Genomic DNA, 72,089 nt, shown 5'->3' with positions numbered 1-72,089 from the left:
CATACTCATGAATTTCAATAATATACTGTATATCCCTAATCAATATAAGAACAAAGAACAAAAAAATGATATTATCTAATATACAAGGCAAAGGAATACATATACAATCTGAACAGATCAAAGAAGGGACAGTAATACCATAGTCACATATAGTTAGATATACATATATCTAGATACAAGGTCATCTCGAAGAACATCCTAGATCATCATATCTACATTTTAAGCCTCATTATAATTCTATCCGAATTTAATGATATCATACTCAGGGTTTCTAATTCCACATGGCTAGATATGAAATAATCATGTATAATAATGCAATCATAAGATAGAAGTGATCGAAAACATACGTCAAAGATTGATACCAAATCAATGACCAATCTATCATAAACTAGCCATAATAATGATCCTAAAGATAGTAATAACAATATAAATAACAACGCTAGTAACCGGCTATTTTGACAACCAAATACCTAACCGAGCTTATGCGTACCCCCACCGCCCCAGTCTTGGAAGGTTCAATCAACATACAACAACACAAGGCATAGCCATCACCCATATCTATGTGACTAACCCGTACCAATTGATACACATAGTGCATACTGGTGATAGGCGATGAACATGTAAGAATAAATCCAAGGTACACAATCATCATAACAATATCACTATCGTTACCATCTCCATCATCAGAATCAACCTCCGACCTTATTGGGTATCAATATATCCTCATAGTGTCCTTCGGCCTTTCTGGGTATCAATACTATCATCACATTATCCTCCGACCTTGCCAGGTATTAATATCATCATAGAAGTATCCTCCAAATTTGTCGGGTATCAATATCATCATAACCATCTATAAACAAATATATATAGATATATAATAGGTGCACAAACTCAAATAGTGGCTAGAAAGAGTGTAAATCCATAAGTTTGTCTCCCGATATGATCTTCGGGACTAAATCATTGTAAAAATGTAGAAAGGGTCAGAATATCTTACAACTAGATTAAATAATAGTTTCAAGTAATGGACCAAAATCTGTCTCGATCAAATCTTTAAACAATATTTTTAACCTCTTTTATACATATAAATATTCCATTTACTAGGCAATTATATTAGTAAAGAAATCCATTGTTATGATGAAAAGTGGGTTTTAACTCTTATTTAGAAAAAAATAGTGATAAGGTCATACTTCATCTAGGATCACATCAATACCGATATAATAGTCATGAATTTACTGAATCTATGTATGTTATCACCAGTATCCAGTCAATGAAATCATAAGCAGCATAGACATATGTGTCTCCATATTCAACAACCGTGTCTTTTACAAAGATAAATACTTTCTGGATATCCAACCAATATCATAACATGACCCTCAGCCAATAATTCTGTTCAAAATAAGCACAACATCATAATCATGAAAAATCATATCAAAAATCATATTTATAAGTCGTAGAATATCTATAATAATCTCACATACAAGAGGCATCTGACATCTAGGAAGCATAATATATCGATAAGACATAACTCATAATTATGAGGCATTTTACATCTATTAGACATCTCATATCTATAGGTCATATATCATGACTATGAGGAGTATGACCTCTCTAGGCCAATTATCATAACTAAGAGGCATATCATATCTTTAGGATGAATAATAAAACACAAGCCCCACATGGAATAAAGTAAAGTACGAGTCCAGCGAGGGCTAAAGTAAATGGCAATCCCCATAACGGCTAAAGTAAAAGAAAAACAAGGAAGAGAATATCTTTATAACCCATAATTCATTGTCAAGGACAATTTATCCATAGATATATGAATGCATATAACAAGAATATTACAATGCATTATCAGGTTCAATATAGTTAGTAGCATACCTTCTCATGTACTCAATAAATATGCCCTTCTAGAGACCTTAGTTGCATGACTCACATTTTTAGCAACAAGAGGGACATCTAGCATAATCACTAGTTTAGTTATTAGTAAAAAGTATAACATTAGTAATATCGTAGTCCAAAGCCTGAAACAATAGCCTAGTCAATGATTCAAATGATAACATTGTCATGGGCTTAATTAAAAACATAATCTATAGCTACCCATAGAATTAATGATAATGTAGTCAAAAACCATATACATCACCTTAAATATTATCACCATAACTAATTTACCACTGTTAGCCAACATGCTCCCAAGGCCATTCTCTAAGCATTTAACAAATATCAACGATCTTCTATGGAACTATATAAATCCAAGGTCAAGATCCTACTTCTAATATTCATTTTCCATAATTAGGTAAAATATGCCCCAAACTAGGCTAAGGTATTTAGTTCAACTTATAGATGTCACGAAATCCATAACTAATCCTAAGATATGAACTTTGCCAAGAAACATGAGCATTTAAGCCAATACTACCCAAATTATGTTTTCAAGATCACTAGAATATCCCAATTGAGGTTAAGCATACTAACCATGATTCCAACACATCAACCACATCCAAAATATAACATACTACCAAATCTATGCTACAAATTAGCTTAATCAAGGAAAATGGCAATAGGGTTTTAAAAGGGTCATAAACATTCCACCTTACGGGTCAAAAACCATCGTCTAATTGTCAAAACATCAATAATCAACACAAAGTTATTTTATTCATAATTAAGACTAATATTTATATTCACATGCCATACATAACACATATTATCTTCGGAGAAGAGTAGGTAGAAGTCAACCTTAAAGCCGACCATAAAACCTCAAACCACACCAAGTGTCCATCTTTACAATCTCAGAATGTCATCACTCTATTAAAAGCATAATCTACTCATCTATACGAGTCTAATGATACGCATGTTGCACTATTATGCTTTGGGTCCAAAAATGACACCAAAATCCCAGTAGGTTCCACTTACAAATAATGCATTTTCTAGATCAACCCAATACTCAAACATCAACAAGGCATCATAACCCTCAAGAAATGGGTGTAAACAAAGAAAATTTGAGGCTAAAACCAAGCCCTATGCTAAATTGGAGTTTTCGGTCAAGAACTAAGAAATTGACCAATAAAGTGATGAAATCTTACCTTAATCTGGATGCTAATCATGATAATAGGTGTTATTAAAGTTCTCAATACACCCACCAGACTCAATTTTGAGTTACCACACTCATTTAGGGTATCTAAGTCCCAAAAATGAACAAAACATGGCCTATATGGTCCTTAAATATCCCTACAAGCTTTGGAGATGCCGCAGTCGCCGTCTGTGCACCTGATGGCAGCAAAGTCAAAAACATATTTCCTCGTAACTTATTTGGAACCCAATTAACATGATCCAATAGTGAAATTTGAGTGTATACACTAGCCTAAAATAGATATTCCAAATGTGATGACAAAGTCATATTTTCCATCCTAGGTTGTTTTGACTAAATGTGGGTCCTACAATATTATTCTCAATTCTTTCATTTTTTGACAATTAGATCGAAATAATCTCGGGTGCATTGGGACCAAAACCAAATTTCTACCTAGCCTAAAATTGATATTCCAAATCTGCGGTATCGTCAGAATTTTCATCCAAGATCATTTCACAGAATAATTTGCCTGATGGCCATTTAAAACAGCGAACACTTCAAAATAGTAAATTAGCTCTAAGAACTAAATAAATTTCCTGGTATTTGAACCATCGATTACAGGAAGTCATAAATGACGTGGGACAACAATGGAGAAGCACTATTGGCAAAGATAACCGAAAATAAGAAAAATAACTGAAAGGGTCATTACAATATCCACTACTAAAAAAAGTTTCATCCCCAAAAGTATAAGGTCCTGGGCTCACATACTCCGAGTATGACTTCACAAATGACCGCCATAAAGAGAGAACAATTCCAAGGGATTCCACTACAGGTATCCCTTTTTCAACAACACTCTTACTTGACTTCGTAATAGTCAAAACTTGATTTCAACCACTAATAGTCCTCCAACTTAACCAAAAGTCCGATGCTTGCAAATTCGAACCATGACACACTAACACTGTCTTGGAAAAGCATAATCCAATAAAGTGTTGTCCAAGCCAAAGAAAAACCAGGACATGAGTAATACAAGCGACTCCAAATCCAAATACAACTTTGTTTTACCACTTCGCACCTACCATTCACTCTGAACCAAGAGGAAAATCATCTAAGTCTTGGCCACGCAATCTCATCATCAAGAACTGAAAAGACTGAAGTTGACCTGTTGAAAGTCCATATAGCAAACATAAGAATAAGCCCATAAGGCACTACCTAGGAACACAGATGGAGTTAATCAAGAAATGCTACCCATTCAAATGCTATAACCTATTCGAATGAAAATCATATTGAAATCTTAAAGTCAAAGGTATGTCTACTCAATACAAAATATTCTACTCCAGGATGTCCAATCAACCGAGGAATGAAGCCATACTGAATCCATCTTAAGTGTATTATTCCCACTAAGTATATCATCAAAAATTCCTAAAGAAAACTGGAGACTCAAGGTCAAAGCTAAAAGAACCAGTACCGAATTTGTGGGCTATCATTTGAACACTTATCAACTATAATCCATCTGAAGTCGAGAAGACCAAATAGGCAGCCACAGAGTAGGCTCAACTAGCCTACAAATTAAATCTAAATTAAAACAATACAAAAATGAAAGTTGCATGAAAACTCTATAACACCATGCTAAAATCTTAATACCGAGGCTGAATCTCTCAATTTTAACTACCCAAACTGAATCTGAAGATGGGTAGGCATCCATACTCCAAGTTTATCATAACTGCCAAATCCCCATTCCAAGGCGTCAAGTCAAAAATAAACCAATAAACCTTTATCATTACCAACCATTAAAATAGACTTTGATATCCAAATCTAACATATCCAAGATAAATCATACCAAGCCACAATACAGAAATCATTCGTAAGGAAAAATCATTGGCTAAAAATGCAAATAAACCCAATCCATATCTGCTGGAGGGCATGAACTCTCAAAACATATTAAAAAAAAACTCCCCCAACATTACAAATAACACCAGCAAAGAAAAAAATTATAGCATCTTAGAGAAATGCAACTTAAGCCAAAACTAACTAGTGCAATACTTCATCTCAACAAAGAGTAGTCATCAGCACATATTATCAAGGAAAAATACTCCACCAAGACTCATTAGGCTGAACAAACTCTAGAATGGGAATTTTTTGAATCAACCCAAGAATTATATCATCGAAAAAGAAATATACTACTCTCGAAACCAAGGTCAAAGTCAACACCACCACCAGAAAATCAACAACTTAAGATAAGGAATTTCCAATTTGCCAAATTAAGAAGTGATCATAAGAAAAGCCATTTGCCTCTAACTTTCCAACTCCATTTAAGACAAAATCATATCACAGCTAAAAGAGAGTATCCAATCCACACACTATTAATAAGGGAAAAACATTACAGGGGAATGAACCAACAAATCTCAAAGAATAATTCACGATACCTCAATATTAATGTTAAAATCACTATCGGGTAATAAAATAACCACAAACAAAGACCGAATCCAAAATGGGTAAATCTAAAAAATGCACTATATCAAAAGGGATAGACAATACAAAAGCCTTTGTAAACCAAGAGGCAAGTCTAATGATCCCAAACTCAAAGAATGGGTGATACAACTTAATCACCAACTCTAGAATCATTAAAGGACCACATAAGGTCTACATACCTTTGATATCACAATACATACCCAAATCAATCTAGCACAACCAACCAAGAGGAAAAAATCAACCTCATCGTGTTAAAGGAAAGAAATCATCAAATCAAGCTATATCTACTTAATCCACTAAATAAGGTCAAAGAATGAAATTCTAACTAGATAACACCAGTCCAAACAACCACCCGGTAAGGATCAATTACATTAAGTAATTATATCAAATAATATCGATAACCTCAAGTAGTCAGAGTAATAGAAACAATAATATTACCATCAATATAATGAATAGATGGTACCCAAATGAATATCAATAGCTTGTACCACTCAACAGCCATAACAAGGACAATATGCCAAGATAAATAGAAGTCAAATAAAAAAACTAAACCCATAGCAGAGAATATAAATAACACTCTACTCTATCCACGACTAAAAAAAATAAACCACTGGGTGATAACAAAATCATGCGTTTAATCATAAGGAACATAATAACCAATAGCTACTCATCAGGGCACATAATCATCAATAGGTATGAAAACTCTAATACAAATAATAAAACATAAATGCAGGAAATAAAAGCACACCTATCATGGTGAAGTCCATAACCCCATGCCTATCGGGCATAGAGAGAACTAATCTAAATGAATCCCAACTCAGAATGGCCAACTAAATCATCAACTAAGGTGCCATGCATACTATCTCTAATTGAAGATGTCTCATCATTATGGGGATGATCTGAATGACTTGAATGACTAAAAATCTCATGCTAAGGGATACTTTCTAGACCAATAGTCGATCTCTCTGTAGTCATAGCAAATCCTAAGGTACCGATATGGCGAGGGCATAAACTGAGCTCAAATATACAGAGTAAAATGTCTAGAATAATTTCCATACTTCCATAATCATCGCCCATCTCAGGGGCTCTAGGATGGCGAGGAATATATGTTAACTCCTTCTAATCAACTATCTCATTGTCTGAAATACTAACTGCGCAGAACCAATGGCTACAAATAAAGTTAAACTCTTTTGGAAGAATCCTCGCTCCCGGATACAATATCAATAGCACTATACTAATGGCATGGGGTTTTGTTGCCACTTCTATAAGCCTCAATACCTATTCTTTCTGTGGAACTCTCATAATTAACATCCCGATAGAAGGAAAACTAAGCTACTATCAAGTGTTCTGACGTAAAATAGGGTATCAACTCTAAACCTCTAATGATTCCATACACCATGTCTGTCTCAGAAGAATTTAACATATGATAAGTTTTGCCCACTCTTGAAATTCAATAGCGTACTCAAAACTGATAAAAAACCTTGATGAACACCATTAGATCTGAATCTTTTTTAAGAACTGCTTGATGAATCAAATTTCATCTATGGCTATAAGGGACCTAAAACATAACTCAAATTACAAATGTTGAATCTCAAAGGATAAAGTTGTCACATGCTTAATTAGAGCCTAAATTGGCCCTAAATCCTTTGGTTGACGCTGAAGATCTTTAACATCCATCTCTAACTCTCTAGTTTAACATTATGCTGGAACTTTAAAAATATGTGTTGAAGTCTCTTTTGCATTTGTTCACATCATCACCTATCTTGCATCGTTCATTAAGGATAAAATTGAGTCAAAGGTTGTGCCCGAGGTTTATAGCAATGCAAACACATGTTAAGGAGTTAAGAAGTGAATTTCCTAAAATATCCCTATTGCCTCTCAAAGATAAGATACGTATATCTCAGTACCGATCCTCATGACTATACTAAAATTTAGCTCTTATCCTAATACACCGGTGAAATCTATGCTTTGATATTAGTTTGTCACAACCCAATTTATTAGGTCATGATAGTGCCTACTATAACCCGCCTATAGGCAAGCCAAACCCATAGTCATAAATGGATAGTAATGAACTACCAAAGAAAATAAGGAAAGAATGTAGAATAAATACAACAAAAGATCAAATGCATGAATAATTCCTAAAACCCTATAGTATTAGTACAAGAGCTTCTAATATAATAAGAGTACAAAAGTGGGATAGATGAAGTAAATTACAGTAATATAACTTATCTCAGAATACATTATAGAGACTAGCCCAACACATAAGAAAGAGATAAGTTATACTATGAATGTTAGGAGCTCACTATAAGTGTCTGAACCATGGCTGCTCTGCACGATGCATATATCAATAGAAATAACTCATACTATGATCAGCAGGCTGCAAAAATGTTATATGAGTACCAAACAAATGATACTCATGATACAACACGCCCGAGGGACTTTTTGTAATAGGCATCCCAAGTCCTACCAGGATCGGAGACAATCCTTATTACCCAACCCAACCTCCAGTTGCCTACCTTGAGTTGACTGAAGTTTGAGTATATTACAAGATAGTGTAACGGATCACATGAAGACTCTGGGATAGGATGAATAGCGTGAATGACTCAATCGACTCAAACCATACCACACCAACCGTCCAACCAAACCAACTCATACCAAAGGCCATAAACCAGGCCATAACAAAGAAGATTTCAAAATATAATATAAATAATCCCAAAATGTGAGAAATTATGTCCAATGATGTCAGCTCACCAGCTTATTCCAATGCCAAGGTCGACACCAATAACGATTTTCCGCCCATTCCAACCCAAAGCAGTACCATAAAGTCGCTAACCAAAAGAGTAATAAAATATGGCTGGGACATGCCAACAACCTAGGCAAAACCCATATCCATAATAAAATCAAAGTGTTTAAAAAAATCCATAACATGAAATGGAGCCTTCTAAAAGGATAGAAGTTCACCAATTCAGTCTAAATATTGATCTCCGAGGCAATCACTATGTAAAAGGAGTAGAACGGTCGTTTCCTGCATAGCGTGGGTATACAACTGCTAGTAGATGAGCTAGCGGGTGAACTTTATCATGATCTTAGGATAAGGACAATAAATGCCATTTATAAATCCAAGTAAAACCATTCATATGCACACAACCATACATATATATATATAACAATGTTAGGAAAGGGGCAAGGGTTTAGCATGCCATTAAAACCTTTACCTAGGTTGTGTAGCTTTGCCGTCCTAAACCACCCAAAGGCTATATGGGTTCAGCTTCCCCTACTAAAAGGCCCAGTGCGTGAAGCCGCTCGACCAGGAAAGAAGAAAATGAGATATAAAGTGTGACATCATGCTCATTGTCACCAAGACCAACCTCAGATCGACAAATATGAGTTTTCTATTTTGGTCTCCCGCTGGGACCTCCACCTTCCATGGCTTTTCTACACATCCTGCCATTATTGGCAAATTAAAAACATCATCACGAAACTAACCAATCCATTTACCATTTATTACCCAAGCACCTTTAGAGGTGGTATCGTCATGCTATACTTGTGAGTACTGTTCATAGCCAACCACATATTGGTTTAAGGGGACTTTCAAGTGCCCTTCCATTTACCATATTAAACCACTTGGGGGATTCTATGTACCCCACAACCATAACCATTTAGCCATTTACCTTTCTAAGACATTTAAGCCATGCATAATTCCTTTACCAAGTTTTAAAAAAACTAAGAGTTCCATTAAAAATACTCAATGCAATGAAAAAATAATTATAGGCATTTTGTCAAACACAATAGGGTATAAAATAATCAAAACCAATTCTAATTACCATTAATCCATTCCTATGCAATCCAATTATATAAAACCACCATTAACGCACATAAAACATAATTAAAACCATGGAAAACCACAAAAAAAATTAATATCAAAACCCCCAAATCATATTTGAAACAAAAAATCATACAATGAATGAAGTCATGACAACATTCATAAAATCTATGCTTCTAGTTACAATTAATAATGAGGGAAGAGAACATGACTTAAACTAAGATTATAATGGAAAGAAATTACCAATACAAGCCCCAAATTAATCCTCTAGTTGAAACCCTAGCTTCCCTTGCCCAAAAACTTTTGAGAGAATTATAGTGTTTAGAAGAGTTTCTATGTGTTAATGAAATGAATAATAGTATAAATCACTTCCCAGTAGCTTAGAAGTTACGGGACCTTATTAGGCTAAATGGGGAAATGTCCAGAATGCCCCCGCTTAAGTTGCACAAAATCCTATCCCAAGGGTACGACTGACCCTCACGAGTCGTACCTTCCAATACGATTGGTACCCTCCACTTATATCCTAGCCTCAATCTTTGGATCAAACACTGTCTAACATACAACTCATTCAACCAAGTCGTATCCAAACTATATGACTCATAACCTTTAACTGTACCCTTGGAAGATTAAACCCAAGAAAAATTTATACACTGTCTACCATAAAAGTACTGGGTACGAATCATACCCTGGCTTTTGGCTCAGTGTTAGCCACTCGTACTCAAATACGACCTAAGTAACCAAGTCTAAGATTAAGTTGAGGAACCAAATAATTTATACCCACTATTTTGATCGTGGCTCCAAGTCGTATCCATTCCAGTAACCTAAATATATCCCATCAACCAACACTGGTTTGCATACGACTGGACCTTACCATCTGTACACTAACATAAGCCTCATACCCATAAGTCATATTCGATCTAGAGACCAGAATTCTAGAAAATTTTCTAAGGGTCAAAACCCAGGGTGTTATAGTCTCCCCCGCTAGGAACATTCATCCCCAAATAATGGAAAAGGCAGGGCAACCACACGCACGAGTCATTTGCATTATATAATATATTCCTAATCTTTCAAATTTTTTTAAAATAAACTAGAAAAGATATTATTCTTTTCTTTAAAAAACTCAGAACATAAAGATGTGTTAAAGACACATACCTTCTGCACGAATCCCCAGAGCAAAAAATAGATGTGGATACTTGGACTTCATGTCCTCCTCCGCCTTCCATGTATCTTCTTCCCCCTTATGGTTCCGCCATAGAACCTTAATTGAAGCCATATCCTTGGTCTGCAATCGACAAACCTGCCTATCTAAGATCTCAATTGGGATTTTCTCATAAGACAAAGAATACGTGAGACCCAATCCTTCCGAAGAAACAAATAAAGAAGGATCACCAATGCACTTTATCAGCATGGAAACATGAAAGATTGGATGAACCAAGCTCAAGCTAGAAGATAACTCCAGCTCATAAGCAATATTACCAACTCTCCGCAAAATATCATAAGGACCAATTCATCAGGGACTGAGCTTCCCCTTCTTGCCAAAATGCATTACTCATTTTATGGGAGATACCTTGAGAAAGACCTTATCCCAACCTCAAACTCCAAGTCTCTATGCCCAACATCCGCATAGGACTTTTGGTGACTTTGGGCATACTTAAAACTATCCCAAATCACCTTCACCATCACGATAGCTTGGTAAAGCATGTTTGGACAAAACATGTCCGCCTCACTAAGATCAAACCAACCAATAGAAGATCTATACCTCCTACCATACAACTCCTCAATAGGGGCCATACTAATACTGGAATGATAGCTATTATTTAAAGCAAACTCTACCCAAGGTAGATTCTTAACCCAATTGCCACCATAATCAATCACACAAGCCCAAAGCATATCCTCCAATATCTGAATAGTTCTCTCTACTTACCCATCTATCTACGGGTGGAAAGTAGTACTCAGACTCGCCTTAGTCCCCAACCCTCTCTATAAAGATCACCATAAGTGAGATGTAAATGGTGTACCACTATAAGAAATAGTTGAAATAGGTACTCTATGCATCTGCACTATCTCTTGAAGATACACTCGCAAAATCCTCTGCCGAGAAAGTAGTCCGTACTGGCAAAAACTGTGTAACTTAGTCATCCTATCTGTGATGACCCAAACCAAATCTTATTAACTTTGATACCATGGAAGACTGGTAACGAAGTCCATATTTATCACTTCCATTTTCCATTCGAGCAAATCACTTTCTTGATACAATCATCTTGGCCTTATGTGCTCAACCTTAACCTCTTGGCACACTATGATCTTGGCCATAAAATCAACCATATCCCTCTTTATTCCATTCCACTAATAGATATCCAAGAGATCATGATACATCTTAGTCGATCCATGATGAACAACATAGCATACTTTATGCACCTCAACCAAAATCCTTTGTCGCAACCCGTTGACATCAAGAAAATACAACCTCCCTTGTTACTGTAAAGTACTGTCTCCACTAATCTCAAACACCATTACCTTATACCTACCATTGTCACTCTTGATTTTCATCAAGATAGGATCTAAAACTTGTTTCTTCTTAATCTCCGCACCAATAGAGATGATTGAACCACTTCTTGCACCATCACACCACCATCTTTGGAGTCCAAAAGATGAACTTCAAGATTAACCAAGTGATGAATATCCTTCACTAATTCTTGCTTTCCTTCCTCCATATGAGATAAACTCCTCATGGATAACCTGCTAAGAGCATCCACACAAATGTTAGCTTTACCTGGGTGGTACTGAAGACTCATATTATAGTCCTTGAGAAGCTAAAACCATCTTCTCTGCTTGAGATTAAGCTCTTTGTGAATGAACACATACTGTAGACTCTTATGATCAGAAAAGATATCCATATAAATAATATACAAATAATGCTGCCATATTTTCAAAGCTAACACAACCTCCAACAACTCCAAATCATGAGTAGGATAATTCCTTTTATAAACTTTCAACTGCCTGGAAGCATAAGCAATTACCTTCCCATGCTGCATCAAAACATAACTAAGCCCTATCCACGGTGTTTCACAATAAACCATGAACCCATCATTGCCTTTTTTCAAAGTTAGAATTGGAGCCAAAGTTAGCTTATCCTTCAACTTCTTAAAACTCCCCCCACAAGCATCCGACCAAGAAAAGTTGACCTTGTTCTGAGTCAAATTAGTCAAAGGAGTAGCTATCGATGAAAAGCATTCCACAAATAGCCTATAATACCTGACTAAACCCAAGAAGTTCTGAATATATGATGGAGTCGAGGTTCTAGGCAACCTCTTCAACACAAAAACCTTTTGCGGATCAATCATTATCCCTTCACTATAAATAATATATCTAAGAAAGTTATCGCGTTCAACCAAAACAGTCACTTAAAGAACTCGGCATACAATTATTGTTCTTTTAAGGTCTGCAACACCACACAAAGATGATTAGCATGATCCACCTCACTTTTCAAATAAAAAAGAATGTCATCGATTAACATAATAGTGAAAAGATCTAAATACTGACAAAAACACTATTCATTAGATCCATAAATACCGCTGGAGCATTAGTCAACCTTAATGACATTACCAAGTTCTCAAAGTGCACATACCAAGTAAGAAAAGTCATCTTAGGGATATCCAGCTCCTTAGTCTTTAGCTGATGGTACCCAAACCAAAGATTTATCTTAGAAAAAAACTTAGCAATAAATCTCTGAGCTCTAAGATAAGAAATAAATCTCCCCCTAGGAGCAAAAGAACCACCCTTTTATTCTATAACTGGTTCACCAGAGAACCTAAAATAACCCTACAAGTTTGATAATCCAGGGACGCATAACAAGAGTACAACCAATCTAGCCATAGAATGACATCGAAATCCACCATACCAAACTCAAACAAATCCACCAAGTTTTTCTCTCTACCAATAAATAGCACATACCACCTATAGATTCTCTGCTTGCATGAGATTAGGCACCCTATGCTCAAAAGTTGTGACCATATTGATGATGCATATCGCCTGACTGGTAGTGAGCACTACCAGAAGAGAAGTAACCAGAATGTTCCCATTTTTCTTTCTACCATTTTCCACTATCTCGACCACCCTAACACTGAGCACCTCCCTACTCAAAAAATCTTCTCCTCTTACCCTATCTATATATAAACTCTGCATGTTTCCTCTTGTTATTCTCTACTTATTGCATATGAATAGTCAACCTAAAGTTGTCCATATCTGTAATCAGCAAGTCAGTCTTGCTCTCTAAAAAAATAAAAATTTAAACTAGAATCAAACTTTCTAATTTTTTCCCGCATGTCAGCCACTAAATCTGGACCATACCTTGACAAATGGTTAAAGTTTAAGGCATATTCCTTGATAGACATCCTCTCTGACTTGAGGTTCACAATCTCTTCCATCTTTGCTTTCCTTAACTATTGGTAAAGAATTGATCTAAGAAGGCTTTAGAAAAAGTATCCCACAAGATTGATTCTTCCACATCACCCCTATTCTTTTTCCACTCTTCATATCACTAATATGCAATATCTTTGACCTGATAAGTTGCCAAGTTTACCCCTTCCACATTGGTAGCCTACATCACCAAAATATCTTTTCCATTTTATCCAAGATGCCCTATTGATCATTTTCCACCTTCACTCCTAGAAAACATAGGAGGACCTATCTTTATAAATTGGCCAAACCTTGTGGCCTCAATAGAAAAAGCACTAGTAACACCCTGATCGACCTGAGCAGTGGCCATCTGAGTACTAACATGAATAGATTGATGAAATTTTGCATTAGTTACCCTACCTTGAAGAGGACTGGTAGCAACTGGTGGAACTCAGAACTCTCAAGGTAGGACTGTGAGATTGAAGATGAACCCCAAAAGTAGGATGCACCCCTTCAGTATTACCCCCAGATAGGATAGAAGAATTTTCTTATGTTCGAGATCTATGAGGCATGATCTAAAAGACAAACAAACATGGATTAGAGAAGATTCCAGTATTGAGACTCCAAGCTTGAAAATTGAATGCTAAAATGTGAAACATTCCTAAATGCCTTATAGCCTCTCCTTTATGAGTATAGTGTGCTACACACCCCTAAAAAAGAATATACTAGACATGGCTTTGTGGACTCCTAATTTACCATGAGCCTAGGCTCTGATACCAACTTGACACGACCTGTCCAGGAACCTTTTTTGTAATAGGCATCCCAAGTTTGACTAGGACCAAAGACCACACCCGTTACTCAACCCAACCTCTAGTCGCCTGCCTTGAGTTGGTTGAAGTTTGAGCGTATTATAAGATAGTGTAATAGCTCACATGAAGACTTTGATATAGGATCACAACCGTGACCAACCCAACTGAGTCCAACCATACCACACCAACTACCCAACTGTACCAACCTATACTAAAGGCCATAAACCAAGCCAGAACCAAGAAGATTCCAAAACATCATATAACTAATCCCAAAATAAAATATGATGGAATAATAAGAAATTATGTCCAATGATGTCATCCCACCAGCTTATTACAATGCTAAGGCCAACACAAATACCGATCCCGCCTATTCTAACCCATAGCAGTACCACAAAGCCTCTAACCAAAAGTGTAATAAATTTGGTTGGGAAATGCCCCAACCTTGCACTAAACCAATATCCAAAATAAAATCAAAGTACCAAGAAATATCCATAACATGAAATGGAGCCTTTCGAAAGGATGGAAGCTCTCCACTTTTATCCAATTGCTGATCCCTGAGTCAATCACTATGTTAGAGTAATAGAATGGCCATTTCTTACATAGCGTGGGTATACAATAACTAGTAGATGGGTTATCAGGTGAATGCTAGCACGGTCTTAGGATAAGGATAAAATAATGTCATTTATAAATCCAAGTAAAACCATTCATATGCACATAACCATATATATATATATATATATAAAACTATGTAAGGAAAGGGAAATAGGTTTAAAATGCCATTAAAACCTTTACCTAGGATGTGTGTCTTTGCCATCCTAAACCACCCATGGGCAGCCATATGGGTTCAATTTCCTTTACTAAAGAAGCCCAAGTGCGTTAAACTACGCGATTAGAAAAGAAAAACCATGGATGAGTAGTAAATCCTCCAAATATAAAGTGTGACATCATGCACACAGTCATCAAGACCTACCTCACATTGAAAAATATGAGTTTCCAGTTTTGGTCCCCCAAGACCTCAACCTTCCACGGCTTTGCTATACATATTTCCATTATTGACCAATTAATACCATTACTAAGCAATAAACCAATCCATTTTCCATCTATTACTTAAGGACATTTTATGGTTGTATCGTCATACTGAACATACTTACAAGTACTATCCATAGTCAACCACATATAGGTTTGTGGGGACTTCTAAGTGCCCTACCATTTACCATATTAAACCACTTGGGGGATTCCATGCACCCCACAAGCATAACTATTTATCCATTTACCTTTCAAAACTATTTAAACTATGAATAATTCCTTTACCAAGTTATAAAACAAGCAAGAGTTTCATTAAAAATACTCAATGCGATGAAAAGATTACTATAGGAATTTTGACAAACCATTGGAGGCAGAATATAACCAATACCAATTCTAGTTACCATTAAACCATTCCCATGCAATCCAATTATCAAAAACCACTAGTAATGCACATAAAACATAATTACAACCATGGAAAATCATAACCGGTCATTAATATCAAAGTCCCCAAACTATATTTGAATACCAAAATCATACAATCAATTAAGTTATGAAAAAATTCATAAAACCATGCTTCTAGTTACAATTAACAATGAGGGAAGAGAAACTAGCTTAAACCAAGATGATGATGGAAAGAAATCACCGAGAAAACCCCAAAATTAATCCTTTAGTTGAAACCCTAGCTTCCCTTGCCTAAAATCTTTTGCGAGAATTATATAGTGTTTAGAAGAGTTTCTACATGTTAATGAATCGAATAATAGGGTAATTAACCTCCCAAGTAGGTTAGACATCATGGGACCTTATTAGGATAAGTGGGGAAATATCCATAATACCCCAACCTAAGTTGTACAAAATCCCACCCTAAGGGTTTGAATGACCCTCACGAGTTGCACCCTCTAATATGATTGGTACCCTCCACTCATATCGTAGCCTCAACCTTTGGATAAAACACTGTCCAACAAATGAATCATCTAACTAAGTGATATGTGAAGCATATGATCTATATCCTTCATCCGTACCCTTGACAGATTAAACCCAAGGAAGATTTAGACAATGTCTACAATACGAATACTGGGTATGACTCGTACCCAATCTTATGGATCATAGTGAGCCAATAGTACTCATATCTAACCTAAGTAAATAGGTATAAGATTAAGTTAATAATCTAAATAATTTGGACCCACCAACATGACTCGTACCCCTAAGTCATATATATTCAAGTAACCAAAATCTATCCCACTAACCAAAATTGGTCAGCATACAATTGGACCTTACCATACGTGCCCCAACATATATGTAATGCCCCAGGAGTACACCCTATACACCATATGGTGCTTACAGTTTGAGAGACCATAAGCTAACCCATAAGTTGACATCTGCTATGAACACTGAACAACGGAAGTTAAGGAATACATATGTGCAAAAAACAACACTGAATACGCCTTAATGTTTTAAAACATATCAAACATTCATGAATCATAAGTGTGAAAACAACTGTCTAAAAATAATAATGTAAAGACTATCAATAATAACTAATAATTGAATAACTGACTGAACGTGTCCAAAAGCCTCTACTAACTAACTTTGGGGTTATGGGACAAGTCCCCAACAAACTCTGATTGACTACTGAACATAACATACTAAAATAAACATAATGGTCCTTGGAATGTGTCAACTCACCACTGCTACTATTTCGGGTACCTAGGGATATCTAGGTGCAGTCGTGAATCTAAGTGTCCAAACTTATGATATGCAACATCATAGAGCAAGAAACAAGTATGTAGTAAGTACTTTTAATGTAATGGTATGCTAAATGGGGTCGGGCTATTATGCATGGGTTTATGTGCATGAGCAATAACCGACTGTATGAATAACATGGGGTACTGAATAAGACTGCATAGAATCTATAAAGAATGATAATGCATAACCAAACAAAAAACATATTCTAACAAAATTCGTAAACTAGAACACTGAATGTTGATAGTGGATAGCTGATATATGTATGCTAAGGTCAAACAAAAATTAAAATTATTTATTGAAGTGAATACTGGACCGAGACTATGGGAGCTATTATGTAACCAACATGCCCCAATATGAGCCAGTTGGGGTCCACTTTGTGAAGCCAATTTAAAGGGTGTCAATACCGTTCCATGGCAACTAACACTAGATGTATGGATCCACTGAAGTATTTTCCTGAAAGTCTAAGGGTGTCAAGACTAAACTGATTGGTGACCCCTGTGAGGTAGTCAAACCTAAACTAATTGGTGACTCCTCGTATCCTATGCTGGCTATGTAGTTTTGGAATTCAGGTGCTGCTACTAACAACTCTACCTAACTAATGGGGGAGCCTCCATCCTAGCATTCGCTCGGTGCTATATCCTACTCCTAACTGAAAGACATTGAATACTGGACTGACTATGTTTAACTATTAATAGTAACTGGTTGAACTGATAATGCTCATAAATATTTTGAGATTGCACTGTAGACACTGAAAACTATGTAAAAAGATAAAATTCGGGTATTCAAATCCCAAGGACATGATAGCAATAATAGTAAGTTCATACTAAAACTTTGCGGACATGACATGTAAGCATTTGTTCAAAACCCATTCTTGTAGACATTTCATCGAACACTTACAACTCATGGCTTAAGCTAAGCATGGGAAATAGTTTTACAAAAACTTGTAGTAATAGCATGATTTCAATTCTAAAATCACCAACTAAGGCTTAATTAAGCAAACAACTCCAGTCAAATATGTGAGGTTTAATAACAACAACAATTTTATGTAAACATGGTGTGGAATCATAATTCATGGAAAATCATGGTTAAAGTAGTAATAATCATGTGCAAATCATAACTTTGAATTTAAAATTAGGTTCTTGGACTCCATGGGTAATAAGGGCCCATGGATGAACATATAACATACGCTAATTTGAGGGTTTGAGAACGTTCTTGGTGGAGTCCTTGAAGCTTGATCTTGAATGCTGGATGAGTTAGGATTTTTGATTAAAAGAGGGTTAATTTGTTTTGAGAGAATTGTGAAATAATAGGAAAATAATTCTCTCTTGGAACTTAAATCTCGTGTTTTGGCTTAACTGGGGTGAAGGAAAAGGACAAAAATATCATTGGAAAATTGTGACTAAAAGCTAGATACACATGAGCCGTGATGGAGTGTGCACCATGAGCTTTGAAGAACTGGACTAGAGCGGGCGTTGTGGGCTCCCCCAGCACTGGACTGGAGGAGGCACTGTGGGCTAATCTCCTGCTGCCTCTGTTTTGGACATCCAAAATCATCCTTACGCTTGACCGAAAATTCTGAAACTCATCCAAGATGTACTATTGACTTCCCCGACCATGTATCAACTTAAAAAATCAACTTTTCACTATCAGAAAGATAAAAAAATAAATTCATCAAACTTAAGGTCAATTAAAGTGACTAAGACTTAATACTTAGTGAAATATTCTATGCCTTTGACCCCTTTAACATACAAGAGTGAGCTGAAATGAGCTAGGATCTTACGGGGTCCTACAATATCACTCCCTTTGGAACTTTCATCCTCGAATGAAATTGATTAAGCTGAGAAATACTGAGGTACTGAGGTTACAAGTTGAGCATGCATAACTGAAAACATGAAAACATGACTGAGTCTGAAACATAGTGATTGACTGAACTAATTCATGAATGCATGAAATGACATAGAGATGAGCACAGGGCTGGGACTAAGAATGGAAAAGAGATAATCTAAAGAAAACCATTACCTTGATCTAGGTCTGAGTTTGCGGAGAAGAGGTAAGGGTACTTGGTACACATGTCTGCTTTTGCCTCCCAATAGCACCCTCAATGGACTGATCCCTCCAAAGAACATTGACCAACAAAACTTTCTTCTTATTTAGTCTGCAAATCTGGTGATCTAAGATTTCAATTGGGAGTTATTTTTAAGAAAGGTTGTCCTAACCATCTATGCTTTCTATGGGGATTAAAACATCTGGGTTATCAATACACTTCTTTAGCAAGGATACGTGAGATACTGGGTGCAGTGATGCTAAGTCTAGAGGCAACTCAAGCTCATTGGCTACCTTTTTAAAGAGGCTTAGAATTTTGTAAGGGCCAACATATCGAGGACTAAGCTTCCCCTTTTTTCAAAGCCTCTTTACTCCCTTCATGAGAAAGATCTTCAAATATACCAAATCTCAAACCTTAAACTCCATATATCTTCTCCTCACAGCTGCATAGGATTTTTTATGGCTTTGGGATGTCTAAAGCCTCTCTCTAATCAACTGAACATTCTACAAAGCATCAAAAATAGAATCTAGCCCTATCAACGCGGTCTCACCTTCCTCGAACCAACCAATGGGAGATCTACTATAACGCCTTGATTTGCTAAACCGAAATGCTACACGGTGCTTATAACCTTGAAGGACCACAAGCTAACCTATGACTGATATCTGTACCTGTACACTACATAATATACATGTAAAATGCAAAAAACATGAACATTAAGCTATAAGGTTCAACTAAATAGAATATCTAACAAATAATAACATCCATATGGGGTAACAAATACCCAAAATAACTGAAGTCTAGATCAAAAATCTGAACTAAATCTGAAAGCCTTTAAATACTTTCTGGAATAAGGAGTTGAAGGAACATGTCCCTAACTAACTACATCTTGGAAAACTAAACTAAAATAATGAATAAAATAAAATAATATCATCCTCGGATGGATGAGGACTCACTGCCACTCTACGTACTGGGATGCTACTCGTAATGCTAATTTGGAACTCGTGACTCTGAACCTATGGTTTAACATAAAAGAAATCACCATAACACAAATGCTTTAGTACAACTAAAAGTCTAAGTATAAGAGTGGGGTAGGCTAAATGTAAAAGGGTTTATATGCATGAGCAATGCTAACTTACAGACTAATATAAATGCGAGAGTGCAAGCAAGCATACATAGTAACTGAGATCGTAAATACGTGATATTTGGATCAGTATGCTAATACATGGTTTATTGTTATCTAACATGACTTATACTGGAATTCAGATAACATGGATGACTGTGTTTGACAGTCCTGAATCTAATGGAACTACCTGAGTTCCTTACTGTAACTGAATTGACTATAACTAACAGTCCTGGTATACTGAAATCTGAAAAACTATTTGAGTTATTTTACTGAGACTGGGATTGAAACTGTGGGAGGTATTTTCTTAAACGACATGCCCCAATAATGCATATAGCTAAGTTGGGGTCCAATATTTGCCCTGACTGGAAGGGTGTCAATACTGCGCCACTGGTAAGGACAACTGTGAGTGACCCTTAGTTGGCAGGTACTCAAATGAAAATGGTGGGAACCCTAAACTGACAGGTTAAGCCACCTCATCAACCCTAATCTAGCAGGTTAAGATGTCTCAACCTATATTGGCTACGTAGTTTTGGAACACAGGGATGACTACTAAGAATCACAACCTAAACTGGCAAGTAAGTTCCCATCCTTGAGTTCACTCAGCACTAACCTCTACTCCTATCTGAAGAGATTGAACATGATTTAATTGGCTATACATGGTCTGAGTAACTGACTTTCCTTGACTGATAGAATAGTACTACTATCTAAGAATTTATTGAAATCATGAGTTTTATGAGATTTCCTGAGTCACACGACTGACTGAGTTCTATAGATCATGGATTGACTGAGATTATCGTGATAACGAGACATGGCTCTAGGCACATAGCTATATTTTTTTGATACAAGTACCCCCAGGACTCGATGGAAGGAAACCGACACACATAACTGACTTGATCATAAAAATGGAGTCCACAATTCACCATATCATAAGTAGGGGATTTCACACTAAGCGTAGTTCTCAATATCTTGCGTATGGAATGGAAATTCATAATATATATGTACCCTTGCATAGCTTCAATAGCATGCTCAATCCATATCACAACAATGACGCATATCAATTACATGTAATTCATGTGAAGTCATAGAGCATAGAGCATGGACTTGTCATTTAAGCACTACTAAATCATAGAACATGAATCTTATCACCTTAAGTATTTTATCAAACACTTTGCATGCATTCTTTTAGCTTAAGTGTATTTTCATAAATTTCCCCATTTTAAACCACATAAAGTTCATGGATTTCAACTAACAAACACATATACTTCATGAAAACACCTTTAGATATCATCTTGAAACTTAAACAACAATCATCAACATGTACATGGTCATATCACAACAACACAATCATAATATAATATTTAAAACATGATTCTTGAGCTCTATGATCGAAATGGATCCATTGATAAACACTACGCATACCTTAGAAGGAAGATCCGTGAAAATTTACGGTGACATCTTTTGAATCTTGAAACTCCTATGAAAACCCTATGGGGTTCTAGAGAGAATTTGAGAAAACAGAGTATAATGTGGTTGGATTGGGGCTAAATTCCATGTTTATGTTTTATATAGGGGTGGAAAGATAACCGAAATACCCCTCTAGATGCGTCATTTAATTTTTGTGAAAATTTCTGATTTGGGCCCTCAGGGCGACGCGGAGAGATCACGTTGCCACTTTTTTGTGACCTGGAAACTCACCGCATGCGGTGGAATCAAGGAGAGAAACTAAAAATAAACAAATGTCATTTTGACTTATGGAGTGACACACCACTAACTTAAATGACACTGCTGAAACTTTAAATCATCAAAACTTGTTCACCAGGTGTCCGATTTAGGCGAATTTGGTATCGATGAAAATCTTATTCAATTGTCTACAATTTAGAGGGTATAAATCTGCCAAAATACCACCTATAAACCAATTTATGCTTTTTCAAAGATGACATATCTTAAATCTTACACGAAAACTTGGTGGATTCAAAAGTTCTTAGCTTGGCTTACTCTAAGTTACTCTTATGAGCATGATTAACATATCATAAGCTGTATTATCACTAGGATACTCATCCTAATTCATGTACTCAAATATGTATCAAAGGATAGGACATTTCATGTGTAGGAACAACGGTTCATTTTCTAGCTTAGAAATATAGGGGTATTATGATATCTCCCCCTTGGAAACATTCATCCTCGAATAAGACAGACTGAAATGGGGAGAGATGATAAACTGGAGTACGTGTAAGACATAAAATAATGGAACATGATATCATGACGGACATGACTGATAATCTAAACATATCATGATGGACATGCATATTTGATGCATGAGTAACTGATTCATGAATGCATAACTGAGATTTCTGATAACTGAGTTGTCCAAATGAGAATGCATATTTGATTAGTGATTGTGCACTGGACTGATACATGAATGCATGATTTAATATGCAATGGTACTTGATACCAGATTTGTGATGAAACATGAGTATGAACTAAATACCAAGTTGTATAGAATATTGAACGGGAAACTGAATAAGCTTAAGGAGAACTGTTACCTTAAGCTTGATCTGGATTGGCGGAGAAGAGGTGAGGATACTTGGTATGCCTGTTTGTTTCTGCTTCTCAAGTTGCTCCCTCAACGGACTGATTTTACCAAAGAACTTTGACTAGAGGAACTTCTTTGTTCCTCAGTCTACAAGTCTGATAGTCTAAAATTTTGAACGAAATTTCCTCATAAGAGAGACTGTTCTGAATGTTAATGCTCTGAATAGGGACTATGACTAATGGATCACCTATATAGTTTTTGATCAAAGAGACATGAAATACTAGATGAACTGAGGCTAGATCTAAAGAAAATTTTAGTTCATAAGCTGCCTTGCCTAAGCAACTGAGAATCTTGAAGGGACTGACATATCGGGGACTAAGCTTTCCCTTCTTGCCGAAACGCTTCACTCCCTTCATGGGAGAGATCTTTAGATAGACATAGTCACCAATCTCAAACACGATATCCTTTATGCACACATCTGCAAAGGTCTTCTATCGCCTCTGAGCAGCCTAAAGTCTTTGTCTAATCAACTGGACTTTCTCTAAGGCATCGATTACTATGTCAGGCCCTATGACTGCAGCCCTACTAACTTTGAACCACCCAATTAGAGATCTGCACCTCCTACCATAGAGAGCTTCAAAAAGAGCCATTTTAATACTATAATGATAGCTATTATTGTATGCGAACTCAATCAAAGATAAGTGGTCATCCCAACTTCCCTTGAAATCAATTGCACACGCCCTTAGCATATCTTCAAGACTATGAATGTTCCATTCTACTTGACCATCTCTCTGAGGATGAAAAGCTATACTGAGATGAACTTGGGTACCAAGACTCTTTTGGAATACTTTTTAGAAGTGAGAGGTGAACTGGGTACCTCTGTCTGAGATGATAGATAATAGAATACCATGTAATCTGACTAACTCCCTGATGTAGATTTTGGCATAATCCTCGGCTGAATAAGACGTATGGACTGGAAGGAAATGAGCTTACTTGGTTATTTTGTCTACAATGACCCAAACTAAATCATGCTGGTGATGAGTTCGAGGCAAACCCATTAAGAAATCCATGTTCACTTCTTCCCACTTATAAGTATGAATGGTGAACTCCTGCATGGAACCACTAGGTTTCTGATGCTCTATCTTAACCTGCAGATACGTAGGTCACGTAGCCATAAATTCTGCAATATCTCTCTTCATGCCACTCCAGCAATAGATATCCCATAGGTCACGGTACATCTTCGTGGCCCCTGGATAAATAGAGTGTCATGCACCATGCGCTTCTATAAGAATTCACTACTTTAAACCATCTACACCTAGAACACAGAGACGACCCTGACAATAAATGACCCTATCTTCCCCTTGGGAGAAAACCTCTACTTTGTAATTTTGAACTAACTCCATTAGCTTGACAAGGCTAGGACCCTTGTATTGCTTTTCTTTCACCTCGGAAACTAGAGATAACTCTAAACTATCCTGAACACATACACCACCCTCTAAAGAATTGACTAAGCAAAAACCTAGTCTGGCAAGTTGATGGATTTCTTGAGCTATTTTCTTCTTGCTATCCTCAACGTAAGAAACACTACCTATGGAGAGTGTACTGAGAGCTTCAGCCACAACGTTGGCCTTTTCCGAATGAAAAAGACACTTATGTTATAATATTTCAAGAGCTCTAATCATCTTCTCTGATGAAAATTGAGATCCTTCTGAGAAAAGACATATTGGAGACACTTATGATCTTTGAAGACATCTACATGAACTCCGTATAGATAATGCCTCCAAATCTTCAAGACAAATACTAAGGCTACTAACTCAAGACCATGAGTAGGATAATTCTTCTCATTGGGCTTTAACTGCCTGGAGGCGTAGGCTATGACCTTACCATACTGCATGAGGACACAACCTAAACCCACTCTGCATGCATTATAATATACTACAAAACTGTCTAAACCATCTAGAAGAGCTAGAACTGGAGCTGAGGTGAGTCGATTCTTCAACTCCTGAAAATTCTTCTCATAAGAATCTGACCATATAAACTTGACCTTCTTCTAAGTCAATCTAGGCATGGCAGATGCAGTAGAATAAAATCCCTTAACAAACCGTCTATAATAGAAAGCCAAACCCAAGAAACTCCTAATATCTGATGGAGAGATAGGGCGAGGCCAGTTTCTTACCACTTCGGCCTTCTGAGGATCTAATCTAATGCCATTATCAAAAATAATATGGCCAAGGAATGCTACTGACCTTATCCAAAACTCGCACTTACTGAATTTGGCAAATAGCTAGTGATCTCTAAGAGTCTGAAGAATAATTTTGAGATGGTCTGAATGATCACGCTCTTTGCGAGAATAAACCAGGATATCATCTATGAAGACTATGATGAATATGTCAAAGTACTGCCTAAACACACGATTCATCAAGTCTATAAAAGCGGTTGGGCATTGGTAATATCAAAAGACACAACTAGAAATTCAAAGTGACTATACCGAGTATGGAAAGCAATCTTCGAGATGTCACATTTTCTAACTCTGAGCTGATGATAGCCTGATTTGAGGTCTATCTTAGAGAAATAACTGGCACCGTAAAGTTGGTCAAACAAGTCATCTATTCTAGGAAGAGGATACTTGTTCTTGACCGTGACTTTGTTGAGATAACGGTAATTAATACACATCCTAAGAGAATCATCTTTCTTGCATACGAAAAAAATTATTGCACCCCACGGGGAAACATTGGGTCTAGTGAATCCCTTATCTAAGAGATCCTTCAACTGATCTTTCAATTCTTCAAGTTTTACTGGTGCTATTCTATATGGCAGAATAGAAATAGGCTAAGTATCTAGCTTGAGATCAATGCTGAAGTCTATTTCTCTTTTGGGAGAAATGCCTAGAAGATTTTCAGGAAAGACATCTTAATATTCGTTAACCAATGGGACTGATTTAAAGCTAGGGATTCAAAACCAAAGTCTTTAACATGAACGAGATGATAAACACATCCCTTAGAAATCATTTTCCTTGCCCAAAGGTAGGAAATAAGTTGACCCTTGAAAGATGAAGTACTACCCTTCCATTCTAGGACGGGCTTATTTGGGAACTGAAACTGAACTATCCTATTTCTACAGTCGACTGTGGCATAGCAGGAACAAAGCCAATCCATGCAAAGAATGACATCAAAATCAGTTATCTCTAACTCAGCTAAATCTACTGATGTGGCTTTCTGAAATATAATAATTGGGTAGTTCCTGTAAACCTACCAGCTATGATGGTTTTACCCACTGGGGTAAAGACTGAAAAGGGCTCTACTAAAATTTTAGGACTGATTCCAAAATCACCTGCTATTATAAGGAGTAACAAAAGATAAGGATGCACCTAGATCTGGCAAAGCATAAACATGAACATGGAAAATATGCAACATACTAGTAACGACATCAGGAGAATTTTCTTGATCCTGTCGGGTCTGAAGAGCATAGAGTCTATTTAGGTGTTGCCCACTAGTAGCACTGGAAGTGGCACCCTGTTGATTTGGGCGATCCGTCTGGTCTATGGAATGATTCTAATGACCCTATAGATCTGACTATGGACGCTCTATAATCTTGTGGCTTGTCTTGCCACAACCAAAACAAATATTGCTACCAGCTCTATAGGTACCCTTATGGTTCTTACCATAAGTCTGATACAGAGGATTAGTTCGAGCACCGCTGACACTACCCTTAGACTTAGATCCTGGTGCTCGATATTTGTTGCCATCTCTAAATTTTGGCACTGGGCCACTGGCGGAGGAAGGAGCTGGAACTGCTGGCTTAGGATGAAACTGCGAACGGTTTTCTCTTTCTTATTTGGGTTGAATAAAATTGAAACTACCTGATATTGCTCTCTTGTTCTGCCTCTCCCTAGTCCTAATCTTCCTCTTTTCTATTTTCTAAGCTTTGTTCATGAGCCTAGCTAAGTCATATCACTGTTCAGCATCGCAGACCTATACTCATTTACCATGCTATCATTCACTCCTGACATGAACTTGCTCATCTTTGCCCTACTGCCTGTAACCATATGAGGGACATATCTGGATAGCTGAGTAAATCTGAGAGAATACTCTTTAACCATCATATTTCCCTACTTGAGGTTGATGAATTCAAGAACTTTTTCCTCCTTCAGCTCTTGGGGAAAGAATCTATCTAAAAAAGCCATGACAAATTCCTTCCACTTAATAGGACCTGCATCCTCAAACCTTTTAGACTTCCACTACTTGTACCAATTATGAGCTACATCTTGCAATTGGTATGCGGCTAACTTGGCACTCTAACAAAAAGTAACTCCCATGATGTCTATGACCTTCTAGACTTGGTCAATTAATTCTTGAGGGTTGTCATAAGACTTAGACCTAAAGAAAGATGAAGGGTTCATTCGGTTGATGTCCCAAATTTTAGATGAGACTGAGTTGGCCACTGGATTAGCCAGAATAACTAGTGGCCATTCATTTTGGGTAGCCACAGACTGAGCAAGTATGGTGAATGCGGCCCTAAACTCCACATGAGAAACAGGTTCTACTAAAGGATCTTCGGGTTGAGGAGAGGGCTAGTTTCTTCTCTTTGAAGGCATATTCTGAAATAAGAGAAGAACAGATTAGACTAAGAGTTTAACTTGAGATTATGCTCACTAGCATGACAAGAATACTGAAAGAGGGAAAACTGTTCCTAAAACATCTCATAGCCTCTTGCACATAAATGTTGCAGGCAACACACCCATGCATAACACTCTACTAGAGGAAGCTTTTAGAATTCCTAGGACTATATTGAATCTTAGGCTCTAATACTAAGTTTGTAAAACCCTGATTTGCTTAACCAGAATGCTACACGGTGCTTATGACCCCAAAGGACCACAAGCTAACCCATGACTGATATTTGTACCTATATACCGCATAATATACATGTAAAATACAAAAAACATGAACATTAGGTCATAAGGTTCAACTGAATAGAATATCTGATAAATAATAACATCCACATTGGGTAACAAATACCCAAAACAACTGAAGCCTTGATCAAAACTTTGAACTAAATCTAAAAGCCTCTAAATACTGTCTAGAATAAGGAGTTAAAGAAATATGTCCCTAACTAACTCCATCTAGCAAAACTGAAATAAAATAACGAATAGAATAAAATAATATCATCCTCAAATGGATAAGGATGCACTGCCACTCTACGTACTGGGATGCTACTCGTAATACTGACATGGAACTCGTGACTTTGAACCTATGGTGAAACATAAAAGAAATCACCATAGCGGAAATGCGTCAGTACAACTAAAAGTACTGAGTATACGAGTGGGGTAGGCTTAATGCAAAAGGGTTTACATGCATGAGCAATGCTAACTTACAGACTAATATGAATGTGAGAGTGCAAGCATACATACATAGTAAATCAGATCGTGAATACGTGATATCTGGATCAGTACGCTAATTAATGGTTTATTGTTATCTAACATGACTGATACTGGAATTTTAATAACATGGATGACTATGTCTAACAGTCCTGAATCTGATGGAACTACCTGAGTTCCCTACTGTAACTAAATTGACTGTAACTGATAGTCCCAGTATACTGAAATCTAAAGAACTATTTGAGTTCTTTTATTGAGACTGGGATTGAAATTATATAAGGTATTTGCTTAACCGACATGCCCCTATAACACATATGGCTAAGTTGGGGTCCAATCTTTGCCCCGATTGGAAGGGTGTCAATACCGCGCCACTGGTAAGAACAACTGTGAGTGACCCTTTGCTGGCAGGTACTCAAATAAGAATGGTGGGAACCTTAAATTAACAGGTTAAGCCACCTTATAAACCTTAATCTGGCAAGTTAAGATGTCTCAACCTACGTTGGCTACATAGTTCTGGAGCACAGGGATGACTACTAAGAATCACACCCTATACTGGCAGGTGAGTTTCAATCCTTGAGTTCACTCAGCACTAACTTCTACTCCTATCTGAAGAGATTGAACATGATTTAACTGGCTGTACATGGACTGAGTAACTGACATTCGTTGATCGACGGAATAGTACTACTATCTAAGAATTTATTGAAATCATGAGATTTCTGAGATTTCCTGAGTCATATGACTGACTGAGTTCTATATATCATGGATCGGCTGAGATTATCATGATAACGTGACATGTCTCTAGGCACACACCTATATTTTTAGGGTACAAGTACCCCCAGGACTCGATGGAAGGAAACTGACACACATAACTGACTTGATCATAAAAATGGAGTCCACAATTCAACATATCATAAGTAGGGGATTTCACACTAAGCGCAGTTCTCAACATCTTAGGTAAGGAAGGGAAATTCATAAAATATGTGTACACTTGCATAGCTTCAATAGCATGCTCAATCCATATCACAACAATGATGCATATCAATTACGTGTAATTCATGTGAAATCATAGAGCATAGAGCATGGACTTGTCATTTAAGCACTACTAAATCATGGAACATGAATCTTATCACCTTAAGTATTTTATCAAACACTTTGCATGCATTCTTTTAGCTTAGGTATGTTTTCATGAATTTTCCCATTTTAAACCACATAAAGTTCATGGATTTCAACTAACGAATACATATACTTCATGAATACACCTTTAGATATCATCTCAAAACTTAAACAACAATCATCAACATGTACATGGTCATATCACAACAACACAATCATAATATAATATTTAAAACATGGTTCTTGAGCTCTATGAATGAAATGGATCCATAGATAAACACTACGCATACCATAGATGGAAGATCCGTGAAAATTTACGGTGAAATCCTTTGAATCTTAAAGCTCCTATGAAAACCCTATTGGGTTCTAGAGGGAATTTGAGAAAGAGAGTATAATGTGGTTGGACTAGGGATAAATTCCATGTTTATGGAATATATAGGGGTGGAATGATAACCCAAATACTCCTCTAGATGCGTCATTTAATTTCTGTGAAAATTTCTTGATTTGGTCCCCCAGTGCCATGCGGAGATATCACGTTGCCACTCGTTTGTGACCTGGAAACTCACCACGATGCGGTGGAATCATGGAGAGAAACTGGAAATATACAAATGTCATTTTTTCTTATGGCACGACGCGCCACTGACTTAAATGATACTACTGTAACTTTAAATCGTCATAACTTCTTCACCAGGTGTTCATTTTAGGCGAATTTGGTATCGATGGAAATTTTATTCAATTCTATACAATTTAGAGGGTATAAAATCTGCCAAGATACCACCTATAAACCAAGTTATGCTTTTTCAAAGATTACCTATCTTAAATCTCACATGAAAACTTGGTGGATTCAAAAGTTCTTAGCTTGGCTTACTCTAAGTGACTCTTATGAACATGCTTAACACATCATAAGCTCTATTATCACTAGGATACTTATCCTAATTAATGTACTCAAATATTAATCACAAGATAGGAGGTTTCATGTGTAGGAAAAATGGTTCATTATCTAGCTTAGAAATATACGGGGTATTACATCTACATATCCTCCCATAGAGAGCTTTAAATAGAGATATCTGAATACCAGAATGATAACTGTTATTGCATGCGAACTCAATCAAGGGCATATGATCATCCCAACTACCCTTAAAGTGGATAACACAAGCCTACAACATGTCCGCTAAGGTATAAATGGTTCTCTCTACTTGACCATTTTTCTGATGATGAAAGGTTGTATTGAGACAGACTTGGGTACCAAAACCCTTTTGGAAAGACTTCTAAAAATGGTAGGTAAATTGAATACCTCTATCTAAAATGATGGATAATGGGACTCTATGTAATCTAACCAACTCCTTAATATAGAGCTTGGCATAGTCCTTGTCTTAATAAGAAGTATGGACTGGCAAGAAATGGGATGATTTGGTCATTCTATCCACAATAACACATATTGAATCATAATAACGCCGAGTATGAGGAAAACCCATCACAAGTCCATTTTTACCTCTTCCCACTTCAAAGTGGGGATTTTGAAATCCTAAATAGTGCCAATAGGCTTTTGGTGCTCATTTTGAACTTGCTAACAATTGGAGCACTTTAGTACAAACTCTGCAATATCCCTTTTCATACCACTCCACTAATAGATCTTCCACAGATTGTGGTACATCTTTTAGGCCTTTGGATGAATAGAGTAATGCGTAATATGTGCTTCATCAAGAATTTGGCATCTCAAATCACCTATATATGGAACACATAGACTACCCTAGAAACATAACACACTATCTCTCCCTTGGTAGAAAATAGTAAAACCATCTAATTTATCAGGCAATGTTAAAACTGGGGCTGAGGTGAGTTGAGTCTTTAACTCTTAAAAACTCTTCTCACAAGAATATGACCACTGAAATTTTACTTTCTTCTGAGTTAATACAGACATGGGGGATACAATAGAAGAAAACCCCTCAAAAAAATATTGGTAATAGCTAGCCAAACCCAAGAAACTCTTGATTTCTGACGGATAAATAGATCTGGGCCAGTTTCTCACTGCTTTGTTCTTTTGAGGGTCAACTCTAATTCCTTCACCGAAAATAATATGGATAAGGAAATCTACTGATCTTAGCCAAAATTTGCACTTACTGAATTTGGTGAACAACTGATGGGAACTAAGATTCTGCAATACGATTTTGTGATGGTCCACATAATCATTTTCATTATGTGAATAGACAAGGATATCATCTATGAAGACTATGATGAACATGTCCAAGGACTATTTGAACACTTGGTTCATCAAGTCCATAAAGGTTGCTGGGCATTTGTGAGACTAAAGGACATGACTAGAAACTTGAAGTGACCATACCGAGTTTGGAAACCTATTTTTATAATGTCCTATTCTATGAATCTAAGCTGATGATAGCCTATCTTGGAGAAATAACTGGCACCCTAAATTTGGCCAAACAAGTCCACAATTCTAGGAAGTAGGTATTTAGTCTTGATGGTGACTTCGTTTAACCAACGGTAATTGATGCACATCATAAGGGAACCATCTTTCTTACACATGAAAAGGACTGAAGTGTCCCATGGGGGAAGAGTTGTCCTAATGAACCCCTTATCTAGAAGGTCTCTTAATGGTTCTTTCAACTTTTTGAGTTTTGCTTGAGCCATTCTATATGGCAGAATAGAAAAAGGCTAGGTATCTTGAAATAGGTCTATTCTGAAGTCATTTTCCCTTTAGGGAGAAACTCTAGGAAGATATTCAGGGAATATATCTTGAAATTCCCTTACTACTAAAATTGACTCGAGATTTGGAGTCTTTGAGCTATATTCTTTGACTCAAACAAGATAGTAGACACACCCTTTGTGTATCATTTTTTTCACTCTAAGGTACAAAACAAGCTGACCCCTAAATGTGGAAGCACTACCCTTCCATTTAAGAATTGGTTTATTTGGAAACTAAAAATGAACAACTCTACCTCTACAATAAACTGAAGAATAGCATGAGTGAAGCCAATCCATTTCGAGAATGACATCAAAATCAGTCATCTCTAACTCTATAATCTGAGGGCCTGGCTTAGGTACTTGATCTACCATCACATACTGACATTATGTTCAACATCTGTCTGTCTTACTAAGCACATCATCTGATTCTGTTTCCTTATATACTGCTAATATCACATTCATACCTTTATGCTTAATTTTGAGTCAATAAACTTAAGTGTTTAGCTCGTACTTTTCAAGCCTACTGATCTAATCCCCATGAATATATAATCTGATCAAATAGAATAATACTATCCCAACTCTGCTACTGCTAAACTTCAGGGTTCAAGAATGAGTTCTCATGATCATGAATAAAATCTTTACGAACTTGGAACAATAATGAATTGATGGGATACTGTTTGAGTCTATGGCTAATTCCATAACTGACCGTAGGGACTATCTGAGAAAGCCCAATCTTTAGGACATTGAACTTTACTGTTTCTATTACCTTGAAAGTAAGGTAAAGTGAACATGAGGGATGCATGATATGAATCTACATGGTTTCCTTAAACTTGCTATAGCAAGATCTTGAGACGTGAAAGAAGGGAAACTATTCCTAAAACATCTCATAGTCTCTTGCACATAAGTGTGGTGCACAACACGCCCATGTATAAGACTTTACTTGATGCAGCTTTTAGACTTCCTAGGACTCTGTTGAACCTTAGGCTCTGATACCAAGTTTGTAACATCCCGATTCGCTGAACCAAAATACTGTACAAAGGTCATGACACCGAGGGACCACAAGCTAACCCATGACTGATATCTGTACCTGTAAATAGTATAATATCTCATAAAATATGCGGAAACATGAACTATAAGGCCATAATGTTCAATACTGATACATATCTAAAAAATATAGTATAACAATACCAAAAAGAAACATAAATACTGAAGTTTGAACATCTAATCTGACATCTAGCCTGAAAGCCTCTAACTGAACTGAATAAGGAGTTGATGGGACATGTCCCTAACTAACTCCAACTACTGAAATAAATTGAAAACTAAAATAGAAATGAAATAATCATGTCCTCGAAGGATGAGGACCCACGTCTAACTCTGACTACTGATCCTGGAATCTACTACTGATTTGGAGCTCATGCCTCAAAACCTATGGTGTAACATAAGAGAAAGCACCATAGTGCAAATGCGTCAGTACGTCTTAATGTACTGAGTATACGAGTGAGGTAGGCTAAATGCAAAGGGCTATATGCATGGACAATATTGACTGATATGAACGTGAGAGTACATACATGCATACGTAACTATAACTAAACTCGTGGAGATACTGACTATTTAGTCTGAATATGGACAACATGAGTGTACTGATAATGAGATTCTGAAAGACTGAGTTTACTGATATTGATATGTAAATGACTAATAAGTGATGGATCTAATACTGTATTACTGAATACTGGGAGACTGATACTATATTACTGATAAAGTAATGATTGTTTCTGACAGTTCGAATTATGAAGAACTGGTCAGATTTACGGTATCTGACAGTCCTAAAGCTGAGTACTGATAGCATGAGTTTTGATAACTTTTGTGATTGATAACATAAGTGATTGTATCTGAAAGTCCATAAATCTAAGGAAAACTATCTGAGTTCAATTCTATTTTTGAGTTGACTGTATCTGACAGTCCTGATATACTAAAATCTAAAGAACTATCTGAGTTCTTTACTGAGACTAGGTAGCTATAGCTAACAGTCCTGAAATATATAATTGAAACTGTGGGATGTAGTTATCTAATCGATATACCGCAAATACGCTATAATAGCTAAGCTGGGGTCCAATCTCTACCCCGACTGGAGGGGTGTCAATACCGCGCCACTGGTAAGAACAACTGTGAGAACCCTATACTTGCAGGTACTCAAATGAGAATGGTGAAAACCTTAAACTGATAGGTTAAGCCACATCATCAACCCTAATCTGATGGGTTAAGATGTCTCAACCTACGCTGGCTACATAGTTCTGGAACACAAAGATGACTTACTAAGAATCGCATCCTGAACTGGCGGGTGAGTTCCCATTCTTAGGTTCACTCGGTGCTAACTTCTACTCCCATCTGAAGGACACTGAACTGAATAACTAAGCTGAACTAAATAACTGGACTGAACGGATTAGCTGAACTGATACTGATTAACTGGACTGATACTAGTGGTATTGTTTAGCGGAGCTAAACTAAATTTACTAGATTCCGATGAGTGACAGAATATACTGAGTTCTGAGGACAAGTTTATAGTACTGAAGTTACTGAGATTGACTGTGAATACTGAGGTTGCTGAGGTTACTGAGCACTGAGATTACTGAGATTACTAGACTACTGATATTATTGTGATTTTTGAGTTTTTCTAAGTCACATAAGTGACTGAATTATATAGATCATGGCTTGACTGAGAGTATCATGAAAACATGACATGGATGTAGGAACACAACTATATTTTTTGGGTACAAGTACCTCTAGGACTCAATGAAAGGAAACTGACACAACTTGAATTTATTGAGTACACAACCATCAATAAAAATCCATAATACATGAGTGGGGGATTTCATGAAGTACATGGTCATCATAATATTTATCATAAATAGGAATGCTTATAATCAAGTCATAAATCTCATATTCTAATATCATGGGCATTCCAACAACATATACTATTCATAGCAATCGCATGGAAACCATTCAAGCGTAAGGGAATAACACCATGTAACGTTTAGTTCATAATTTATAATATCATAAGTAGGGATCTCATACTAAGCATGGTTATCACCAATGTATTGCATGGAAAGCTTTTGATATCACATGGAAGTACTTGCACAATCTTAATATCATGTTCGTTGCATAATCATATTGGCAACATATACCAATCACATGAAAGCTCATGTGGATTGCATGGTTATCATACATCTTGTTCATAAGTAGGATTTGAAAGTAAACATAGCATAATCTCATAAGAATAGTTCATGAGTATTCCAACAACATTTTCAAGGCCCATTATCAACATAGAAGTCATTGGAACGTAAGGGCATATCATGAATCTTTCACTTAGTCACAATTTAGCTATATTGCATGATTTCTAGTTTCTTAGGCATTTTATCAAACACCTTACATACACATATTAACCATAGGTGAAATCATCAAATTGTACATCATGAACAACCAAATTTACATGTTTCCAAATCATATGATATCATGAATTCATAAACACATTAAAGATTCCATCTTGGGAATTATCCAATATCAACAACATGATCATCAACACCCAACAATATAGAAATCATACTCTATAATGAAAAAGAGGAAAAAAAACAAGCATCAACATGGGTATGATCATATCACCACAATTAACCAAGCTTTTGTATTTTTATGATTGAATCTTGAACTCCACGGGCGAAAGGAATCCATGGATGAATACTATGCATACCTTGGAAGGGAGGTTCTTGATGATTGACGGAGGAATATTCTTGAAATTGGATCTTCAAGCTTGATTGTGCAACCCTAGTTGTTTTTCTTCTATGGTGCTCTTTGATGATGAGCTTTGAGATGTTAATAGGGTTTTTATATGTTTAGAAGCTATATATTTCGTAGGGTTAAGTTTAGGGATATGTAAGGAGTATTAAAAGACTTAATTACCTTTAAAATAACTCAAAACGGAGTGTTTTTGACACCTGGAATTGACTTAGGAGGTGTCCAACTAATTTCCTAAGCTAGGTTAGGCGGTGCCTAACCAATTGTCTATCTTTGGTTGGGCGGCGCCTAACCAATCGCCTATGCTTATGGCCTCTCACGAAAAAGGGCATAACTTTTCGCTCGGGTATTAGATTAAGGCAAAATTGGTATTGTTGAAAAGATAATTCAATTATCTACAATTTCGTGGGTACAAATATGCAGAAATTCTGCATTAACATATATTTTTACTCGTACAAAGATGACCCTTGCAAAATCGAACACTAAAACTTGATGGATCCAAAAACTCTTAGCTTGTATTATCTTAAGTGACTCATATGAACATGATTAATGAATAATAAGATATATTATAGCTAGGATACTCATTGTAAGTCATGAACTAAAATTCTACTCACAGGTAGGAGGTTTCATGCGTAGGAAAAATTGTTCGTCTCCTAGCTTAGAAGCATACGGGGAATTACACACTCTGAACTTGTTACTTTCAGCTGACTGAATCAGAGATCAAACCTCTCTAACGGATGATCCCTGAATCTGCTATTAATGACAAGAGGAGATTTTATCTGAGATCAAACCTATCTAGTGGAGGATCTTTGAATTTGATAATGAGAATACTCAACCGAATCTGAGACTGAGATCAAGCCTATCTAACGGGTGATATCTGGATCTGATAATGAGATTACTCAACTAAATTTGAGATTGAGGTCAAGCCTATCTAATGGGTAATCTATGGATCTGATAATGAGATTACTCAAATGAATTTGAGACATAGATCAAGCCTATCTAACGGGTGTTCTCTGGATCTAATAATGAGATTAGTCAACTAAATCTAAGATTGAGATCAAGCCTATCTAATGGGTGATCTCTGGATCTGATAATAAGATTACTCAACTAAATCTGAGATGAGATCAAGCCTATCTAATGGGTGATCTCTGAATCTGATAATAAGATTACTTAATAACTTTATATAGGACCATGCCTATGTAGCGGGTGGTCCATGAGTCAATAAAACTATCTGAGTTTCTTACTGAGATAGGTGACTATATCTCATAGTCCTGATTTCTGAGTTCTACTTTGAAGATTGATATTGAAAATGCAACTGTGGGAGTTCTCACTTAACTGACATACCCCAAATCTGAACTGGTGGGGTCTAATCTGTAACCCCAATTGGAAGGGTATCAATACCGTTCCATGGGTAAAGACCTCTCAGGTCAACCCTTTCTAACAGGTGACCCTCGTAGGAAGTCAAGCCTAAGGCAGTATAATAGTCAAGCCTATATAGCATGTGACAAGTCTTTTCTAACGATTGACTCCTGCATCCTGCGTTGGCTACGTAGTTCTGGAGTTCAGGGATTGCTCCTAACAACTCTACCTCTCTAACAGAGAGTCACCATTCCTGCACTCACTCGGTGCTAGCTCCTACTCCCCACTGAAAGACTTTGAACTAATTCTTAACTGAACTTAAATTGAGCTAAATCTGTTACTGATCATATTTCTCAAATGATCTCACTGAGTTACGTTGAATTCACTTGGTTCCATATCTGACAGAATATTACTGAATCTCGTTATCTGACTGCATGATGCTGAGTTCTGAACTAAACACTTGAATACTACTATGTCTAAGCTAAGTACTGAAGTAAGGCTAGAATACTAGTGATACTGAGATTATTGAGATTTCTTAAGTTTTGTATCTGTCTAAGAGTACATAGTTCTATAACTCACAGTGTTTAGAGAGTCATTCCTTAATGTAGATTATCGAGGAAACTAACACGGGCTCTAGACTGCAGCGAATTTGTCGAGTATAAATACCCCCCAGAACTCGATAACATAAAAGTAAAACATAAATATTCTTAAATAATCAAGACCATGGACATTCATTCATCATCAAAATCACTAAAGCATCTCTTCAATTATTTAGAAATCCTAAACATGTAATAGTATAGGGAGACGTGGTATTGGCTCATACTCCTTTCAACAAGGTTTTACATCAAACATTCAACATGTATTAAAGTCTTAGAATGTATCGAAGAGCATATAATTGGGGAATTTCATGCTATCATGTCACAATTCATTCACAAAGGCTTTTCAACAAACACTTGGCATGCATAGGCTTGCACACAATTGGGGATTTCTATTCAACATGCTATAATGGCTCTAATTCCTTCACATAAGCCTTTTATCAAACATATGGGGAGCATTCTTTGCTTATTCAAAAATTTCTACACTTAATTGACATGAACACATCACTTAACAAGAAACTTGAAGAGGGTTTATCATGAACATCACATGAATATCACATACTAGGGTCAAAGCTTGAAACCTCATAAACAAAACATGAACTAGAAACTCAATAATAGCATGAACTCTAATTTCAATTCAAATGAATCATGAAAACTCTAAACATAAGATCTTTGAAATTTAGAAAAGGGTTCTTGATCTTCTTGGATGAAAGGGACCCAAGAATCAACATCTGCATACCTTTTTATATGATTCTCGCAAGATTTACGGAGGAATCTTGATTACTTAGGTCTTGGATTAGAAACCCTAGGTCTTGTCCTTGATTTCTTGGCTAAGGTTCTTGACTTCTTGACAGAGAAAATATTTTGATTTTTGGAAAAATTGATGAATAAAGAAGTATTTTCATTATCTAGGGTATAGATCCCTCATATATACTGGTTTGGGGCTTTAGGAAATTACCAATTGGTCCTTGAAATTTAAAAACAGAATCTAAAAATCCCGATTTCACATGCTGGCGCGATATGGCAGAATCACACTAGCTCATTGGAAATTGGACAATTAGGAAACTGGTTGGTGGTGCGATGCAGTGGAAATTGCGTTGCCACCTTGGTTGCGAACTAGAAAAGCACCGCGATGCGGTGGAATCGTGTTGGTGCACTGGAAATTGATAACTCAGAAATAAAGCCTTGGCGCAATGCACCATAATCGCGGAGGCTCACTGAATTTTGATGATTTCTATTTTGGATGGCTTCGCGACGTGTTAAAGTGCCAGGTGGCACACAGTATCACTAAAATGGCTCTAACTCTTCGCTCGAGTGACGGATTTGGGTGAATTTGATATCGACAGAAAGCTTATTCAATTCTCTACATGATAAAAAGTCAATATTAGGGAAATTCTACACAGTTCAAAATACTTCTCAGTTGGGAAGACGATTCTCAATCTTTTAGGGTCAGATTAACACTTCACTAAACACGCTCTAAGGCTCAGACTATGAGAGAATTTTTTGGGGTATTACAGAGCCGCAGGATAATCACCCGCTACCTCTGTTTTGGACATCAAAACTTGTCCTTATGCTTGCCCAAGAATTCCGAAACCTACCTGAGATGTACTATTGACTTCCCCAATCATGATTCAACTTAAAAATCAACTTTCCAATATCGGGAAGATAAAAAATAAATTCATCAAAGTTAAGGGATTTTAAAGTGACTAAGTCTTAATACTTCGTGAAATATTCCAAGTCTTTGACCCCTTTAACATGGAAGAGTGAGCTGAAACGAGCTAGGATCTTATGGCGTCTTACAATATAGCTCGTACCCATGAGTGGAATTTGGTCTAGAGACTAGAATTCTAGAAAATTTTCTAAGGTTCAAAACCCAAGGTGTTATAACTCAATAGGCAACTACCAACTAAACTCTAACGATAAAGAAAATATATATATAGAATATAAACAAATAGAAACTATATCAAAATGTACATCAATCATATAAAAAGCCAATGAGATTATCAGGAAAACCTACTCTGTTCAAGTTTATAAGACTATCATAATAGGACTAAGTAAGTATCAAGGATGAACTATCCTTATCCAATCATACTCATGAATCTCAATACGATACCGTATATCCTCAACCAATATATGAATAAAGAACAAAAGAAGGATATATTATAATATACAAGGCCAAGGAATGAATATACAATTTGAACAATTGAAAGAATGGATATACAATAATATCATAGTAACATATACACATATATAGACGCAATGTCATCTTGATGCACAACCTAGATCATCATATCTTCATTTTAAATCCTCATAATAATCCTATAAGGATTTAATTCTATCATACTTAGGGTTTCTAATTCCATATGGCTAGATATGAAATAATCATGTATAATAATGCAATCGTAAGATAGAAGAGGCTGGAAACATACCTCAAAGATCGAAATCGAAATAAAATCAATCTATTAATATATATCCATAATAATAATCATAACAATGATAAAAAAAAATATAAATAACAATATGAGTAACTGTCTATTTCAGAAAAACAATTACCTAGCTGAGCCTATGCGTACCCCCACCATCCGTGGTTCAAAAGTTTCAATCAACATACTATAACACAAGGCATAGTCATCACCCATATTTATGAAACCATCCCATACCGACTGATAGACAAAGGCACATACTGGTGATAATAAATTGTGCATGCAATAATGAATGCAAGATATACAATCAACATCACAATCTAATCATTGTCCTCATCGGCATTATCATAATCAACCTTTGGCCTTGTCGGGTATCAACATATCATCATATTGTCTTCTCAACTTAATGGGTATCAATATCATCATTTTAGTATTCTTCGTCCTTATTGGGTATTAATATCATCATAATAGTATCTTCTGGCCATTTCGTGTATCAATATTATCATAATAACATCCTCAGACCTTATCGGGAATCAATATCATTATAACCATCAACACAATTATATAGATATATAATAGGTGAATGGACTCAATCCATGGCTAAAAGAGTGTAAATTCATAAGTTTGTCGCCCAAAAGATCTTCGAGAATAAATCATTGTAAAAATGTAGAAGGGGCTAGAATATCTCACGATCATTATAATAACAGTGTCAAGTCATGGAACAAACTTTGTCTCGGTCAAATCTTTAAATAACATTGTTAACCTCTTTTATACATATAAATATTCCATTTAGTAGGCATTTATTAAGTAAAGATATCCATTGTTACAGTGAAAAGTGGTTTTTTACCTTTGTTATGGAAAAAACATTGATAAGGCTATATTTCTGCTAGGATCACATCAATACCGATATAATAATCATAAATGTACTAAATCTATGCATGTCGTCACCAGTATTCAGCCAATGAAATCATAAAAAACATAAATATATATGTACCAATATTCAACAATTGTATTCATTACAAGGATAAATAATTCTCGGATATCCAACCAATATCATAACATGACCTTCGGCCCACTAATATGGTTGGAATAATAGCAACATAATAATCACAACCTTAGGACCATATACATATCCAAAAATTATATTAACAATCATATTTATAAGTCGTAGCATATCTATAATCATCTCATATATAGGAGGTATCTCACATCTAAGAGGTATCGTATATCTAGGAGGCATCTCACATCTAGGGGGCATAATATATCGATAAAACATAACTCATAACTATGAGGCATTTTACATCTATAAGACATCTCATATCTAAAGGTCATACATGACTATGAGGAATATCACCTCTATAGGACAATTATCATATCAAAGAGGAGTATCATCTCTATAGGACCAATAATAAAGGACAAGCCACGCAAGCGCTAAAGTAAAGTATGAGACCTATGAGGGCTAAAGTAAATGACAAGGCCCACGAGGGATAAAGTGCATTACAATCCCTACAAAGGATAATGTAAGTAACAAGCCCCACGAGAGCTAAATTAAAAGAGAAACAAGACCCATCATTTATTTTCAACTACAATTTATCCATAGATATATGAATGCATATAACAATAATATTACAATGCATTATTGGGTTCAACATAGTAAGTAGCATACCTTCTAGAGCCCTTACTATTTGACTCACAAAATTAGAAAATGAGGGCATGTTGTCATAATCACTAGTTTCGTTACTAGGTAAATATATAACACTAGTAATGTCATAGTCCAAATCACAAAATACTAGACTAGTTAAAGATTTAAATGATAACATTGTTATGAGCTTAATTAATAATATAATCCATAGCTATACATACAATTAATGATAATGTAGTCAACAACGATATACATTTCAAATATTATCACCATAACTCATTTACAACAGTTAGCCAATACGCTCCAAAGACTATTTTCTAAGAGTTTAACAACCATTTAAGGTCTTCAATGAAACTATATAAATCCAAGCTTAAGGTGGGTCAAGATCCAAGTTCTAATCCTCAATTTCCATAATTACGCAAAATACGCCCCAAACTAGGTTAAGATATTGAGTTTAACTTCTAGATGTCAATTAATTCATAACCAATCATAAGATATGAACTCTGCCTAGATACACAGGCATTTAGGCCAACACTACAAAAATTATGGTTTTAAGATTACTAAAGTAGCACTACTAAGTTAAAGAATACTAATCATAATTCCAACACATTAAAAACATTCTAAATCTAGCATATTATCATATCCATGCTACAAATTAGCGTATTCTAGAAAAAAGGTAATAGGGTTCTAAAAGGGTCATATAATTCCACCTTATGGGTCCAAAACTATCATCTAATTCCCCAAATATTAATAATAAATTAAAAGTTATTTTATTCATATTCACATGTCATACATTACACACATCATCTTTGAAGAAAAGTGGGTAGAACCCTACCTCAAAGCCGAACAACAAAACCTCAAATCTCTCACCAAGCAGCCATCTTTACTTCACAATACCAAAATTCCATCAGACTATCAAAATCATAATTTGCTAGTAAATACGATTAACGCTACCCATATTGCACCATTGTAGTTCATGTCAAAAAATGACAATAAAAAATCCAAGATTGTCCTACTTATGAAAAATGCATTTTCGAGATCAATCCAACACTCACACATCATTAAGGAATCATAACCCTCAAGAAATAGGTGAAAACAAATAAAATTTGGGGATAAAACCAAGCCCTAAGCTAAGTTGGGATTTTGGATTAAAAACTAAGAAATAAACCACTAAAGTGATGAAGTCTTACCCTAATTGAATGATAATCATGATAATGGGTGTTAATCCAGCTACCAAGTCTTAATTATATGACTTGCACCATACCACTTGTATGCTGTGGATATTTGTTAAGGACCATAGTCGTACGTTGGTCAGTTTTACCTTAGCCAAGTTCTTTTCTGGACACAAAATGGCATTATATGACTCGTACGATTATGATATAAGTAGTAAGGTCACAACAGTATATTATTTAGTGTATAGCCTTAACATTTTACTTAGGGTATAATTTAGATGGGTACTAGTGATATGGTAAAGTACGACTCATGCTAAGGAGTCGTATGTTGGACAGGATATGGTGTCCAATATTATTAACAACATATGAGTAAAAGAAACAGTATGTCGTATGTGGGTACGAGTAGAGAGACCAAACTGTACCCTCCTGCGAGTCTTTTATAGTTTTTAAGCTAGGGCTATTTTAGATATTTCCAACCCCAAGATCTTAAGACCCCACATCTTATAAAACTATTTGGTCTCTTATTCCTCACTTGGAAGGTCAAAAACTCTCTTGAAATCCTGTCTAAACTCTCTTTTGAAGATTGGGATAGGGTTTCCACAAGGTGTTCATCTAGGGGATCAAGAGTCAAGTTCTTTTTGTGAATCTTCATTGAATAAGGCATGTGACTCTTTGTAACACCCTGAGAGTATACCCTGTGAGCCACACGGTGCTTATAGTCCTAAGGGACCACAAGCTAACCCCTGAGCTGGTACCTAGTGTGAGCACTGAATAAAACTGATAATAATAGGTCATATGCAGAATTTAACTGAGGAATACCATAAGGTTTTAAATCATAGTTTTGATAAATTCTGTAAAACAAATCTAAGAATACAGATATAACTTTTGATGTTGAAAACTAAAAATTAAAAACTGAATAATTGTCTTTACTAGTTTGAAAAGCCTCTACTGACTGACTGTGGAGCTGATAGGACAAACCTCCAACTAACTCCATCTGAATGAAAACAAAATACTAAATTGATGAAATATCTGAGATAAATAAACCATGTCCTTGAAATATGAGGAATCACAACTACTATGTCTGATAATATGGAGAGTCTATGCATGATCTGGGAACTAAGTGTCCGAACCTATCATATGATACATCATAACGTAAGAAAATGAGTGTGCGATCAGTACTTTGAATGTATTGGTATGCTGAATAAGGTAGGCTAATAAGCATGGTTTCATGTACAAGAGTAATAACTAATTGAATAAATAGCATGATGTACTTAATAGTTTCGAAGACTGTATGACCAATCATAAAATATGTTCTGAACATAATTTGTAAGCTAAAATACTAATTACTAATACATGAATAACTGATATTTGTATGCTATGGTCAAGCAAAATAGAAACTGAATTACTAATCTGATGACTGGACTGAGTCTGTGGGAGTTATCATCTAACTGACAATCCCCAATGAGCAATTTAGGGTCCAACCTATGACCGAGTTGGAAAGGTGTCAGTACCATGCCACGAGTACTAACACTGGGTGTGTGATCCACTAAAGTGTTGTCCCAAAGGACTAAGGATGTCAAGCCTAAACTGACGGGTGACCCTTTAGGAGGTAGTCAAGCCTAAACTGATGGGAGAGTCCTCATACCCTACGCCGGCTACATTGTTTAGGAGTACAAGGACTGCTACTAACGAATCTGCCTAACTAACGGGGAAGCCATCTTCTCGGTACTCGCTCGTTGCAAAATCCTACTTCCAACTGAAAGATATGAGATATTAGACTGAACTGGATTTAACTATTTATGATAACTGACTAAACTGATATTGCTCATAACATGTCTAAAGACCATTCTGAAGATACTAAGACTAAGTAAACAACTATGTTTTTGGGTATTCATAGCCCCAGGACTTAATAGCAATAATAGCAAAATAGTACTAAATCTTTGGAGACATAATATGAAAGCATTTATTTAAAAAAAAATCATTCTTGTAGGCATTTCATCAAACACTTGATATGCATAGTGTAAGCTAAGCACGGGAATAGTTTAAAGCTTATAGTAATAGCATGATTTAAACACTAACATCACTAATTATAGTTTAAATCAGCAAACAACATTATTCCAATGTGTGGGGTTCAATAACAACAACAATTTCCTAAAAACTCGTTATAGAATCACAATTCATGGGGGTTCATGGTTAAAATTCATAATAACTTGTAAAAATCATGAACTTTAATTTAAAAATTTAGATTCTTGGACTCCATGGGTGAAAGCAACCCATGAATGAATACTTAACATACCTAGGTTGATGAATTTATGAAAGTTCTTAGGGTTTTCCTTGAGATTTGATCTTGAATATTGAAGGCTAAGGTTTTGTTCTTGACAGAGAATTAGTCTATTTGAGTAAAACTATGAGCAATGGATCACATAATGCCCCTTTAGGGTTTTAATTTCATATTTTGGATGAGTTTGGGGCTATGGGAAAAGACCAACTGATCCCTGGAATTTAAATTACAAAAATTGAAAATTTCAATTTTTGTCTCCGGTGCGACACGGTGCTTATCGCATGGGGCCATTGGAAAAGGATAATCCCCATTTTGTTCAACAATGAGATACGGTGTTATCATGCTATACCACTGGAAATGGACAATTCCAAACTGGAACCTTAGCACAATGTTGTTCCATCACGGTGCCTCACTGAATATGAATTTGACCCTTTGAGCAATGCGAAGTTATCGTAGTGGTCCACTAGAAAAGGATGAACATTATTTTGGTCATCACCGTGATGCGGCCTTATCAAATTGGGCTACTCTTTTTCACTAAAAGTGCCATAACTTCTCACCCGATATTGGATTTAGGCAAAATTGGTATTGTTAGAAAGATAATTCAATTTCCTATCATTTGGTGGGTCTAGAACTTGAAAATTCTCAGTAGAATAAAAGATAAGCTTGTTTGAAGTTGGCTAAAGCAACATTCTTCTTGAAAAATCAATTGGTAAGGAATATTTTGATTCGTCTAATAGCTGGGAGTTATTTGAGGCATTAGAATACATCAAACTTGCTTATAAACTACCAAAGAACTATAATGTACTTTGCATGATCTTGATACATGGCTCTAACATAGGTTTGGATTTTTGAGGTATTACAATATCTCTTCCTTGGGATCATTCATCCTCGAATAAGATTGGTTAAGCTGAAAGCATTGAGGAATTTAGTTTACATTCTAATATACGTGATGAAAATGTGATTATAAGATCAATTCTAAAACATGACACATGAAAGAACTGATTCTGTGAATGCATGACTAACATGAGAATGATATGCAGCTAAAATTGAGCATGGAAAGAAAAATTCTAAGAAGATTGTTACCTTAAACTAAATTTGAGTTGGCGGAGAAAAGATAAGGCTACTTGGTCTTCATATCTGCTTCAGCTTCCCAAGTGTCTCCCCCAACGGACTGATTCTGCCAGTAAACCTTAACTAGGGGAACTTCTTTGTTCCTTAGTCTACGAATTGGTCAATCAAGGATCTTGACTGGAATTTCATCGTAAGAAAGGTTGTTTTGAACATATATGCTTTCAAAGGGAACAACTACAGCTGGGTCACCAATACACTTCTTCAACAAAGAGATATGGAATACTAGGTGAGATGATGCTAAGTCTGAAGGCAACTCGAGCTTATAAGCTACCTTTATGAAATGACTCAAAACTCTGTAAGGGCCAACATATCGGGGACTTAGTTTCCCTTCTTACAAAACCTCATTACTCATTTCAAGGGAGAGATCTTTAGATATACAAAATCTTCAATCTCAAACTCAAGATCCTTTCTCCTCACAACTGCATAAGATTTTTATCGGCTTTAGGCGGCCATTAGCCTTTACCGAATTAGTTGAACTTTCTCCAAAGCATTAAACACCAAATCAGGTCCTATCAAAGTGGTTCCACCTATCTCAAACTAACCAATTAGATATCTAAATCTCCTTCCATAAATAGCCTCAAATGGAGCCATCTGACTACTAGAATAATAGCTGTTATTATATGCAAATTCAATCAAAGGCAAGTGGTTATCCAAATTTCCCTTAAAGTCAACAACACACGCTCTCAACATGTCCTCAAGGGTATGAATGGTCTTCTCTGCTTAACCATTTGTCTGAGGGTGAAAGGTTGTATTGAGGTAAACTTGGTTACCAAGACCCTTTTGAAAAGCTTTCAAAAAGTGAGAGGTAAAATGAGTACCTCTATCAGAGATGATAGATAATGAAACACCGTGCAACCTAACCAACTCCCTAATATAGAGCTTGGCATAGTCCTCGGCTAAATAACAAGTATGTATTTGTAAGAAATGGGCTGATTTGGTTATCTTGTTCACAATGACCCAAATTAAATCATGCTGCTAAAGAGTACGAGGCAAAACTATCACAAAAATCCATGTTCACTGCTTTCTACTTCTAAGTGGGAATACCAAACTCCTGCATAGACCCACTAGGCTTTTGATGCTCAACCCTAACCTGTTGATAGGTGGAGCACTTAGCTAGAAAATCTATAATATCTCTCTTCATCCCATTCCACCAATAGATTTTCCATAGATCGTGGTACATCTTCGTAGCCCTTGGATGAAGTGAGTAATGTGCAACATGTACTTCTGCAAGAATTCGTTGTCTTAACTCATCAACACATAACACACACAGTCTACCCTAGAAATGCAACACATCATATCTCCCTTGGGAGAATACCTCTACTTTCTAATCTTTGATTAACTCTTTCAACTTCACTAGACTAGGGTCCCTATCCTACTTTTCTTTCACTTTGGCAACCAAAGAAGATTCTAAAATATTCTGAACCCAAATGCTACCCTCAGCCAAATAAACAAAATGAAAACCTAACCTAGAAATCTGATGAACTTCCCTAATTAACCTCTTTTTATCATCCTCAACATGAGCAACAATACCCATAGACAATCTACTTAGGGTATCCACCACTATATTGGCCTTTCTCGATTGATACAAAATACTATATCTTAATCTTTAAACAACTCTAACCACTTTCTCTAATGCAAATTCAAATCCTTCTGTGAAAACACATACTGCAAGCTTTTGTGATCTGTGAACACATCTAAATGCACCCCATACAAGTAGTTCCTCTAAATCTATAAGGTAAACACAACAGCTGCTAGCTCAAGATCATGGGTAGGGTAATTCTTTTCATAGGGCTTAAGTTATCTAAAGGCATAGGCCATAACCTTACCCTTTGTAGAAGCATCACAGTAAACAACAAACCTATCTGAACCATCTGGTAACGTCAAAACTGGGGATATGGTGTGTTGAGTATTTAACTCCTGGAAACTCTTCTCACAAAAATTTGACCACTAAATCTTAACTTTCTTCTGAGTCAATCTGGACATGGCGGATGCAATAGACGAGAACCCTTTAACAAACCATTATTAATAGCTAGAAAAACCCAAGAAACTCCTGATATCTCATGGATAGATGGGTCTAGGCCAATTTCTTACCATTTTGGTCTTTTGAGGATCAACTCTACTACCATAATCGGAAATAATATGGCCGAGGAAAGCTACTAATCTTAGCCAAAAATCATACTTATTGAATTTAATGAATAACTAATAGGCTCTAACAGTCTGTAATACTATTTTGAGGTGGTCTGCATAATCATTTTTGTTGAGAGAGTAGACAAGATTATCATCAATAAAGACTATGATGAACATGTCAAAGTACTACTTGAATACTCAGTTCATTAAATTCATGAAGGTTGTTGGGGAATTTGTGAGACCATAGGACCTGACTAGAAACTTGAAGTTACCATACCGAGTTCTGAAAGCTATTTTTGGAATGTCACATTCTCTGACTCTTAGGTGATGATAGTCGAATCTGAGGTCTATCTTAGAAAAAGAACTTGCACCCTGAAGTTGGTCGAACAAGTCATCAATTCTAGGAAGTGGGTATTTGTTCTTGATTGTGACTTTGTTCAACTAACGGTAGTCAATACACATTCTAAGATAACCATCTTTATTACGCACGAACAGGACTAGTGTGCCCTATGAGGAAAATCTAGGCTTGATGAATCCCTTATCTAGGAGATCTTTCAACTATTCTTTTAACTCTTTAAGTTTGGCTGGAGCTATTCTATATGGAAGAATAGAGATAGGCTGGGTGTCTAGAAGAAGGTCTATTATAAAGTCAATTTCCATTTCAGGAGAAACTCTGAGAAAAATTTCAGGGAACACATCTGGAAATTTCATCACCACTAGAAATGACTCAAGATTTGGAGTCTCAAAATTAGAGTCCTTGACTTGGACAAGATGATAAATACACCCATTTGATATCATTTTCCTCGCTCTAAGGTATGAAACAAGATGACCCCTAAACATTGTAGTACTGCCCCTTCATTCAAGGACTGGCTCATTTGGAAACTAAAATTGAACTAATCTATTTCTACAATCAACTGAAGAATAACATGAGTCGAGTCAATCTATGCCGAGAATGATGTTAAAAGCCATCATCGCTAACTCTATAAGATCAACTAAAGTAACTTTATGAGACACTATAGTCAGGTTGTTCTTGTATACCCGTCGGTCTATAATAGACTTACCTATGGGGATAGACATTGAGAAAGGCTCTACTATAATTTTAGAACTGACTCCAAAGTTAACGACTATATAAAGGGTTATAAAAGAAAGAAAAGCTCCAGGGTCTAGTAAATCATAAGCATGTAAATGAAGGACTTTCCATGTACCAGCAACTACGTCAGGAGAACTTTCCTGATCTTATCAGGACTAAAGTGCATAGAGCCTATTCTGACACTAACCACTAGTAGCAATGGAAGCGATGCCCTGCTGAGTCGGGTGGTTGGCTGGAACTGATGACTGATGGGACTGGCCCTATTGGTGTAAATCCTTTCTTTTATGAAAAAATACCCGACACTCCCAAATTCGATGGCCTGGCTTACCATACCCAAAGTATATATCACTACCAACTCTATACTCACCCTGATGGTTTTTACCATATTGCTAGCAAAGAGGATTTGTACGCCCACTGTTTACACTGCCTTGGGACTTAGAACCTGGCGCCTTATCTCTATTGTCATTTTTGAATCTTGGAATAGAGGCACTAGATGAAGATGAGGTAGGATCTAAAAATTTCTAATGAAACTGAGGATGGTTACCACCTTCTGACTTTGGCTGAGTAAAGATAAAGCTACCTATTCTATCCTTCTTATTCTCTCTCTTTTTCTCTTTAAGCTTCTTCTCCTCAATCTGTTGAGCATGGACCATAAGACTAGATATGTCTTATCTTTAATTAACATCACTGTCCTACACTCCTTGACCATACTGTTATATACTATAAACACAAACTTACCCATCCTAGACATGCTATTAGCTACCATATAAGGAGCATACCTAGCTAGCTGAGTAAACTTAAGGGAATACTCCTTCACACTCATGTTGCCTGCCTTAAGTTGATAAACTCTAACACTTAGCTTTCCTTAGCTCTAGTGGAAAGAATCTATCTAAGAAGGCTATAACAAACTCCTACCTTTCCACTGTTTAAACCAGGTATGGCCTACATCCTGCAGTTGATAAGTAGCCAGTTTAGCCCTCTTACTAAAAGTCACCCCTATAATATCTGTTACCTTCTGGACCATGTCTAATAATTCCTGCAGATCCTCTTTAGATTTAGATCCTGTAATAAAGGGGGATTCATTCGGGTAGTCCCAAATCCTAGCTATGATAGTATTGGCCATTGGGTTGGCTTGAACAGTGGATGGATGAACATTCTGAGCCACTACAGAGTGAGCTAGAGTAGTGAATGCAACTCTAAACTCTATATGAGAAATATGCTCATTCAGGGGATCTTCCTGAATGGGTGGAGGTGCTGGCTGATTCATATTTCTTCTTCTGTTTGTCTTTCTGGGAGACATGTTCTATAAATGGAATTAGATAGAGAGTTTAACACAAGATTATGATTTTTAACATGACATGAACACTGAAAAAAGGGAAATGTTTCCAAAAAGACCTCATAGACTTTTGCCCATATATGTGACAGGCTTCACACCTATGTAAAAGACTCTACTAGATGTGACTTCCAGACTACCTAGGACAATTTAAAACCTTAGGCTCTGATACAAAGTTTGTAATGCCCCAAGAGTACACCCTGGGTGCCAAATGGTGCTTACAATGCTAAGAGAACACAAGCTAACCCATGAGCTGGTACCTGCTGTGAAAACTGAATAAAACTGCTAATAATGGATTATATGCAGAATTTAACTGAGGAATGCCATAAGGTTTAAAATCATAGTTCAAATAAAGTTTGTAAAAAAATCTAAGAATACTGATATAAATTTTGATAATGACATCTGAAAACTGAAGACAGACTAACTGTCTGTACTAGTCTGAAAAGCCTCTACTGACTGACTGTGGAGCTGATGGGACAAACCCCCAATTAACTCCGTCTGAATGAAAAGAAAATACTAAACTGATTAAATGTAACACCCCTATTTGCTAAACCGAAATGCTACACGGTGCTCATGACCCCGAGGGACCACAAGCTAACCTATGACTGATATCTGTACCTGTATACTACAAATCATGATATAATAATACAAAATATATATAACTGTAAGGCCATAAGGTTCAACTGAATAAAATCATGTGGGTGAAAATACCCAAAACAACTAAATCTAAAAGCTAAGTCTGAACATAAATCTGAACGTAAATCTGGAAGCCTCTAAACCATCTAAATAAGGAGTTGAAGAAACATATCTCCAACTAACTCTGTAAAACTAAACTGAAGAAATAAATGTATCAAATCATATTATCCTGAAATCAATGAGGACTCACTGTGTCTCTGTGACTCGAATGCTACCACTGCTGCTGGGATGGCTCGTGTCTCAAAACTTATGGTGTAACATGAAAAGAAAGTACCATAGCGCAAATGCATCAATACAACTAGAGTACTGAGTATAAGAGGAAGGTAGGCTGAACATAAAGGGTTTCATGCATGAACAACACTAACTGACTAATATGAACGTGGGAGTACAAACACACATATAAACAAACTGAGATTGTGAATATGTGATAGCATGACCTGTAAGCTAATACATGGTTTACTGATAACTGTATATAATGAAATCTAAAGAACGCCCTGAGTTCTTTTACTGAGACTAATACTAAAATTGTGGGAAGTAGAGTTTAACTGACATGCCCCATGTATGCCTTTATGGCTAAGCTGGGGTCCAATCTCTACCCCGACTGGAGGGGTGTTAATACCATGCCACGGGTAAGCACAGCTTATGAGTGACCCTTATCTGGCGGGTACTCAATAAGAACGGTGGGAACCCTAAACTAATGGGTTTATCCACCTCATCAACCCTAATATAATGGGTTAAGATATCTCAATCTATGCTGGCTACATAGTTCTGGAACACAAGTATGACAACTAAGAATCACACCCTAAACTGGCGGGTGAGTTCCCATCCTTGGGTTCACTCGGTGCTAACCTCTACTCCCATCTGGAGGGACTGAACATGAATAACTGACTATACATGACTTAATCTTACTGAATTCCATTGACTGGCGGAATGTTACTGATATCTGACAACTGACTAAGATCATGAGGTTTTCCTGAGTCACATAACTGACTGAAGTCTATGGAATCATAGCTTGAGTTTGGATATCATGAAACATGACATGGATCTAGGCACACAGCTATAGTTTTTGGGTACAAGTACACCCAGGACTCGATGGAAGAAAACTGAGACACATGACTGACTTGATCATAAAAGTAGAGTCCGTAATTTATAATATCATAAGTAGGGATATCATACTAAGAATGGTTATCAACAATGTATTGCATGGAAAGGATTTCATATCACATGGAAGTCTTGCACAATCTTAATATCATGTTTATTGCATAATCATATTGGCAACACATACCAATAGCGTGGAAGTTCATGTGGATTGCATGGTTATCATACATCTTGTTCATAAGTAGGATTTGCAAGTAAACATAGCATAATCTCATAAGAATAGTTCATGAGTATTCCAACAACATTTACAAGGCACATTATCAACATACAAGTCATTAGAACGTAAGGGCATATCATGAATTCTTCACTTAGTCACAATTTTGCTATATTGCATAATTTCTAGTTTCTTAGGAATTTTATCAAACACCTTACATGCATATCTTAGGCATAGGTGAAATCATCAAATTATACATCATGAACAACCAAATTTACATGTTTCCAACTCATATGATATCATGAAATTCAAAAAAACATATAAAGATTCCATCTTGGGAATCACCCAATATCAACAACATGATCATCAATACCCAACAATATAGAAATCATACTTTATAATAAAAAAGAGGGTTTTGAGCTTTATGGATGAAAGGAATCCATAAATCAACTCACGCATACCTTAGAAGGAACATTCTTGATGATTGACGGAGGAATTTCCTTGAAATCGGATCTTCAAGCTTAGTTATGCAACCCTAGTTATTTTTCTCTTTTGGTGCTCTTGGATGATGAGCTTTGTGATTAAAATAGGGTTGTAATATGTTTAGAAGCTATATATTTTGTAGGGTTAAGTTTAGGGACGTGTAAGGAGTGTTAAAAGACTTAATTACCCTTAAAATAACTCAAAAATAGTGTTTTTGACACCTGGAGTTGACTCAAGCGGCACCTTAGTGATTGCCAAATCTAGGTTGGGCGGCGCCTAACCAATCGCCTATGCTTGGATTGGGCGTCGCCTAACCAATCCGCTATGCTTACTGTCTCTCACGAAAATGGGCATAACTTTTCGCTCGGGTATTGCATTAAGGAAAAATTGGTATCGTTGGAAAGCTAATTCGATTGTCTACAATTTGGTGGGTCTAAATCAGCCAAATTACCACATTAAAATCGAGTTATACTCGTTCAAAGATGACCCTTGCAAAATCAAACACTAAAACTTGATGGATTCAAAAACTCTTAGTTTGTATTGCCTTAAGTGACTCATATGAACAAGCTTAATGCATCATAATCTATCCTATCACTAGGATATTCATTGTAAGTCATGTACTAAAGTATGAATCATAGGATAGGAGATTTGATACGTAGGAATACTTATTCACTTCCTAGCTTAGAAATATGCGGGGTATTATAATATCTCCCCCTTAGGAACATTCATCCTCGAATAAGAATTTACTGAGAAGGGATACAAGACAATAGAACCTAAACTGAACATAAAGAACTAAAACTTGATCTCATGACCGACTTGCTAAACATATTGAACTCGTGCATATCTGATGGACGGACAACTGACACATAAATGCATGACTGAGTATGAAATGGTTAATAGGTACCAAGTTTATACTGGAAACATCAACGTGAAACTGAACAAGATTAAAGAGAATTGTTACCTTGACCTTGATCTAAATTGGCGGGGAAGAGGTGAGGATACTTGGTATGCATATCTGCTTTTTCTTCCCAAGTAGCTCCATCATGAGACTGATTTCGCCAAAGAACCTTAACTAGAGGTACTTCTTTGTTCCTCAATCTACGAGTATGATAATCTAAGATTTTGACTGGAATCTCTTCATAAGAGAGGTTGTTCTGAATGTTGATGCTCTGAATAGGGACAACAACTGCTGGGTCACCTATGCACTTTTTTAGCAAATAGATATGGAAGACTGGATGGACTGAGGCTAGATCTAAAGGACACTCAAGCTCATAAGCTACTTTGCCAAAGCGACAAATAATTCTGAAGGGACTGCCATATCGGGGACTGAGCTTCCCTTTGTTGCCGAACCTCTTCACTCCCTTCATGGGAGAGATCTTAAGATAGACATAGTCATTGACCATGAACTCGATATCCCTTTTATGAACATATGCATAGGACTTCTGTCGGCTTTGAGCAGCCCAGAGTCTCTATTTGATCAACTAAACTTTCTCGAAGGCGTCGAATACTAAGTCAGGACATATGATTGAGGCCTCACTAACTTCGAACGAACCAATCGGAGATCTACATCTACTACCATAAAGAGCGTCGAATAGAGCCATCTGAATACTAGAATGATAGCTATTATTGTATTCAAACTCAATCAAAGGAAAGTGGTCGTCCCAACTTCCAATAAAGTCAATTGTACACTCCCTTAGCATATCTTCAAGAGTCTAAATAGTACTCTTTGCTTGACCATCTATCTTAGGATAAAATGCTGTGTTGAGATGGACTTGGGTACCAAGACCCTTTTGGAATGCTTTCCAAAAGTGAGAAGTGAACTGGGTACCTTTATCTGAGATGATAGATAGTGGAACACTATATAACCTGACTAACTCCCTGATATAGAGTTTGGCATAATCCTTGGTGGAATAAGAAGTACAAACAGAAAGCAAATGAGCTGACTTAGTCATTCTATCTATAATGATCCAGACTGAATGATACTGATGACTAGTTCTAGGTAAACCCGTCATGAAGTCCATGTTAACTTCTTCCCACTTACAAGTATGAATGGTGAACTCTTGCATGGAACCACTATGTTTCTGATGCTCTATCTTAACCTGCAGACATATAGATCACTTAGCCACAAACTCTACAACATCTCTCTTCATCCCACTCCATTAATAGATCTCCTGCATGTCGTGGTACATCTTAGTGGCCCCTAGATGAATAGACTATCGCGCACCATGCGCTTCTGCAAGTATTTTCTGCCTCAATTCATCTACACCTGGAACACATAGACGACCCTGACAATGAAGAACACTATCTCCCTCTTAGGAGAAAACCTCGACTCTCTGATTCTGAACTGAATTTTTGAGCTTGACAAGGCTAGGATCCCTGTCTTGCTTCTTTTTTACCTCGAAAACTAGAGATGACTCCGAACTACGATGAACACATACACCACTCTCTGAAGAATCGACTAAGCAAACGCCAAGTCTGGCAAGCTGATGGATCTCCTGAGCCATCTTTTACTTACTATCCTCAATATGAGGAATACTACTCATTGAGAGTCGACTGAGAGTGTCAGCCACAAAATTGGCCTTTCTTGGATGATAAAGAACACTCATGTCATAATCCATCAAGAGCTTTAACCACCTTCTCTGGCGAAGATTGAGATCTTTCTAGGAGAAGACATACTGAAGGCTTTTATGGTCTGTGAAGACATCTACATGAAATCCATAGATATAATGCCTCAAAATCTTTAAGTTAAAAACTACCGCTGCTAACTCAAGATCATGAGTAGGATAATTATTCTCATGTGGCTTTAATAGTACTGTATATACTGAAATCTAAAGAACGCCTTGAGTTCTTTTATCGAGACTAGTACTGAAAATGTGGGAAGTAGTGTTCAACTGACATACCCTATATATGTCGTTATGGCTAAGCTGGGGTCCAATATCTACCCCGACTGGATGGGTGTCAATACCGGGCCACGAGTAAGGACAGCCTGTGAGTTACCCTTATCTGGTGGGTACTAAATAAGAATGGTGGGAACCCTAAACTGATGGGTTAATCCACCTCATCAACCCTAATCTGATGGGTTAAGATGTCTCAACCTACGCTGGTTACATAGTTCTTGAACACAAGGATGGCTACTAAGAATCACACCCTAAACTGGCGGGTGAGTTCCAATCCTTGGGTTCACTCGGTGCTAACCTCTACTCCCATCTGGAGGAACTGAACATGAATAACTGACTGTGCATGACTTAATCTTATTGAATTACGTTGACTGGCGAAATGTTACTGATATCTAACAACTGACTAAGATCATGAGGTTTTCGTGAGTCACATGACGAACTGAAGTCTATGGAATCATAGCTTGAGTTCGAATATTGTGAAACATGACATGGATCTAGGCACACAGCTATAGTTTTTGGGTTCCAGTACCCCCAGGACTCGATGGAAGAAAACTGAGACACATGACTGACTTGATCATAAAAGTAGAGTCCGTAATTTATAATATCATAAGTAGGGATATCATACTAAGCATGGTTATCAACAATTTATTGCATGGAAAGGATTTCATATCACATGGAAGTCTTGCACAATCTTAATATCATGTTTATTGCATAATCATATTGGCAACACATACTAATAGCGTGGAAGTTCATGTGGATTGCATGGTTATCATACATCTTGTTCATAAGTAGGATTTGTAAGTAAACATAGCATAATCTCATAAGAATAGTTCATGAGTATTCCAACAACATTTACAAGGCACATTATCAACATAGAAGTCATTAGAACGTAAGGGCATATCATGAATTCTTCACTTAGTCACAATTTTGCCATATTGCATAATTTCTAGTTTCTTAGGCATTTTATCAAACACCTTACATAAACATCTTAAGAATAGGTGAAATCATCAAATTATAAATCATGAACAACCAAATTTACATGTTTCCAACTCATATGATATCATGAAATTCAAAAACACATATAAAGATTCCATCTTGGGAATCACCCAATATCAACAACATGATCATCAATACCCAACAATATAGAAATCATACTTTATAATGAAAAAGAGGGTTTTGAGCTTTATGGATGAAAGGGATCCATAAATCAACTCACTCATACCTTAAAAGGAAGATTCTTGGTGATTGATGGAGGAATTTCCTTGAAATCAGATCTTCAATCTTAGTTACGCAACCCTAGTTGTTTTTCTCTTTTAGTTCTCTTGGATGATGAGCTTGGAGATAAAAATAGGGTTGTAATATGTTTAGAAGCAATATATTTCATAGGGTTAAGTTTAGGGACGTGTAAGGAGTGTTAAAAGACTTAATTACCCTTAAAATAACTCAAAATGAAGTGTTTTTGGCACCTGGAATTGACTTAGGTGGCGCACAAATAATTGCCTAAGCTAGGTTGGTTGGCGCCTAACCAATTGTCTATGCTTACTGTCTCTCATGAAAATGGACATAACTTTTCGCTCGGGTATTGAATTAAGGCAAAATTGGTATCGTTGGAAAGCTAATTCGATTCTATACAATTTGGTGGGTCTAAATCAGCCAAAAATATTACATTAAAATTTAGTTATACTCATTCAAACATAACCCTTACAAAATCGAATACTAAAACTTGATGGATTCAAAAACTCTTAGCTTGTATTACCTTAAGTGTCTCAGATGAACATGCTTAATGAATCATAAGCTATTCTATCACTAGGATATTCATTGTAAGTCATGTACTCAAGTATGAATCACAGGATAGGAGATTTCATACGTAAGAATACTTATTCACTTCCTAGCTTAGAAACATATATGGTATTACAATATCTCCCCCTTGGGAACATTCATCCTCGAATGAGAATTTACTGAGAAGGGATACATAAAAATAGAACCTAAACTGAACATGAAGAACTAAAACTTGATCTCATGACTGACCTGCTAAACATATTGAACTCGTGTATATATGATGGACAGACAACTGACACATGAATGCATGACTGAATATGAAATGGTTAATAGGTACCAAGTTTATACTAGAAACACGAACGTGAAACTGAATAAGATTAAGGAGAACTGTTACCTTGAGCTTGATCTGAATTGGTGGGGAAGAGGTAAGGATACTTGGTACGCATATCTACTTCTGCTTCCCAAGTAGCTCCCTCATGAGACTGATTTTGCCAAAGAACCTTAACTAGAAGGACTTCTTTGTTCCTCATTCTACGTGTCTGATAATCTAAGATTTCAACTGGAATCTCTTCATAAGAGAGGTTGTTCTGAATGTCAATGCTCTGAATAGGGAAAACAACTGCTGGGTCGCCTATGCACTTCTTTAGTAAAGAGACACTGAAGACTGGATGGACTGAGGCTAGATCTGAAGGAAAATCAAGCTCACAAGCTACCTTTCCAAATGGACAAAAAATTTTAAAGGGACCGACATAGCAGGGACTGAGTTTCCCTTTCTTGTGAAACCTCTTCACTTCCTTCATGGGAGAGATCTTAAGATAGACATAGTCACTGACCTTAAACCCGATATCCTTTCTACGAACATCTACATAGGACTTTTATCGGCTTTGAGCAGCCCAGAGTCTCTCTCTGATCAACTGAACTTTCTCTAAGGCGTCAAATACTAAGTCAAGACCAATGATTGAGGCCTCACTAACTTCGAACCAACCAATCATTGATCTGCATCTCCTACCAGAGAGAGCTTTGAATGGAGCTATCTGAATACAAGAATAATAGCTATTGTTGTATGAAAACTCAATCTAAGGAAAGTGGTCGTCCCAAATTCCCTTAAAGTCAATTGCACACTCCCTTAGCATATCTTTAAGAGTCTGAATGGTCCTCTCTACTTGACCATCTGTCTGAGGATAAAATATTGTGCTGAGATGGACTTGGGTACCGAGACCCTTTTGGAATGCTTTCCAAAAGTGAGAAGTGAACTGGGTACCTCTTTCTGATATAGAGTTTGGCATAATCCTTGGTGGAATAAGAAGTACGAATAGAAAGCAAATGAGCTGACGTTGTTATTCTATCTATAATGATCCAGACTGAATCATGCTGATGACGAGTTCTAGGCAAACCCGTCATGAACACCATGTTAAATTCTTCCCACTCCCAAGTAGGAATGGTGAACTATTGTATGGAACCACTAGGTTTCTGATGCTCTATCTTAACCTATTGACATGTAGAGAACTTAGCCACAAACTCTGCAATATCTCTCTTCATCCCACTCCACCAATAGATCTCCCATATGTCGCGGTACATCTTAGTGGCCCCTGGATGAATAGAGTATCGCGCACCATACGCTTCTGCAAGTATTTTCTGCCTCAATCCATCTACACCTGGAACACATAAACGACCCTGGTAATGAAGAACACCATCTCCCCCTTAGGAGAAAACCTTGACTTTCTAAGTCTGAACTGACTCTTTGAGTTTGACAAGGCTAGGATCCCTGTCTTGTTTCGCTTTCACCTCGGAAACTAGAGATGACTCTGAACTACAATAAACACATACACCACCCTGTGAAGAATCGACTAAGTGAATGCCTAGTCTGGCAAGCTGAAGGATCTCCTGAGCTATCTTTTTCTTACAATCCTCAACGTGAGAAATACTACCCATTGAGAGTCGATCGAGAGCGTCGGCCACAACATTGGCCTTACTCGGATGATAAAGAACACTCATGTCGTAATCTTTCAAGAGCTCTAACCACCTTTTCTAGAAAAGATTGAGATCTTTCTGGGAAAAGACATACTGGAGTCTTTTATGGTCTGTGAAGACATCTATACGAAATCCATAGACATAATGCCTCTAAATCTTCAAGGCAAAAACTACCGCTGCTAACTCAAGATCATGAGAAGGATAATTCTTCTCATGTGGCTTTAACTGTTTGGAGGCGTAGTCTATGACCTTACTATGCTTTATGAGGACAGAACCTAAACTCACTCTGGATGCATCACAATAGACTAAAAAACTATCTGAACCATTTGGAATAGCTAGAACTGAAACGGAGGTAAGTCGGTTCTTCAACTCTTAAAAGCTCTCCTCACATGAATCTGACCACTAAAACTTAATCTTCTTCTGAGTCAATCTGGACATAGGAGATGCAATAGAAGAAAATCCCTCGATAAACCATCTATAATAGCTAGCCAAACCTAAGAAACTCTTAATATCTGATGGAGATATGGGTCTGGGCCAGTTTCTTACTGCCTTGGTTTTTTGAGGATCTACTCTAATTCCATCACCAAAAACAATATGGGTAAGGAATACTACTGATCTTAGCCAAAATTCACACTTGCTGAACTTAGCAAATAACTGGTGATCCCTAAGAGTCTGAAGAACAATCCTGAGATACTCTGCATGATCACGCTTTGTGTGAGAATAGACCAGAATATCATCTATGAAGACTATGACAAACATATCCAAGTACTGCTTGAACACACAGTTCATCAAATCCATAAAAGCTTCAGGGGAATTGGTAAGACCAAATGACATGACCAAAAATTCGAAGTGACCATATCGAGTACGGAAAGCTGTCTTTAAAATGTCACATTCTCTAACTCTGAGCTGATGATGCCTGATCTGAGGTCTATCTTAGAAAAGTAACTGGCACCCTAAAGTTGGTCAAATAGATCATCAATCCTGGAAAAAGGATATCTGTTCTTGAACGTGACCTTGTTGAGTTGATGGTAATCAATACACATCCTGAGAGAACCATCTTTCTTGCACACGAATAATACTGGCGCACCCCATGGGGAAACGTTGGGTCTGATGAATCCCTTATCTAAGAGATCCTTCAACTGATCTTTCAATTCCTTGAGTTCTGCTGGTGTCATTCTATATGGTAGAATATAAATAGGTTGAGTATCCGGAAGAAGGTCTATACCGAAGTCTATTTCCCTTTTGGGAGAAATGCCTGGAAGATCTTCAGGAGAGATATCTGAGTATTTATTAACAGCAGGGACTATTTCAAGGCTGGGATATTTAGAAATAGAATCTTTAACATGCACAAGATGATACACACACCCCTTAGAAATCATTTTCCTTGCCCGAAGGTAGGAAATAAGTTGACCCCTGAACGTTGAAATGCTACCCTTCCACTCTAGGCGGGCTCATTCGGGAACTAAAAATGAACTATCCTATTTCTGCAGTCGACTGTGGCATAGAAGGAATGAAGCCAATCCATGCTAAGAATGACATCAAAATCAGTCATCTCTAAGTCCATTAAATCTGCTAACATGGATTTCTGAGATATCATAACCGAGCAGTTCCTGTATACCCGCCGAGCTATGATGGTTTTACCCACTGGGGTAGAGACTGAGAAGGGCTCTGCTAGGACTTCAGGACTAATTCCAAAATCGCCTGCTATGTATAGAGTAACAAAATACAAAGATGTACCTGGGTCTAGCAAAGCATAAACATGAACATGGAAAATCTGTAATGTACCAGTAATGACATCAGGAGAATTTTCCTAATCCTGTCGGGACTGAAAAGCATAGAGTCTATTTTGGTGTTACCCACTGGTAGCACTGGAAATGGCACCCTACTTGTTTGGGCGACTGGACTGAGCTGTAGAATGATTTCGCTGACCCTAAAGACTTGACTGTAGACACTCTCTAATCCTGTAGCCTCGCTTTCCACAACAAAAACAGACATCACTACCGGCTCTGCAAATGCCCTTGTGGTTCTTACCACAAGTCTGACAAAGGGGATTCGCTCGGGCACAGCTAACACTGCCCTGAGATTTAGAGCCTGGCGCTTTGTCTCTATTGCCGTCTCTAAACATCAGCATTGGAGCACTGGCATAGGAAGGAGATAGAATGGCTGACTTTGAGCCAAACTATGAACACTTTTCTCTATCTGACTTGGGGTGAGCCAAGTTGAAATTACCTAACCTTGCTCTCTTATTCTGCCTCTCCCTATTCTTAAACTTCTACTTTTCTACTTGTTGGGCATGGGTCATGAGTCTTGCTAAGGTTATATCATCGATCAGCATCGCAGACCTGCACTTATTTACCATACTATCATTGACCCCTAGCATGAACTTGCTCATCATAGCTCTATTGTCTGCAACCACATGAGGAGCATACTTGGATAGCTAAGTAAATTTGAGAGAATACTCCCTAACTACCATATTCCCCTACCTGAGGTTGATGAACTCAAGAACTTTGGCTTTCCTCAGCTTTTGGGGAAAAAATCTATCTAAGAAGGCTGTGACAAATTCCTCCCACTCGATAGGGCCTGTATCATCTAACCTTTCAGACTTCCACTGTTGGTACCAATCATGAGCAACATCCTGTAACTGGTAGATAGCTAACTCAACACTCTCAATAGAAGTAACACCTGTGTTGTCATTGGCCTTCTGGACTTGGTCAATGAACCCCTGAGGGTCCTCATTAGACTTAGACCCGTGGAAAGATGGAGGGTTCATCCGGGTAAAGTCCCGAACCCTAGCTGCTTTGGAATTGGCCAATGGATTGGCTGGAATGACTGGTGGCCATTCACTCTATACAGCCATGGACTGAGCAAGTATGGTAAATACACCTCTAAACTCCACATGGGAAGCACGTTCGCCCAAAGGATCTTCGGGCTAAGGAGCTGGCTGGTTTCTTCTCTTTGGGGCCATAGTCTGGAATAAAAGAAGAATGGATTAGACTGAGAGTTTAACTTATGATTATGCTCACTAGTATGACATAAATAATGAAGAAAGGGGACTGTTCCTAAAATATCATATAGCCTCCCGCACATAAATGTGGCGTGCAACACACCCATGTACAAGACTCTACTAGATTTGGCTTTCAGACTTCCTAGGACTCTATTGAACCTTTGGCTCTGATACTAAGTTTGTAACACCCCGATTTGCTGAACCGAAATGCTACACGGTGCTCATGACCCCGAGAGACCACAATCTAACCCATGACTGATATCTGTACCTGTATACTGCAAATCATGATGCGAAATACATAGAACTATAAGGCCATAAGGTTCAACTGAATAAAATCATGTGGGTGAAAATACCCAAAACAACTCAATCTGAAAGCTAAGTCTGAACGTAAATCTGAACGTAAATCTGAAAGCCTCTAAACCATCTAAATAAGGAGTTAAAGGAACATGTCTCCAAATAACTCCATAAAACTGAATTGAAGAAATAAATGTATCAAATCATATTGTCCTCGAATCAATGAGGACTCACTGTGTCTCTGTGACTGGAATGCTACCGCTAGTGCTGGGCTGGAGCTCGTGTCTCAGAACCTATGGTGTAACATGAAAATAAACCACCATAGCACAAATGCGTCAGTACAACTAGAGTACTGAGTGTACAAGGAAGGTAGGCTGAACATAAAGGGATTTATGCATGAACAACACTGACTGAATAATATGAACATGGGAGTGCAAACACATATAAGTAGAAACTGGGACCATGAATACGTGATAGCATGACCTATAAGCTAATACATGGTTTACTGATAATTATCATGATTGATACTGAAAATTATGACATGGATGATTGTATCTGACAGTACTGTATATATACTAAAATCTGAAGAGCGCCTTGAGTTCTTTTACTAAGACTGATACTGAAACTGTGGGAAGTAGTGTTTAACCAACACGCCCCATGTATGCCATTATGGCTAAGTTAGGATCAAATCTCTTCCCGGAATAGAGGGGTGTCAATACCGTGCCACGGGTAGTTAGCCTATGAGTGACCCTTATCTAGCGGGTACTCAATGACAATGGTGAGAACCCTAAACTGACGAGTTAAGACATCTCATCAACCCTAATCTAACTAATTAAGATGTCTCAACCTACGCTGGCTACGTAGTTCTGGAACACAAAGATGGCTACTAAGAATCACACCCTGAACTGGCGGGTGATTTTCCATCCTTGGTTTCACTTAGTGCTAACCTCTGCTCCTATCTGGAGGGACTGAACATGGATAATTGACTAAGCATGACTTAATCTTACTAAATTCTGTTGACTAGCGGAATGGTACTAATATCTGACAACTGACTAAGATCATGAGGTTTTCCTGAGTCACATGACTGACTGAAGACTATGGAATCATAGCTTGAGTTCAGATATCATTAAACAAGACATGGATCTAGGCACACAGCCATATTTTTTGGGTACAAGTACTCTTAGGACTCGATGGAAGGAAACTGAGACTCATGACTGACTTGATCATAAGAGTAGAGTCCATAATTTATAATATCATAAGTAGGGATCTCATACTAAGCATGGTCATCAACAATTTATTGCATGGAAAGGATTTCTTATCACATGGAAATACTTGCACAATCTTAATATCATGTTCATTGCATAATCATATTGGCATCACATACCAATAGCATGGAGGTTCATGTGGATTGCATGGTTATCATACATCTTGTTCATAAATAGGTTTTTGTAAGTAAACATAGCATAATATCATAAGAATAGTTCATGAGTATTCCAACAACATTTACAACGCATATTATCAACATAGAAGTCATTGGAACGTAAGGGCATATCATGAATCCTTCACTTAGTAACAGTTTAGCTATATTGCATAATTTCTAGTTTCTTAGGAATTTTATCAAACACCTTACATGCATATCTTAGGCATAGGTGAAATCATCAAATTATACATCATGAACAACCAAATTTACATGTTTCCAACTCATATGATATCATGAAATTCAAAAAAACATATAAAGATTCCATCTTGGGAATCACCCAATATCAACAACATGATCATCAATACCCAACAATATAGAAATCATACTTTATAATGAAAAAGAGGGTTTTTAAACTTTATGGATGAAAGGGATCCATTAATCAACTCACACTTACCTTAGAAGGAAGATTCTTGATGATTGATGGTGGAATTTACTTAAAATCGGATCTTTAAGCTTAGTTACGCAACCCTAGTTGTTTTTATCTTTTAGTTCTCTTGGATGATGAGCTTTGAGATGAAAATAGGGTTGTAATATGTTTAGAAGCTATATATTTCATGGGGTTAAGTTTAGGGACGTGTAGGGCGTGTTAAAAGACTTAATTACCCTTAAAATAACTCAAAACGGAGTGTTTTTGGCACCTTGAATTGACTTAGGCGGTGGCCAAGTGATTGCCTAAGCTAGGTTAGGCGGCGCCTTCCCAATCGCTTATTCTTGGGTTGGGCGGCGCTTAACCAATCGCCTATGCTTACTGTCTCTCACGAAAATGGGCATAACTTTTTGTTTGGGTATTAGATTAAGGCAAAATTTGTATCGTTGGAAAGCTAATTCGATTCTCTACAATTTGGTGGGCATATATCAGCCAAAACAACACATTAAAATTGAGTTATACTCATTCAAATATGACCCTTGCAAAATCAAACACTAAAACTTGATGGATTTAAAAACTCTTAGCTTGTATTACCTTAAGTGATTCATATAAACATTCTTAATGAATCATAAGCTATACTATCACTAGGATATTCATTGCAAGTCATGTACTCAAGTATGAATCACAGGATAGGAGATTTCATACATAGGAATACTTATTCACTTTCTAGCTTAGAAACATGTGGGTTATTACATTAAATAGCTGAGATAAATAAACTACATCCTTAAAATATGAGGTCTCACCATTGCTATATCTAATAATCTAGAAAGTCTATATGTAATTCGAGAATCTAGCACTTGAACCTATGATATGATATATCATAACACAAGAAAATGAGTATGTAATCAGTACTTTGAATGCACTGATATACTAAGTAAGGTAGGATGATATGTATCCTTTCATGTACAGGAGTAATAACTAACTTAATGGATAGTATAATGTACTGAATAGAATGCATGAAATCTATAATTACTTAGAATGCATGACCAAGCATAAAACATGTTTTGAACATAATCTGTAAGCTAAAATACTAAGTATTGATACATGAATAACTGATAATTGTATGTTAAGGTCAAGAAAAACAGAAACTGAATTACTGAGCTGATGACTGGACTGAGACTATGGGAGCTCTCATCTAACCGACATACTCGAATGAGCAATTTGGGGTGTGTCCCCAGTTGGAAGGGTGTCAGTACCATGCCACGGCTACTAAAATTGGCTCTGTTGATCCACTAAAGTGCAATCCCAAAGGACTACAAGTGTCAAGACTAAACTGATGGGTGACCCCTGAGAGGTAGTAAACCCTAAATAGACTAGCAAATCCTCATATACTATGCTAGCTATATAGCTCTGGAGTATAAGGACTTCTACTAACAACTCTGCCTAACTGACAGGGAAGACATCATCCCGGCACTTTCTCGATGCTAAATCCTACTCCCAACTAAAAGACACAGAATACTATAATGAACTAGGTTTAACTGTTTATGATAACTAACTGAACTAATAACGCTCATAATATGTCTAAAGACCATTTTGAAGATACTGAGACAAAGTAAACAGCTAAGTTTAGGGTATTCATAACCCCAAGACTCGATAATAATAATTACAAAATAGTACTAAATATTTAGGGACATAATATGAAAGCATTTATTTAAAAAAAAATTATTCTTGTAGGCATTTCATCAAACACTTGATATGGATAGTGTAAGCGAAGCATTGGAATTGTTTAAAGCTTGTAGTAATAGCATGATTTCAACACCAACATCACTAATTATGGTTTAAATCAGCAAACAATATTATTCTAATATGTGAGGTTTAATAACAACAACAATTTCATAAAAACATGATATAGAATCACAATTCGTGGGTGTTCATGGTTAAAATTCTTAATAACTTGTAAAAATCAAAACCTTGAATTTAAAATTTAAATTCTTGGACTCCATGGGTGAAAAGGACCCATGGATGAAAACTTAACATACCTGGGTAGATGAATTCATGAAAGTTCTTGGTGTTTTCCTTGAGATTTGATCTTAAATCTTGAAGGCTAAGGTTTTGTTCTTGATAGAGAATTAGTTTATTTGAGTGAAATTATGAACAATGGGGCACATAATGCCCCTTTAGGGCTTTAATTTTGTGTTTTGTATGAGTTTGTGGATATGGGAAAAGACCAACCGATCCCTAGAATTTAAATCACAAAAATTGAAAATCCTAATTTTTGGCTCCGGTATAACGCAGTGCTTATCGTGTTGGGTCATTGGAAAAGGATAATCTTTATTTTGTCCAACTGTGTGATGCAGTACTATTGCATTGCACCACTGTAAATGGAAAATTCCAAACTGAAACTTTGGCATGACGTGATGCCTCACTAAATGTGAATTTGACCCTTGGTGTTATACAGCAATATCGCGGTGGTCTGGAAAAGGAAGAACGTGATTTTGGTCATCACCATGGCACAACCTTATCACATTGGGCTACTGCTTTTCACTTAAAGTACCATAACTTCTCACCCGAGTATCAAATTTAGGCCAAATTGATATCGCTGGAAAGCTAATTCAATTTCCTATCATTTGGTGGGTCTAGACCTAGAAAATTCTCAGTAGAATAAAAGATAAGCTTATTTGAAATTATCTAAAGCAATATTTTTCTTAAAAACTCAATTGATAAAGAATATTTTGACTCATCTAATAGCTGGAAGTTATGCGGTCTTAGGATACATCAAACTTACTCATAAACTACCAAAGAATTATAATGTACTTTGTATGAGCTAGGTACATGTCTCTATCATAGGTTTGGATTTTCGGGGTATTACACTCTTCCTTTATTGTTAGTTCAAAAAAATCTTGTGTTTTATGAATTGTTCTTGAATCATGAATGGTGGTTCTAAACCCTATTGTTGGGGGTTTAAATATATAATGTTGAGTATTATTCTCTTATGATTTTGCTTGTGTTTATACATGTTTTTTAAAATAGCATTGAACATGTAGGTGTATTAAAATTTTGGTTTAATGAAGGGGTCATGGTTAACTCTAACTTGATAGTTTTTTACTTGACTAATGGATTGATAATGGTATTCCCTCAACCTATTTGTGAAAATGCCTAGGCGAAGAATCTTATCACATGATGAAGTGGGTTTTGAACTAATGCTTGGTATAAGAATGTTAGTGAAGGATAAATGATTTTATAAAGGTCTTGATGACCATAACTTGAATTGGAATGTGTTCTAAACTAAGGAGTTGGCCTAATAATGTAATGGGTTGGTAAATTGTTTCATGAAAGGACTTTTTGGTCATAAGTTGAAATAAATTGCAACCTTGATGGTTTAAATTGCTAAATGGGTTCGAGTCTCTAAATGTTGAATTAAATTGATGACATTGTATATACAATGGTTTCGAGTCCCGAAGTCGAATGATAATGGTTATGGCATGTTGTATGTTTGTAAAAATGGTAATGTGCGTATGTAAAGAATGTCCTAAATAAGGCTTTAAAGTAGGATGTGTAGTCGAGTCATGAAAGTGGAGTCCAAAGGACTAACACTGAAAATGGCGCTAGCCAGTGTAGGTGTCTATATGGTCGGGAGATTCAATTCCACCGAATGTATATATGAATGAGAGGATTGATTCCCCCATATTATATACATTTGTGCTACATCACCTTGATTATGACAGGAGGTTTGAGTCCCTATCATGGCATATACGGATAAGGATATTTTTGAGTTCGTACAGCTACACGCCCTGGGCCCTTCCATCTAGGGGAGAGATAAGCCCATAAAGTTCATGGGTGCCTTGTATTATGTCAGTTTTGCTAGTGGCATAGGTTAATGTTTTAAAAGTTCATAGTAAGCCTTGTTTTCTATTTCGGCACAATATATATATATGTGTGTTTACATCTAATTGCATATGGTGATTTGACTTGGTTTTGAATGATAGCATTATTTATTCCTCTATCCCTGAGTTACATACTAGCATTCCAACTACTAACCATCCCCAGAAGTTGTATCTCTACATGATAAAGGGACAAAAGCTTTTTGTTCTTTTCCTGTACAGTGACTTGGTGTTCAAGTGGATCGTGAATTGACATTGAAGTGGTGAGCTTCCATTGTTCATAAGTCATTCATTTCATGGTCTTTTTAATCTATGTTATAGACTTTGTTAGACTTGGATTTTGGCTATTGTTGGGGACATATCCCGTCAGTTTATCAACACCGAATTGTAGAGGCTTTGTGTATTACTGTGGATTTGGTTATGTTTGTTTAGTGTGTTGTGGTGTGATGTGATAGATTTTTGTAGCACACTTAAGACTTTTTAACTTGAAATAATTGTAAGTTCTTAAGTAATTATTGGTGTTTTTGATGTTATTTCTTAAGAATTTGTAGGAAAGTCAAGGATAGGAGGAAAACATAGGAAAGATGAACAAAATAAGAAAAATCTAGTACAAGTGAGCTGATATGAATCTGACGGTATTTCGTGCAAGCCGTTAGAGATATGGTAAGCTACCAAAAAAAGAAGTCAAGAAGAATAGTGAAGAAGAGTTCCTGGATAAAGGTGACAACATTCTCAATATGTCATCACAAGTGTGGTAAACCGTCAGAAGCTACCGTCAAGTGGGACAAAACATGGTGAAATAAGCAGAAGGTCTGACAATATTTCCTACACGCCGCCACTCCTCTGGTAAGCCATTGGAGGACATCGTCAGAGTAAGGCAAAATAGGTTAAGAAGGCACGACTTCTGACGACATATCTGAGACGTCGTCAGAAGCCTGACGATCAACACCAATATGCCATCACCTAAATCCAAGCCTAGCTGTGATTTTGTTATTTTATTACCTTAATTAGGCTTTAGTGTAACTAGAAATTTTGAGGGTTTTTAAATTATCAAGTTTTCATTATTCAGAACAGGAACTTTAGAGAGAGAAACACGTATATTGTTCTCTTTAGTCAATTATTCTTAGTTTTCTTTCTTATCAACTATTCTTGGGTTTATAACTTGGGATTTAATTGAAGAAATTGCTTGTTGTTTTCCATCTATACATAAGTTGATTATTATCATCATGAATTCAACTTGTGATTTCTTTCATCAAATCATGAGTGGCTAATACATTAGCTGGGGTTATGGGATCCAAGGATTAGGGTTTGATATGATGCTAGGCGTTTAGCAGATTCAAGGAGCAGTAGAACATCTTGAAATTCTGTGGTTTTAACTAAAATATAGTGGTTGCAAACATTAGATTATGTCTTATATTTTATTTGCTTCTAACGAAGAAATAGACTAGAGGACGGGAATTATCAGTAGGGACTCAGAAGCTACCAACCTTCTATTTAATGATTAATGTCGTAACTGTATTAATCTACTTGAGATAACATCCATTTGGATACAGATAAATTATCTAAGTTCGAGAGAATTAGATAATAAATTATCTAGTAAGGTCGAGAGATAAGTCAGATAGTATCATAGTCAGGGATATTCTGTTGTTCTACTCATTTCGAAGGTCTCTAGCATTACCTAGTATCTGTCAATACCCGAAACCTTTGGTGATCATAAATCTGGTTTTCCATTTATATTAATTACAAACATTGATACTAAAACCCCATTTTATATTTTTCTATCATTTGTTTGAATTTAACATGTAGCTATAATTTCAAACTAGTTTAATCGCCACTCACATTGTTCCCTGTGGATTCAACCTCGAATTCAAAGTTGGGTAAATATATTGACGAAGACCACCTTAAACTAAATTGAGGTATCAGTTGAGCGTTATCATGGTGATGAATGGCTTAGACATTTCATTAGATATTGTCACTCTTATTTTGTATATCTTGTGATATGTTTGGAATTCATTCGACACTTGTGGTTCGTATGTTAGTTAGTTTAGGTGGAGGGAATGATCTCCGATCTACTTGGGACTTGAGATACCCATCATGGTCAGAACCTTCTTCGGTTCATGAAAAAAATGGTATTAGAGCCCTAGGTTTTTGGTTAATTGGGTGTCCATAATGCCGTGTATAATAGAGTCACTTTTATGGGTATGTAGCGCGCCACACTTATAAGAGATACTATGAGATATTTAGGAATATTTCCCTTTCTTGTACTTATTTTTGAGCAATAGAATCTAAAGTCTTGGATTTATTATATTTCTATTTTCTCATTATTTAGATCATGCCTCAAGAAGATCTGATGTTCATGTAAACTCTTTTGTCCAGTCAAAGGACAATATGGACGGGCTCATCAAATTTTTGGGATCCAGAACTAGTCAAGGGTCACTACATCTAACTGTTCTCATAGGGTTCCACCTGTCCCAACTAATCCTACTCCTGAGGGTGACACTCATACTCAATCTCCTTTTGAGGAGGTAACTAATGCTAAGTTTCATCGCTCTATTACCCTATTGACTCATTTGGTGACATCTCAATCACAATAGTCTGGTTCTGTTGGTGCTACTATAGGTTCATCTGAGGCCACTAGAGTTGGCCAATTCATAAGTTTGTATCCTCCGACGATTACTAGTACAAAGATTGAGGAGGATCCTCAAAGCTTCATTAATAAGATAGAGAAGCTTTTTTGGGTTATGCATGCTTTGGAGATTAAGAGTGTTGATT

Source organism: Capsicum annuum, chromosome 6 (genome assembly GCF_002878395.1).
Source record: "Capsicum annuum cultivar UCD-10X-F1 chromosome 6, UCD10Xv1.1, whole genome shotgun sequence".
Taxonomy (NCBI): Eukaryota; Viridiplantae; Streptophyta; class Magnoliopsida; order Solanales; family Solanaceae; genus Capsicum; species Capsicum annuum.
The sequence above is the reverse complement of the archived record's forward strand: the minus strand, read 5'-3'. Positions refer to the sequence as shown.